Raw genomic sequence first — 72,089 nt, 5'->3', positions numbered from 1 at the left:
GAATATTCAGCCCCATCTGTTTTCTAAATGTATTTTAATGGGAATCTTATTGGATCTCATTGGGAATAATTCATGCATGAATTGTTCAACAACAATTTTAACTCAGAATGTTTTAAAACTACAAATAAATGGCAAGTAACACATTGTTTTAAATGTGACCACATTCTTTGTGTAGAACTGATACACAATGTACACATTCTAGGTCTCAATGTGCACAATTAATCAATGCACATTATTCCAAAGAAAAATGAAGAATTTTTAATATTTCATCAAAATATAATAGCTTGGCCTTCTAAAATGACTTTCCTTTTCACTTGACATCATCAAGGTTTCTTAAAGGGATAGTTCACCCAAAAATGAAAATTTGATGTTTATCTGCTTACCTCCAGGGCGTCCAAGATATAGGTAACTTTGTTTCTTCAGTAGAACACAAACGGCACACATTCGATCACACTCCTAACTGAGATTGTAGATAGAGTGTCAATGGTCCACTTGAGAAATACAGTAGGTGACATTACTGCACTTATTAATCTGCGATCTGATGCAAAGCAAGAAGAAGAAGAAGATACATCATGCACCAGCGGTTGAGAACATGTTCAGGACAGTTTGGACATTGTGGTGAATCAGAGGTAAAAAAAAAAACGATATAAATACTGTTCAGTTTCTTGCACAGACCGATCATTTAATGTCTTTACACATCAGTGTATCGTCATAAGCTGTGGGGTTAGGTTTTGCGTATGTTTTTTGGACTCTCAAATCTGTGATTTCCATTCACTTCCATTATATGACTGAGAGACTGCAACAGTTTGAGTTAAAAATCTTGGTTTCTGTTCTACTGAAGAAACAGTCACCTACATCTTCGATGCCCTGGGGCTAAGCAGATAAACATCACATTCTCCTTTTTGGGTGAACTATGCCTGTAAGTTTCCATTAATGTGTGACGACACTATTTCAAGTAGTTTGATGGTCTATAGATATTTTATATGTATTTTTTTTTTTTTCACTAGACTCCTCCAATCTTCACCAAGTTTTGCACACAGTTGCTCTAGATCAGGGATAGGCAACATCGGTCCTGGAGTGCCGCTGTCCTGCAGAGTTTAGCTGTAACCCTAATCAAACACACCTGAACAAGCTAATCATGGTCTTCAGGATTACTAAGGCTACAGACATGTGAGGTTTTTTTCCAGCGTTGGAGCTAAACTCTGCAGGACATTGGCACTCCAGGACTGGCGTTGTGTATCCCTGCTCTTGATCATACTGGCAAAAAAAAAAAAAAGAGATTGCACATTGATGTAAGTAAATCATGCTATTGTGCATTTGAACAAACTGATCTATATCCTCCAAATGCAAATTACAAAGTAAGAAACTTGGCATACATGCACAACCAGACATTTTCACCAAGTTGCATCAAATCCTGGCCATAGGTGTTCCTACAAATGAAAAACGCAATCATAATTCTGCAGCACTATGATCAATCAAGTAAAAAAAAACAATGTTTATTTTTTGCATGTCCTTAAAGAATATATATATATATATATACGCTTATTGTGAATTCAGACATAACAAATGTAGACAGAAATGTGAAAAATGCACAATTAACTGTTCCCCGAATGACAACAATGAGATGTATGTATCTATGTATTTGGAGCAATATTGAATATTTCTGTATTCTTTTCATATTTACTTATTAGAGCTATTTTATGTATTTAAAATATTATACAAAGCTCAGAATCCTTGCTTACTAAATTGCATTTACTGTTTAAAAAACAGATAATATGTACGTTTTTGGTAGTTCTCCAGAATTATCTACCAACTGTAGAATTACTGTTCACCTTTCAATGAATTTCTAATGGACAAAATGAAGTCCTGTTTTTCTCTGTTTCATATAGAAATACAACATATGAAAGAAATGAAATGGGTTGCAGATGTTGCTCCACGCTGACTTCAGCTGAATTTAGTTTCAGCTCAGATTCTGTTTATCTCACTCACTCATTGACTTTTTGGATGCAGTTTTAAAAACACACACAACATTAAGCATCTGCTCTTATAAGAAGAGTTCTGAATGACCACAGCGTTCTTAGTAAACAGCATCCATCCCGTCCTCTTCCGCCGGATTCCCTGCCAAGGAGGTGTCAGGAACGACCAGCAACACACACACACACACACACACAGACACGTGAGACCCGTGCGCCTTTGAATGGGCGGGCAGAGGACGACTGGGTCGTTACAATTATCACCAGCTATTTTCAGCTGCACGCAGACCAGGAGAAGGATGCCAACTAGCATTTTCTCAGCATTGTTGTTTAATTCAATGAAAGCTCATTTAAAAGGCAATAAATCTTACAGGCTTTGGGGAGTGAGGACACACACTGTGGGCGAGAATGTATTGTGAAGCATCTATATGTGGGTGTGTTTGTTCATTTATCTATGTGAAGGCCTGTATGTGTTTGTCTGACAGTGTGAGTGTAGAAAGCTAAGGTCAGCGACGTGAGGTTCGTTGAGGTCAGCAAGGTTAAGTGGTCGAGGTGTGAGGTTACTGGCCTGTGTTAAGTAACTGGTCAATCAATGTTAAGTCAAGAGGCACACACTGATGGATCTGGGATTTACAGCCAAAGAGACTTTTACCACTATAGCAAAGGTGTGTGACTTTGAGTCCAAAATGGCTATTATTTGATACACACATTTGTAAAGAGAAAGTGTTTCTGTTTGGTTTGTTTTTTTAATGATTATGTTCCAGTTTAATGAGTTTAGACTAAAATCAATTGTTTATCAAATTGTGATCTTGCACAAATAAATAACATCTGAACAGTGACATACAGAGTTCCCATTGAAAACGGATGGAGGGACGTTTATTCCTGCTGTGGATCTGAAATGCCAGCTCTGTTTGACAGACAACTAGAGAGCCTTTGTGAGGATTGGAGTGTGGATCCCTGTTTATTTGTGCTGAGAAGCGATCTGTCGGATGTCTCCTGGCTTACACGTACATGTTTGTGAAAAAGACTCAGTCGAGTCCTGTTGTCAAACATTCTCCCTTCAGCGTGACTGTGGTCAGATGACAGACGAAAAAGCTCTCAATATTTCTCCCTGTCATGTGGAACAGCTTTTATTTATTTATTTATTTTATCTGTTTAACTGTACTAAAATATGTTTCTTTGAAACAGTCCAAAAAATTGCATTACAGTTTTGACAAAAATTAGCATGTTATAGAATGCAAAGTGCATTTACTGTCATAAATACTAAAAGGACATTAATTTAGTACTATAGAATTACATTCTGTTTGTACACAAACTATCTGCTATTTTGCATTTTAATATTTTTTAAATGTCCTTGAAACACATACTCATATTAATTTTACTTTCAAACATTATTTTATATGAAGGTCTATAAGAGGAATTGCATATAATTTTAAAAACTAAATAACTGACCATTTATATGGTTTATTAAATATATATATTATTTTTATTTGAAAATGTTATTAAAGAATTATTACATTTTGAGGTGAATTTTTATTTTTTATTTTTTATTTTTTTAAATAATGGTGCTTGGAAAAAAAATTAAGAAGCAAATGTGTTTTCACCATTGATAATCAGAAATATTTGTTACAAATTAAATCAGCATATTCAAATTATTATTATTTAAAAAAAAAAGCTTTGCGTCACAGGAATAAATCACATTTTTAAATATAATGCAAAAGAGAATAGTTATAATAAATTGTATAATATTTAACAATATTACTGCACTTAGTATATTTTGATCAAATAAATGCAGTATTATAAGAATTTTAAACTGTAGTGTATATATTTTTACAAAACAGTCTTAGTTATTGTTTATCTTACAAACGTATCAAAATTTGCATAGCGCTGCAAAATATTAATGTTGCCATGACCTGCACAAGTCCATCAATTTGCAAGATTATTTACACAACATAAACTGAACGCAAAAACAGTCCATTTTAAGTTCATTCTGTTGACAAAAACCTTATTTACCCTCACTGCAAGGAAACTGGCATTTAATTTCACATTTAAATTACATTTGACTGTATTTTGCATACCTTAGATGCCAATTTTATGTGGGCATATGATGCAACCTGTCCATATACGTTGCACTGCTCTCCGGCGATTCATTTCTGGGTCGCGATCAGAAACGATCAGACTACAAGCTGACTGCATCATCCACAGGTTTCACTTTGTAGTCTGTTTGATTTCATTCTGTTTGCTGCTGGCTGAGGAAAGAGCCAAAGATGAGGGGTTTTTCTGAAGTGTCTGTATTTTTCAGGAAACCTATTATATCTCATTAGGTAAAAAAAAACAATAACTGATTGCATAAGCTAGAAAGAACAATGCAATGACACAAAACTGATTTCAAATATTGGTAAATACTTTTATAAAGGCTGGCAATTATGAAAAAAATTTGACTATGAAAAGTCCTCCTTTTTGTCAAGCCCATAATCTCCGGGGTGTATAGGATTTATCACTGTTATATTTAGCATTTTTGGTGATTTGATGACTTTGTAACAGGAGACGCTGAAGTGATGTAGCCATGTACATGTATTTGAGTTGGCCGTTTGCATCCTTAAATATATTTCAGCGAGAACACAAGCCGTCTTTGAGCCTCTCAAAGACACAGTCCTCCTCTTCACTCAACTTTTAAGAGGCTTGACAAATGTAGCTTTGGCCTGAATCGGGGGATTAGGTGGACCGCTGCATGATCCTCGTTTCTGAGAAGGGTTTATGTTGTGGCGTTAAGTGTCCTTTATGATATAGCAGTATATTTTCCAAAGTCTTGTCAGAAATGTAATTAACAGTTTATATTTAGGCTGGGACTTGAGTTTGTGTGGTCAAAATCTTTTCAATGGTACATTTACAAGACAGCGATGTACTAAAAACAGAAAAGTTTTCCTATGTGTTTTTCAACACTGTCAAAACGATCCCGCTTCACGTGAATCCACAAAAACAACTTTAAAAAGCTGTATGATGCATGCTTGGCCAGTAGTTGGCACTGTCACTTTGTAAAGAAACTACTGTAAGCACCTAATATGCATGTGCGTCACAAATTTGTCGATGGCAGTATCATTTTCAAAAATTGAAACCCATTTTCAAAAGAGTTTGCATTTTTATTTTCAGCCCCCCAAAATCCACAATGCAAAAAAAATGTACTACATCTTTTGTTAAAAACTGTATTGTGTAAACGCCCAATATTTTTCTTATTTTTGTCTTATTTTCCAGTAAAAAATATCTAATCATTTTTAAATCAAGATACATTTACTTGAGAAGCTAAATTACGTAAGATATAAGCCTTGAGTGAAAAAAAAAGGGAGTATATGCTAAAAACATGAAACACTATCTGGCAATGGACTTAACTTTTTCTTGCCTCATTGGCAGAAACAGTAAACTTATTTGTTTAAAGCAAAAACTATTTTGATGCATTTTTTAGAAACCAAGACAGCTTGCACCAGCGCACTGCAAAATATGTTTTTGTCTTATTTTCTAGTATAAGTATCAAAATATTTTTGAATCAAGATGCATTTACTTGAGAAGCAAAATGTTTTAAGATATTAAGTCTTTATATATATATATATATATATATATATATATATATATATATATATATATATATATATATATATATATATATATATATATATTATAATAATAATAAATAAGAGAGAAAAAAACAGCCAATGGATTAAGAAAAAATCTAAATGCAAAGGTGAGGCAAGACTTTCTCTTTTCTTCTTTTTTATATATATTTTTATTTTGTAATCTCTTGCTAAATTGCCCTGTTGAGTTTATATCCAGCCCTTAATATCTTGTCATTTTGCTTCTTAAAGCTGCAGTAGGTAACTTTTGTAAAAATATATATTTTTTACATATTTATTAAACCTGTCATTATGTCCTGACAGTAGAATATGAAACAGATAATCTGTGAAAAAAATCAAGCTCTTCTGGCTCCTCCCAGTGTCCTATTGCCATTTGCAGAAACTCCATCGCTTCTGGTAAAAAATAACCAATCAGAGCTGCGGTCCGTAACTATGTTTGTGTTCAAAATGTAGAAAAATGTATATAAAAAGCGAGTACACCATGAATCCATTTTCCAAACCGTGTTTTTGGCTTGTCCTGAATCAGTAGGGTGCACCTATAATAAGTGTTTATATTCGGACTATTTTAGATTGCTTCGGTGGTACCACGGCGGAGTAACCCAGTACCTTTGTGATTCTTCATAGACATAAACAGAGAGAAGTAGATCCGGCTACGATGTTCTTCCGCAAGACACAAGCAGTTCTGTTTATTAACCGCTAGAGCGTCAAAAGATACCGACTTAAGTGAATTTATCTTGATTTAAGAATGTTTAAATATTTGTACTGGAAAACGACAAAACTTAATAAAAATCACTTTCTGTAGTTGTATGGCTGGAAAGTTGCCACTGGCTGTAGTTCACTAAGCAGGTAAAGGAGACATGAGTTTTCTACTTCTGACTCACTGTGGTTTACATTTATCTAGTTTTCAGTAAATGTTTCATGAGTTTTTGTGCCACCAGTTCACTGACTCCAAAACTGTTCATTTTCTGTCCGCTGTCTGAGTCAGCCCTTCATGTACTTGCCTAGGTAAGCTTCTTTGAAAAGAAGTGGGAACACTTTGTTAAAAATATACATCCCATCTTATTAGAGACGCTCTTTGGTGAATCATAAGTGTCAAGGGCCCAAACAATCTCAGGAGCTTTACTTTCTAATTATAATAGAAATGAACAGCTGAAAAAAAAAAAAAAAAACTCAAAATGACTCACAAGTCCTGTCCTGACCTTTATAAACTCGATCCCTCTGTGAGAATCGTGTGCATTAGAAACCGTTTTCTTCAGCTGTTTGCGGCTCTGAGGTCTGGGGATAGATTTAACCTCTTAACAAGTGTTCTGTGTTCAACCCAATATAATATAATATTATAAAAAATAATATAAATATAATAAAATAATAAAATAGCCTCTCAGCAGGAAAAGAGAGAGAGCGAGCGAGCGAGATTGTGAAGATATTGTCCTCAAAGGCGAGCTTTAGCTTTGAGTGAGATGGAGGGAGAGAGGTGCTGTCTTTGGTAAAATATGAAAGGCCTGTACACGCTGACAGCCCATGGCTTTTCTCCATAGCGCTAACACCAAGTGACTGGAATGATCCATGGCTGCTTTGTGGAGACTTGTGATATAAATGCTGAGGGCGAGATGTTCAAGATCCAAGTCCCCCACGTTCCCCCATCTCTCTTCTTTTGCCAGGCGGAGTTTGTTATGTGCTCTCTCACGTCTCGCTATTTCCGGGCGGGCGGCAACTCGGCCTCCTGTTCGTCCTTGTGCCTTTTTCAGTTTGACAAGTGGGTGGCCTTGGGGACTTCAGACACCATTTTCAAATTGACCATTTGTAATCAGTTTTCTAAGGAGGGAAGGGGTCGAGGGACGAGGTGAAAAACATGAGGCAGAAAAATGGAAATGAAGCCCTGCTTGATTTGGCAAAGAAGACCTATATGAGAGTCAAGCAGAGCTGACCACTTAAAGGGACAGTTCGCCCATAAAAAGTCTTCATTAAAAAATGATGGTAAGTAGATATTTTACCAGTACTGGGTAAAATATTGACAAACCCAGCGATCGGGTTGTTTTCAACCAACAGTTGGATGTTTAACCCAACCTCCTGGGCATTAACCAAACTGCTGGGTCAAAACAGCCCAGTTGCTGGGTTTGTCCATATTGTTGTATTTAACCCAGCATTTTTTAAAGTGTAAAATCTTTTATATTCTGTGGAATTCAAAATAACTCATTTTAGGAAACATCTCAGTGTGTGCGTTTGTGTGTTTGTTTCCAATACAGTGGAAGTCAGTTGTTACCAACAGTGAACGTTCTTTGATAATAGTATTTATTATAAGAAAAAAAAAGAGGCATAAAGGTTTGGAATGACATGAGGGTGACATATAAAATAATAGTCAGGAAAAAAGTTTTAGTCAGAAAATAAAATTAACAGTATATTGAAAAATAATAATACATTTAAAAAATACCTAAATAAAAACTTTTCATTTGTCTTCTGTTGATTAAGTGATATGTCAGGCATTTATGGCTTATATAGCGTGATATGAAAATAGGGAGCTCATATCGAGGAGGAAAAAACAAATATTCAATTCGGTGCAGTTTCTGATATATATATATAATCAAAGAGAAGGAATTCTGGCAGCTTGTAAATCAATGAGATCTTAACAGTATAGCAGACTACTTGAATAAAATGTATATAAATCTCAGTTTATCACTCTGTATGTCCCAATAATGTCTTAGTAAGATTATATTAAAATGCTTTTAAGATCAATTCTCTTTAGTTTCAAAACATAATGCAATGCAATACAATGATGATTAAGCGATGAACAAATAAACCTTCCTCTAAAGCTTGGATCATATTTGATACATTGCATTTTAAGAACTTTTTTATACAGTCCAGTAAGTGTTCATATTACTAACAATATAAATGTTATACTTATTTTCACTTTATTAAAATAAGTAAAGATTTCACAGCAAAAAGACGCATTAGCCACGAGCTAAAGAGTGATTTTTACGATGATATTAAAAAGGCCTTTTACTTGCTAAAAAAAGTATGAACTGTCATTCGGACGACAGAAGGCATTTTTATTAACATGAGGAGTCCTTAGAGACCTTATTAATCAAATATTCTTATTGGGTTAATTTTAACAATAGTTTGAATTTTAGGATGAACTGTCCCTTTAAGAATTGGAGGTGTGTGTGTGTGTGTGTGGTGCATATATACATGAAGTAAAAGGCTCAGTAGAGTGAGTTCATGCCCACATCTATCCATCAATGCAAACAACACATTTTGCAACACATGAAATATCTTTCCATTTCTGAAACATTTCTTGCAGAATGGTCCGGAACATTCATTGTTCTTTGACACAAATGTTAGCGAGTACATCTGTGGACACAAGGTCATCCGGTCGAGAGCGTTCGGTCACGCCGGCTGCTCCTGTTTCTTGATATGGTTGACATTTTGGTTAGATAGCTGCCTTTATGTGCGGTGAGAAAGAGAGAGAGGGGCTAACTCATTTTCTGGATGTCTGCTTCACACCTGAAGCCACACTTGTTTCCATCAGCACATTGTGCTGCTTATGTAAAATGGCACGGTGGTAATAAGGAGACAATCAATGCTGTCCGCTGCTTACTTTTCGACAGGCCGTGTCTGCGGGGCGGAACGACCCTGTCTACCCTCCAAGCTGTGTCCTTTTTTCTAAATTACCGCCAATTTAACACAGGTGGGATGTGATAACTGATATTCATGAAGTCTAAACCAGGTGCTGGACTAGTTCCCTTGCCAACACAATTTGATAATGCAAAAGAAAAAAAATCATGCTGTTCATATAAGTCATTTTTTAGAAAACAGTGCTATTTACAGTGGTATTTTTATTGTTAGACAATAAAGGCATTTATATCACAGTTCCCTCAAAAATATGGTTTCAAACATTGATCATATGAAATAGAGCTGCAAATCAGCATATAAGAATGATTTCTGAAGGATCGTGTGATACTGAAGACTGGAGTAATGATGCTGAAAATACAGCTTTGCATCACAGGAATAAAGTACATTTTAAATATATATTGCAATAGAAAATGGTTGTTTTTAAATTGCAATAATATTTCAAATTATTACTGTTTTTTACTGTATTTTAATCAAATAAATGCAGCTTTCGTGAGCATACATTAAACAGTTCACATATGAAAATCTGTATAAGACTTTATCCGCTCAGTGAGTGGGACGTGAAGATACGGGTTGGCTGGCAGGTAAGCAATCCCGGATTATAAAGCAGTAGCCGGAAGCTATAGGCAAAAGAGGATGTGAAGGACGAGGACAGAATGTTGATTGCACATTGTCTCTGGAGGATTTTCTCTGCTCCCCTACAGAGGTGACTCATCTCTCTACAGTATCCTATGCATTACACTCATTTAGCATATATTAGCATGCTTCACTCTATAAAATCTGCATCAGCCTATCCAAAACTTTGCCATGCTAAAATATATATTAGTTTCCCATTCATGCTAGATCTTTACCCTTCATACCAGTTATTGATTTATTATTCCATTCTCAACAGATGTTTGTTTGCATGCTCTTATTCTCATCGAACAATTAAAGCGATTTCAAATTCTTAAAAAAAAACATCAGATTGAATCCGAAATATGCATTTATATGCTTACTATTATCCTCTTGATCAGGTTATTTCCAGTCTACAATACTCCATTTAATCTGTTTGAAATTTCATTCTTATTGATTGAGGTGCTTACATAAAGGCTTTTCAGTCTGAAAGCCATCAGTCCAATTATAAACAAATGATTCGGGTGCATCTATAATAACTGAAAACCTGATGTTCACCCCAAAATAAAAATCTGCTGAAAATATAGTCACCCTCGGGCAATCCAAGATGTAGTTTGTTTCTTCGTCTGAACAGATTTGGGGAAATGTAGCAATACTTGTTTGCCAATGGATCCTCTGCAGTGAATGGGTGCCAACAGAACGAGAGTTCACTTCACATGATTAATCCATGTGGATTGTTTGTGGATTGCTGTGATCTTGGCATCAGCTGTTTAGACTCTCATTCTGACGGCACCCATTCACTGCAGAGAATCCATTAGCAAACAAGTATTGCTGCATTTCTCCAAATCTTATTACAAAACTAGTGCTGTCAAATGATTAATTGCGATTAATGGCATCCAAAATAAACATTTTTGTTTCCATAGTATATGTTTGTGTACTGTGTATATTTATTATGTGTATACACACACACACACACACACATGCATGTATATATTTAAGAAAAAGATAGTTATATTTATATATTAAATATATTAAATATATTTATATATGATAGGAATTATATGAATATCATATAAATACATGTTAAAAAAATTATACTATATGTGTGTGTTTTTATATATAATTAATAAATATGCACAGTACACAGACATATATTATGTAAACAAAAACATTTATTTTGAATGCGATTAATCGTTTGACAGCACTAGACTAAACAAACCAGAGGGTGAGGACATTTTTAGACCATTTTTATTTTGGGGTGGACTGTTCCTTTAAGGGGTAAAGAGACACAGTGAGTCACTTGGAAGGTATGAGATATAACCAATGTTTTAGAAAAGCTCGCTGATCAGATAGTCCATCACATGTCAGACGCCACGCGCTGTCCTTGCCAAAGTACCAAACAGCAGCAGCTGGCACTCACTCCGCCGGGCATTTTCCACAGCCCCGTCCATCACATCTGAAGATGAGAGGCTGTAATTCACCAGCTATCTATTCTCAAGGTTTAGCCACACAGACTTACCCCTCCTCCCGTCCATCCACCATCTAGGGTGGTATCCATCTCTTATCTGCCATGGGGGGGCCGCAGGACAAGCTCTTCCGGCATGGCATCACTCCCCGTGCCCCACTTACGGCCATCAGTCACTGTCTCGGCTGATAGCTCCATGTGTCAGCCGTATGGATGACTGTCGCTTACCTGTACGCACCTGCATGCCAATGGACTCAGAGTTACAGGGAACAGAGCAGTCGGTCTGGTCAAGCATCTGAAGTCGTCCGTGATGGGATGGAAAAGCATCTTATATTCATTAAGGCTGTGAAGTGTGAGCATACTGTAAAAGTGCATTTCTTACTCAGTACTTTTTCTTCCCTGAAAATCTAAACATTCTTAACTCAAGATGCATTTACTTGAGAAGCAAAATGAAAATGAATACACATTTACTTCAGAAGCAAGATGATGTACGATGAATAATCAATCATTCAATCAATCAAAAATAAGTTAGTTTAGGGTTAAGCCAGAAAATAAATAAATAAATAAATCTTGGGGTAAGAAAAATAAACTTAATTCAGTAGACAAACTTTTTTTGTTTGTTTGTTTGTTTCTTACCTCTCTGGCAGATTTTTTTGTTGTTGTTGTTTTCCTGTTTTGAGCATAAACGTATTTAATTTAGATAAATTTCTATGCCATTTTTTGCTTTTCAAGTACCCCACTCCAAATGTATCTTGATTTAAGAACAGACGGGGTGGCCAAGGCTAATTCAGGAGGTCCATGAAAGAAAATCAGTACATAACTCCAACCTGGTATAAAAAAAAATAAAAAAAATAAAAAAAATTGAATTATATAAAAAAATTATACTTTTATTTAACAAAAATGTCTTAAATTTACCAAAAGTGATGATAAAGACATGTATAAAATATTTATATTTCAGATAAATGCTGCTCTTCTGGACTTTCTATTCATCAAAGAAACCTGAAACAATTCTAATAATAATTAGAAATTAAGAAAAATTCAATAAAATAAGAAATTCACTTTGTCCAGTAATGAAGCAGCCCACTAAAAGTAAAGATGCTATCTATTTTTCAGTAGCCTTAAAGAACAGCGTCACACATAGTTCAGCTTCTTTAGTAACTAGCTACTTGATCAAAGGAGTTGCTGTGTAGCGATCAAATGCTGTATTTTAACTCCTCAGCTGAGAGAATCCAATGCACTCACTTATTCTCATAGTGTCGAAACCTCTGATTCATCCAAGTGAATCGGTTCATCCTCTGTTCAAACGTAGCGCAGTCTGATTCTTTTAGTGAATCGATTTGTCCCAAAGTAATATCGGAAAGTTCGATTCACTCTAATGAATCGGTTCATCCTAAACAGTCCTGTCTCTGAACTGAAGCAATCGAAAGTCTGATTCATTCAAGTGAATCGGTTTGTTCAGACGGATCTAAATTATGTTTAAAGGCTTTAAAATTACGTTTGAAACTGTGAACCAAAAAAATAATTAAAAACTTTTTTTTGCATACATTTTATATTAAAATTAATTTAATAATAATATAATAAACAACACATTTATAATTATAAGTGCTGTCAAACGATTTATAGCGATTAATCGCATTCAAAATAAAAGTTTTTGTATATAAAATATTATGTATGTGTAACTGTGTATATTTATTATGTATATATAAATACACACAAATACGGTATATATTTTGAAAATATTGACATGCATATACATTTATATTATCATATTTTATATTATATATAAATGTTTAATATATAAACAACATATTTTCTTAAATCTATACATGCATGTGTTTGTATTTATAGAAACATAGTAAATATGCACAGCACACACACGTAAACGTAATTTAATCTTGAAAGGACTAATAATTATATAATTGCCTATTTTATGCCTAGCTTAAAGCTGTGTTTTGCTTATGGTTTCTCCGCATGCTACACTGTTATACTGTTAGTCTAAAGCTAGTCTCCTAGTCTAAAGCTTACGAGTTTTATTTTTTTTATTTTTTTACCGATCCTATACAAACAAAGCGTCTGCAGTATCAATTGAGAATATAATCCTGTCATTATTGGGGCCCCAGGGAGGCCTTTTTCAGCCACTCGGATGATGACCGTTCACAGCGAGTGCCTATTATTCAGGACTAAATGGAACTGAAAATGTACATGCCACGCTGAACTGGCTGCTGAAAGTACGGTCCTCATGCCAGCAGAAACGGCGAATCGCTTGTAATTGTGCCATTAGAGTTCCCATTCACTTCAGTCCAAACAGGCTGTAGTCACTCAATTGAATGTCACGACAGTATGGGAGAGTTTACTTGTATTGCTGTCTCCCATACAGCTCTATCTTTTATGTTTCCCTGAAAATATATTTCATCTTTGTGAATGCCTACTGACCGAAGATTGCACATATTAATTCCAATTTCAAGTATGATCTAATTTTGATTACAAATTGAAAGCTAGAAAATACAAACATGGTGGCAGAAATAAATGTGACATATGGGTCTTTATGTATTATGTGTAGACTATACACAGCGTAGACATTGGCAAATTCATAGTGGAAGCCATCAGTCATATTCATTTAAATATAATGTTGAATAGTTCACATCAAAATTTAAAATTTGACAAAAAAAATTACCCAACGACAACTGTTTTTGCCTGTAAATTCAGCTTAATCTGTGCATATTTCTCTCCAGATTCAGAAAAGATTATTATTATTGATTTTTTTTTTCCACTGGAGAAAGCAATATTATGCAAAGAAGATCTGTATTTTAACAGTAGCAACAATTTGAAGAATTCAATTCTTCATGAATATATATATATATATGTGTGTGTGTGTGTATATATATATATATATATATGTGTGTGTGTGTGTGTGTGTATATATATATATATATATATATATATATATGTGTGTATATATGTGTGTGTATATATATATATATATATATATATATATATATATATATATATATATATATATATATATATATATATATATATATAAATATGTCATTTCAAACAAGCAGCTTTTCACTTCACAATACGTGAATTGCATGTGACTTTATTAGGCAAAGCACTTTGAAATGGATTCTCTCTCATGCATGCTTTGTCTTTCTTCTTCCTCTGTGGTTTATTCATTGACACTGTCTATATCTCACAGGATATCTCTGTTTCCACCTCTTTATTCCCCCGGACCGTCTTTCACTCCCTGCTGACTTCTCCCCCAACACTGGAGCCAAATCAATCAGCACTTACTGACACAGATGCTGAAAACGATAGGATTCTCAGCCAGCAGGGTTCAAGCAAGTAAATATAGATAGAAAGATAAGATATTTCCATGTTTTAACAAACCTGTTCTGGGACTGAGACACAGGACCCAGGTTTTGAATATAGAGCCCTTCGTATTAGAAATAGTTCAGCTAAATTAATCAGTTAATTTATATTAATCTAACGAGTTACCTTGTTACTGAATATTTCATAAGGCCTGTCAAAATATAACAGTCGAATAAAACTGTGCCTCGATCTGTACAAATGTCTATCAGGGAAAAATGATTGAATGTTAGTCGAGAAACATTCTGTTTATAATCATATATTTGCCACTCGGACTGGAACACGTGGATTAAAAATCCCTACACAATGTTGTGTTCTGATTCAAAAACAGTTTTCACTCTACAAGATTACAATATTCATTCTCCCCCACAAAGAATAGTCTCTAAATTCTCGTTTTAAAGATTTGGGATCTCATATTATGCATTTAGATGATGCAGTGACGTCTGTTCCAGGGTCAGTCATTAGAGCAGAAGCATAATTTCACGCCATTGACAACCTCATTCCCAATAGTAATTACAAGTGCAGTCCAGTCAACACAACTTCAGTTTGCATGCATATTACATGGCCTCATGTAAATTACTACAAATTGTTACATTCATATCTCATACATATCTTACACCATGTGTTTGTTAAATGCACATAAAGGATGCATGCCCAAAATGCTGAGCCAAGTGTAATACCACTTTGGACCACACAGAGGCAGTGTATATCAACAAAACACTGGAAATGAAACCTTATCGTCTTTGAATGTAATACTCATCTATCATGACTTGTCTACAGGGAATTCTTTGTCAACCAAGCTTTTTCAATTCACCATATTTATTTATTTTTCCTGATTATGCTTTTTTTGTTTGTTTTTCAATTCCATAGAATAGATTTCTTGCTTCATGCCTCATACTAAATGACCATCAAACTTCAATTTAACAACATTGGTTATAGTACTGTGTGCCTCACAGCAATTATTATTATAATATTATAATTTTTGGTGTAGAGTGACCACTTTTGATACTGTTAGGCTCATCATTATCCCATTAACTATGGGATTTACTGTACATTAGACGTCACTTCTTCAAGATTTAATGTGTTAGGAATGAAGTGCTCTTGGGTTAGGTCTGGGAGCGATGCTTGGATATCACAGCAGCATACTCTCTGCCCGAGCGGTAACTGGTGCGCTTCAGCTCAGGTGTAGAGAAATCCACATGAAACAGGCCGAAGCGCACACTGTAGCCGTGACTCCACTCAAAGTTATCCAGCAGAGACCAGGCAAAATATCCCTTCACATTCACTCCATCTTGACTGACAGCTGGAAGACAAACACATCACTCGGATCATCCTCAGAACAGAGCTCGTGTCAGAGTATAGTTTCTATTATTTGAAATACTTCCATTAGTTTGGGTCTCAAAGCTACAATAGCTGAATTTGACAAATGTAGGACTACAGAAGTGATAAAGTGCACTTATAAAGTTACATTTATTACTGCAATAATATACTTTAAAAGCATAGAATTACTGCCTGTAAGGTTTTCAGACACCTATGTTAATTAATTAAATGAAAGTGTATTTTAGTTTGACTGTATATAATGACTCGAACTTAAAAGTAGACTTTATTTGTAATTTCATAATTATTCTATTGCCTTTGAAATATAGTTTTTATTTTCAACTTTAACCATAAGTCATTTCTACTCAAACTTGTATATCATGTATTTAAATATAATTATAATATTGCAATGATAACGTTGCAGTTGCAAAAGTTGTAATAGATTTGCAACATGTCAAAATAAGTGTACTGCTTTAAAACACAACAAAAGATTATCAAAAGGTTTAAATGCTCTTTAAAATAAATCTTTTAACTTGAGATTACAAAGTGCTTTTTAAAAAAAGTGTTAAGAAAGTTATGAATGTCTATTCTACATGAGTTTAATCTGATGTTTAGTGTTCGATTTTATTATGTGTACTCTGTCTTATTTTATGAATATTATATTATCTGCTAATATATATTTAAATACTTTCAAGATATTAAGTACACTACAAGTACACAGTTAAAAAGCACACTTTTTCACAATGGTATTATAGTCCAACTGTATAAAATGACCTCTGCTCTCTTTGTTTTATTAGACACTGAGCAGTGATTATATGACAGTACCTTTGCCAACTTCCTGCAGAGTGTCCTGATAGAACCGACAACGGTCGGCATCTTCAATCTGAACCGGCCCCATCTGGGAAAAGCCGTTTTCTGTGATATAAATGGGCAGACTGGTGTACGTGTCCTAAAGAAACATGCACATTTATATGATTTCGTTAATATGCCACTATACTGTACACCTCTATATAATGAATATAAACCCAATTAAATAAAAAGTTCACACACTCGTTCAAATAAATGCAAACACCTTTATATATTTGAGCAATTTCCGCAATCCGTCAGGAACAATGGCCAACCAGTGCACCCCACAAATGGGCCACGATGGGTCAACGACACCCTCTGCCCCCTGATCGCCCACAAAACTGAGCTCGCTCTTCTTACTACCACCATTTAAATCTATTACTTTCCTAGACGTGTAATAGTTCAGTGCAAAGAAATCCGCCGTGCCCAGAGGAGAGGGCTCATCTTTGGAGAAACGTGGTAGCCTTGAGCCCTGCTTGTATCCCAGATCCAAGCTCCTGGACTCAATCCTGGCCCTCATGGACGCTGGGTAATCTCCTGTGCAAAACACAGGACAGGCGAACCAGCCCAGAGTGAAGTCCTTGTAGCGCTCAGTGGCTGCAGCATCTTTGGGACAGCCCGGGTCTGACGGCTCTGCCCAGTCACTGTTCAGGGCAAGAGATACTTGCCCTGCTTGTAAAGGCCTGAAATGAGTATTATAAGTATGCCAGGCTTTGGTGTGGGCACGCAGCATGTTATGACCCGCCAAGTAGACTGATATCCCTGGATCTTTGATCCCAGGGGCGAAGGTCCCGTCCTCATGGCCCAGCTTGGCACAGACATAGGGCTCGTTCAGTGTGATCCACAGCTTCACTCGGTCCCCAAAGGTCTTAAAGCAAAACCTGGCATAACTTTCAAAGATGTCTGCAATCTCTGTCGAGCTCCATCCGCCAAGATCCTGTAAGGCCTGTGGTAAGTCCATGTGGTACAACGTGATCATGGGCTTCACGTTACAAGCAATCAAGTCGTCTATCACTTTGTTATAATACGCCACTCCTGAGGGTCACAAAAAAAAGCATCAAATACACAGTTAAGAAACTTCATGGAAATTGAAAACTTTTTTTTTTTAATTTTCTTCCATAAAAAATTCCAGAACGTAAAAAGTCAGTATGAAATTAAAATTGTTATATTTTTTTCTCCTTATTGCAGTGTTCGGTATCATTGATATACTATTATAGCTATTGTTCATATTTTGAATTAATTACATTTTTCTATTTTGTTTTGATTTATACTTTCAAGTTTAAGTAATTTTTTGTGTAATTTTTTACGTTTTTTGTGTGTCTGTATTTTTTTTATTTACTAATTCTTATTTATTAGTTTAGTTTAATTTTATTTTAGTACATCACATTAAACTAAATGAAAATTTCACCCTGGCAAATAACTGAAATCAGAACAGTTTACCTTTTCTAATGATTATTAATGAATTAATTTAATTGTATTTATTTTATGTAACGGTTAATTGGTTTTAAGTAATGCAAATTACTAAATGGTTTAGTTTTAGTAAATAATAATTAGTTGATGATAATAACACTATTGTAAGTTCAGTAGCTTCATAAATGAGGGAAACTGTACAGCAGAACTTGATTTTGTCTATTGGAAATTGATTGGACTGCTGTATTTTGCTAATTACTGCAATTTCATTTTATTCAATGAATAAATAAGAATCATCAATTTCAATTTCATATTAACTTTAACCATTATAAAATGTGTAAAACAATTATTCCCAGTTGATTTTGTTTTGATTGCCCAGCAAAACAAACACACAAGGGTTGATTCTTTATTTACTCAAACGTCTTTGTGAAATCAGAACCTCTGACCGTCAGTGAAAGCTCTGAACCTCACACGGCGAGCCTAATTTTCCCCGGATCACCTTTTGGATTGACGTGATTTGTGGTTCCGTCGGGAAGGAGCCGTGACCAGGATATGGACAGACGGTAATGGGTGAGTCCCAGCTGCTGGATACATTTCAGGTCCTCTTCCCAGAGCTGATAGCTGTTACAGGCCACATCTCCAGTATGGTCTTCAAACACCCCTCCTTTGGCATGACAGAATGTGTCCCACACGCTGGGGCCTCGGCCATCCACATCCCAGCCACCTGCAAGACATTCAGCTGAAAGTTTAGACCTACATTATACATAATCACATTTCATTATGTACTTCTGCCAAATAACAAAGTTGAAGATTTGACTGCTACAGAATAACAGTTACATTAAATTACATTAAAAAACTGAAGTGCTGTGACACACAGTGATATTATCTAGCATGGTGTTTGCAGGCTATTGCAAGGTACATTTAAGAGTCAGATGAAATCATAAAGTCGATAAGCATTTGGTGGTTTCAGTGCGCTGTGTGGAATACTACAGTAAACATGAACACCAGAGTAAACTTTACCTTCTATTTGATACGCAGCAGTCGCAGCTCCCCACGCGAAGTCATGTGGAAACACGGTGACATCTAGTCCAGACATTTTAAAGGACGATGATGAAGTGGAACTACAAAATGTTATCGCACTGTTAAAAGGACTAAATAAAATGCTCGCTTCCTACTAAAGCCTGCACGTATCTTCTGATTCATAGCGCCCATTTGAAATCAGCGCTGAACGTCAGCACGCCTAGCGCCTGACGTCATCACGCACATCCAGCGCGACACCCAACAAATCTTTTAAAAGTTCCATTTTGATTTTTGTAAAGATTTTTTTTTATTATTATTTAATAAAAAATAAATGTCTCACAGTTCATACGGTCTTGCCTGGAATTAACAAATCTGCTTCATATCGCCCCTTTGAAATCAGCGCTGAACGTCAGCACGCCTAGTATGGAAGCATATGGGTAGCAATATTCAATTTGGAATGTAATATGCAAAATGACAATGCAATATGTAAAATAGCAATGCATTTCTGTATTTATATTTACATTTTCCAATACATTTGTGCAACGTTTGGTGCAAAATGAAAATGAAAATTAAATTACATAATTGTAATTTGCCATTTCATACACAAGTTTTAATATGTAAAATGAATACTAATTTTAACGCTTTATAAGTTGCAAATTTAAAATGAAAAAGTATTACAGAAATGATTAGATATGTATAACATGTTCAAGCAAAAACTGTGGCAAAATTATAATTTAAATGCTATTTTTCTTAAATGCATTAACACTCACAGTCAAGACACTTACGATTGCATTCAATGTCCCAAAATGAATGTAGCAAAATTCAATGTGCACATCACGAGCTGAGCCGATCACGTGTCCACCCCCTCGCACCATGTCAATCACTGCGTGAACAAGACGGGGCTTGCAGAAGGTCAGAGACTCAAATCACAAGAAGAGGATTCAAGTGAGAGAACATGGACAAGACAGTTGGTCTGTGTACGTTTTGATAATTTCGGTTTATGGCTTCAATATTTCATTTGTACTTATGGGCGGCGCTGAAGCGCTGCTTTCATCTGATTGGTCGAATCGCTCCACCTTCATCTCGGTCTTTTCATTCTTTCAGGCAGAATAAGAGTCAGTGCGAGTGAAGCACTGTAATGTCTGAAACCACTGCTCACTGTTCATTAGCATAATATTTTAATCAGATGTAGCTGGGCACATAATTCGTGCATAATTCTTGTCGGCTCGTAATGCATTTTCAATGTGCACATTGATTTTTGCTACATTCATTGTGGGACATTGAATGAAAATGCAATCGTAAGTGTCTTGACTGAGAGTGTTAATGCATTTAAGAAAAATAGCATTTAAATCATAATTTTGCCACAGTTTTTTTCTTGAACATGTTAGACATATCTAATCATTTCTGTAATACATTTTCATTTTAATTTTGCAACTTATAAAGCGTTAAAATTAGTTTTCATTTTACATATTAAAACTGGTGTATGAAATGGCAAATGAAAATTATGTAATTTAATTTTCATTTTCATTTTGCACCAAACGTTGCACAAATGTATTGGAAAATGTAAATGTAAATACAGAAATGCATTGCCATTTTACATATTACATCCCAAATTGAATGTTGCTACCCATACGCTTCCATAGCCTAGCGCCTGACATCATCACGCACATCCAGCGCAACACCCAACAAATCTTTTAAAAGTTCTATTTTGATTTTTTTAAAGATTTTTTATTTTTATTTAATAAAAAATAAATTTCTCACAGTTCATACGGTCTTGCCTGGAATTAACAAATGTACACCGTTTTAATATTTCCACTAGTGGTTAAATATCCGTATCTTAGTAATACAAATGTTTAACGCATCTCAAGTTTCAGACTAAAAAGCAAATATTACTAATGGAAATGAAAACAGAATAGCCCAAGGACAAAGACATTTGACCTGCATGCGGCACAGTCCTCTCTACACATGACTTCTAAACTGTCCTGATCAAAATGACAATATGTGAGAAAGATTGATGCTCCCTGCAGAGGAAACGGAGAGATCTTCACTGGATTCAGTGTCACAAACACTGCACACAAGGCATTGTTCTCATCAGGTTGATCTGCTATGAGAGCCCTTATGGACTACCTTGTTTTCTACCAACCGGTCTGAACTTGTTTTTAGCACAGCAGTGTAAAGAGAGCCTTTTGTGAGGGCCACAAAAACAAATGAGAACCTGCACGATGAACCAACATCCTTTAGTATTGAGTTGCATTTTGTTTTCCTTTATAAAGGAAAGCTATGATCTTAAAGGAGACGTTCCCTATGTCCCTTTTCCTACAGTAGGCCAACCACAGAAGTGGGTCAGTTATATATATATATATATTTTTGTCATTTTAAACAGTTTTATTTTATTTTATTTACTTAATTTAATTTACTATATAGGCCTCGTTATAGTTACTATACTTTATATATATATATATATATATATATATATATATATATATATATATATATATGTATATATTAGGGGTGTAACGGTTCACAAAATTCACGGTTCGGTTCGATACGATACACTGATGTCACGGTTCGGTTCGGTTCGGTTCGATACGTTTTAGATACAGCAAAATGTAAAAACATCTCAACTTTTCAGAATGCCGCAAGCGCACCGCGGGTCATGTGACAAGAACCAACCAATCAGCTTCATCCTTTCCCGTAACAACGTTGAGAGCTCAGCCAAGATGAAGGAACAGCTGATCATAGTTGTATATGGATTGCAATTTTGAAATAAATTCAGTAGCTGAGCTACTGCAAGCGATTTTTAGAGCTGCAAATCCATTTATCCTTCGCTGAAATTTCCGCGTCTCATGGAGAGAGCACGTCATTGTTGCTTAGCAAAGACAGACGCCTCATGAGCGCTTCTGCCCGAGCGCTTTGGAAAGGAGGAGAAAGACGCGCTTAGCGTTTTCCATGCGTTTTTAGGAGCGATATGTGAACGGCCCCTAAGGCGCTCGCTCACTCAGCACGCGCTGAAGGCTCGTTGCAAAATGTCTAATGCATTTAACAGACCAGAAATATAAGATCCTAAAATAACCAACAGGTCTGGTGTTTGGGTTGGATTCCCTGTAAGCTATAGTGTCTAAATGCTGCAGGGATAGTTTGCTGCGTGCATGTTTCTCCTTTTTTTCGTCTTTTCCCAGATAGTACTGACGCATATATCCCAGATATTCCCGCTGTTTTTTTTTTGTTTTTTTTTTTTTTTATTCCCGCTGGTGTACCCTGTCATGTTGCAGATGCGACATACCGTTGTTTTTTTATCCACCACTCTCTTGCCATCACCATTATAGCTTAAAGGGAATCCAAAGTGCACCCAAACACCAGACCTGTTGGTTATTGGGGGATCTTCTCATTTCTAGTCTGTTAAACGCATTGGCTATTTTGCAACGAGCCTTCAGCGCGTACTGAGTGAGCGAGCGCCTGCTGAGTAGCCTAACATAAACATATAAGATGGTGTTTTTTTCTTCTTCGGGAGTGTCAGGGGCGTTGCCTGTTACGTTGTTTGGGTTATTGGGCTACCTTGTTGAACGCATATCATTATATTTCTTTCTCTCTCTTTTTTTTTTTTTTTTCAAATATAATTAATTACTCCAACGAACCGTTCGGTATACATAATGCGTACCGCGTACCGAACCGAAAGCGTCGTACCGAACGGTTCAATACGAATACGCGTATCGTTACACCCCTAATATATATATATATATATATAGATAGATAGATAGATAGATAGACAGACAGACAGACAGACAGACACACACACACACACACACACACACACACACACACACAATTTTCTTAAATAGGCTATATGCTTGTGTGTGTATTTATATATACATTATAAATACAAGCACATATATTTCGTAAACAAAAATTTATTTTGGATGCTATTATTCGTTTGACAGCACTAGCTAAATAATTACATAAATTATAAATAAAATGGACAACAATGGCAAGAAAGCAGACTAAAACCTTATCAATAGCATTTCCAGAAATAATAATAAATAAATAAATATTTGTACCTTTTTTTATTTTTTTTTTATTAATAGTTAAACAAACAAGTGAGTCTATTTCATAAAAAAATGTGACAGAGTAAGAGATCCCAAAAACCTTGAATGGAAGATATGGATACAAAATATATTAATAATAATAATAATGATTAATTACAATAATTATTAATAATAATAAATACAGAAATCAAGGGCATATTCCATTGACTTGTTGAGTATCTGTTAAATGTGAGGATCGGGCAGCAGCAGTGGTTTGACTGAACTCACGGGATCGGTGTTGACTGGAGTTCAGACCCAGCCTGTGATGACGTCACGGGAGGAAGTGGAACATGGATCCTGCAGCCCAAGGCTCAGAGAACAGCCCATAGAGTCTGTGCACTCCGGAGCTGGACACCGTCACGCGTTTCTCCACGGGTCGAGCTTTGGGGCTCTGGGTTACACTCTCCGCCTGGGTCTTTGGAAAAGCGTCCGGAGCAGTAACAAAGTGAAAAGCAACTTCACGCATTCAGTTTCTCAAGAATGGTTTTATTGTTGGGCACGCGGATATATATCGTGTTTAATTAGCTCTTGCATGGAATCGTAGAAGAACTACAATCTCGAAACTCTTTTGGAACCCACATGTGCAATGATAAGAGTGCAGGAGAAAAGTTCTGCGATCAGATTTCAGTGAGTCTGTTATCTCGGGATGGTTGCAGCTGTCGCTCGGCGGAGGAGCGAGGTCTCCACTTCGACTGGAAACAAAGAAAATGTAACGATTTAAAGTAGCGCTCCTTCGCGTAAAACAGAGGGAACTTGCGGAAAATCAACCGGAAAGGGCTCGTGGAGGTGTAAAAACGAATACTATGGGAAACAAAAGCGGATATTCAACCGCTTCTTTGAGGATTGCTTAATGTGCAGAGCACAAACCATGATACATTGATTTATCGAAGTGTTGCGTCGAGTCAGTATTATGACCATGACTTAAAAACAGCGCTGACCCGCGTCTCTGCTTGATGGCTTTTGACGAATATTCGTCGTGTTTAGATATAAACCACAAAAGGCTTTCCGGGCTATTTATATGCTAATATAACCCCCTCTTCCTGTGTGAATCTCAGCGGAGGCAGGAGTCATGTCGCTGGGCGCTGCTTGCGTCCTTTTCCTGGCTTTCGTGCCGCTCAGGAGCGCGAGCTCTGCGGGATCCACTGAATGTAAATCATATGATGAACGCTCCAGAAGTTTGGGGAAAAGCTCTCCGTCTGGGGCCACGCTGGACAGAAAAGTGGTCTGCAGTAACATGGAGCTCCATCAGGTGCCTTCACCCGAATCATTCCCCAACAGAACAGTCTCACTGTAAGTCAACACTACTTTAGAGTGCATTAACCCTTTTAACATGGTCATGTATCTCAGAAATGCCCTTTACCAGTCATCACAGGGGTCACTCCTGCGATGTGTTGCCTTCTGGTCCTTCTGAAAAAACGTCTGAAACACAAGCAGTAGTTTGTAAGTCTTTTGTCTGAGTTTTTAAGTCAAACAGATCAAACTAAGTGCCTTAAGTTGCGTTTTTTGCACACACAACCAGTTATATGGGCCAATCTCTCGAAATTGAGATTTAAGAAATCATCTGAAAGCTAGAAAAGAGGCTTTGCATTGATGTATGGTCTGTTAGGACAGGACAAGATATAAATATAAAAAAATCGAGAATCTGAGGGTGCAAAAAAATAATAATCAAAAATCAAAATATTGAGAAATAAAAATCACCTTTTAAAGTTTTCCAAATGAAATTCTTAGCAGTGCATTTTAATATTGAAAAATTGAAGTTTAAGTATATTTACAGTAGAAAATTTACTGTATTTCATGGAACTTAATCATTACTTATTCATCTTGATCTTGTCAGATAACTTTGATAGAAAGGTATGTAACAGAACATGGTCAGGTCAAAGTGTCAGATCAAATGGTTTGTATCAGTTTTACTGGTAGTCCACTGTATGAAGTGTTTCTGGGTGTAATATGTCACAGTTTACTTTAATGTGCCATCTTCACTTACATAGTAAATACAAATCAATGATATCTGTTGTCTGAATAATTTTTTTGTTTGACTACACGTTATAAACCTAAATGTAAAAGCAATTATAACTTTTTATGAAGGACATATGCTATTTATATTTTTTTGTAAATTGAAACTTTGATTTTTATTAATGAACTGTGATTAAAACATTACAGAGTGGATACAGTCAGGCTGGTTTTAATAACAGAGCATGGCTAATTAGCGATGAACACTTATAGCATTTTAATTGGTCATTTTGACTTAATTTTGGGTCACTTATTTGTCATTTTAACAGGCCAGACTAGCAACAATCTGAAGTTTATCAAATCAAGGCTTAAAAACTGTTCAAAGATGCTTGTGTATATGGTTGAGCGTCTTCGCTGTACACTAGTTTCTTTACACATCAGTCGTGAGTTATCTTTTATCTGCCTTTTGAAAATAAAATGTGCAATTCGGTCGTGTTTGTGGTCGCCCCCCCCCCCCCCTCTCCCTCCCAAAAAAAAGTTGTGGTTTCCTGTATCCCATTAATCAATTCATACACATTATCCTATCTACATTGTGAAATCAAATTTTTGTTTGCTCAAAATACAGCCTGTTAAGGCCAATGTGTGTCTTGTTTGGAAGCCATAATGTCTACAAATCTTTTGCAATTGTTGTTTTGCATGGCTATACTTTAGATATAAGCAAACTAGTATGATCTTTTCCTGTTATTGGGCTACTCAAAAATATTTGGTAACGTTACACACTGAAGTTTAAACTGTATTGACGTTTTCCACTGGTTTAGCGTTCCCCTGTGCTCTGTCAGTGGCTGGTGGTGCAGCCTTGTGGGTTTAAATGAAAAGCAGCCCACACATGACGGTGTCTTTCAGAGATGGATATCAAGCATGTCTGAAAGCCTGAATGGTGCTTTCGTCTGTCTTCATATGGCTGAGTTTGCAGAGGGACGAAGAACACATGTTAAAGCTAAGACTTTGACCGGGGGGAAGTACGCTGATAGCACGCCTCGATTTAGGAGTGTGTGAATTCATTTCTGATTTAACAAGGCAAAACTGAAATTTTCATTTAAGCAAAAAAAGTAAATTTAGGTAATTGGGTGATTTAGCTGTTCTCTTCACTGTTAGTTGATGAACCAGTCCTAACAAAGTTCCTCAGGAGTAATCCAACTCTTAGCCAAAAAATGTTGCTTTTCTAGCATAATTTTTGGTCACAGTGTAGAGCGTCCACACTGCTAACATGTTTTTTTCCTGTTGAAATGGATGCTGAAACGCGCCATTGAAGAATCCCAAATTAAACATCAGTGTTTTAGCCCTCCAAAACAATTCCTGCTCCAACTGATATTTGTTTTAGGAGCCCTAGATTGATGCTCTGTTTCTCAGCGTTACACTATGGTGAAGCTTTGTGAGCTGGTCCCATTCAATGAGAATGCTAATTAAAATTCAGCAGAGTCGAGTTCTCGGTTCTCAGGCCCTGTACAGGAAGTCTCCGCATTACAACAGCCAAACTTAAACATCTCTCATGGTGTCTCAGTTGCTTGGTTTGGCACATGAATGAATGCCACATTTGAGCTATTTACAGACAGGATGAGGGTGTTTATGTCTTGCAAACTAAGCAGGTTATGACCGAATGTGGTGTTTCCAGGCAATAGTTATCCATGAGATACTTCTTTTGACCTTCTTTGACCCAGACAATCAATTACTTTTCTAAACCTGGTGTGCGAAATCCTTTCCTTCTCATGCGTATGTGGGGTTAGCAGTTTTGTTGTGCCACTCTTTTAATGGCTTCAAAAAGTCCTCCTCCTACATTTTTACTTGTTCAGTAATCTTTAATACTAAGATGGACTTCACAATATGGAAGAACAGCTCTGTTGCTTCTTCAGTGCAGCGTTTATGCTTGGATATGGAGTTTGAGAGTTTATGCTGTGCTCCTTCTTAAATAGATCTTGTAAATGGCTTTAGGAAAGTTACTAAATCTCCACCCGGCGGTGACATTGTTTCTTAGCGCTTGGGATCAGTTTATAGCAGTTTCTGTTGTAAACGGATCGTGTGTGTAATGTGTGTGCAGCTGTCTTTTATGTGAGTCAGTCGGAGAGCGAGTGTTGAAAGCTACACCTGGAGAGATCTTTCCTCCCCAAAGCACACCTGGTGACTGCAGCGTGAGATTTCAGAAAAGCGTTGAAATGTTCCTTAATAGTTTTTTGATTGCCTTGGACTTTCATGGTTGCAAGTCGGCTTAAAATGCTATTTGGCAGCAATAGTGAACACAACGTCCATGGGTCAAGTAACAAAGAATGAAATACTTTCTTCCATTGCTTAATCTGCTGAGAGAACAATAAGCCATTAAGCCAACCTTTAAATGTAATTATTTGCGTTTTATGAGACTGAGAAATAATCTGTCTGCAGTTTGTTTTGGCCGGCTGCAGAGCATGTTTCCAAATATTATATCGGCTGTTTCAATGTAGTCCAAGTTTTTGGTTTGTTTAGGAAGATCTGGACTTGGTCCAATTTAGAATTTATGTAACCGTTTTGTGCTCTTTGCTTTCCATAAGCATTATTTGTTTGGTCGCTACATATTTGCAGAAAATCAAGATAAGGCTGTATCTACACCATCTGTCTCCAGTTTAGGAGACCTGTTGGTGCCTAGCCAGATGCTCATTTGAATGCTAATTGATTGAATGTCCTGTCCCAGACAAGTGGTCATCAGGTCTATTCCTCATTCTTGCCCACCAGACACATAAACATATGTCTTATTGGTAGATTATGTACATTTATGATGTATTCAAAATAATTCTGTTGGCTGCATAAAGTATAGCAGCATTCTGGATTGTGTACTCATTTTAATTTGATTCAAATAAGTAAAGTTTCTTTCTGAAACTATGATCAAATTTTGTAGGTTTCTTTGAATAGATTCTGCATTGTTCTTGCTTTTATTAAATGAATCCTGTGATTTATTAAATGTCACATTTGATTCAGAAAGCCACTCGTTCAGTGTGTTGGTTCGGGTACTCAGTCAAATCTTGTAGAAGCTGTTAAACTTGTCCTGGGGAGCTTGTGTCAGTAATTCTCCAGGGCTCGTACTGTAATCATGAGGGAGAGGGGAATGGCTCCTTAATATCAGTATCACGCTCACAGATCAGAGTCACAAGGCATGTTTATCCATACAAACCTCAGAATCTTCTCAGGCTTTTTTCTTTCTCCTTTTGACAAGGAATAGGCTTGGGAAGCTGCAATTTAAGTCACCCAGAGTGAAACACAAATAAAAAACAAAAATGCAATTGTAATTGCAGACAGGTAAGAACCATTAAATATGTATGTAATCTGGCTTCAGTTTAAATGAACATGAATGATAATCTCTTTCTATAGTGTGCTCTACATGTTATTCTGTTGCATAAAGGTCAAGCTTTAAATTTGTTAGTTTTGGCTCTGTATCTATTTTATTTTGGCCTATTGCAGAGCATATCTCCAAATATTAGACTGGCTATGTTTTAATGTGAACCAAGATTTTGATTTGGTTAGGATGCATAAAGCCTCGTCCCTGTTTATTAAAACCTAAAACATAATAAGTGAATCGAGACTAAATACATATATTTAATTAATACAAATAAAGTTTGTGACTTGATTGCATTCATTAAGAGCTTATTAGATTGTGAAAAGTGAATGATCAATACTGGAAACTGTAGTGGAGGATACATCTGGCTCCTATTGGTTGAAACCTAACCGGCCTCGATGACATCAGCCAAAAAGGAAAGATGTTTTGGAGGTGGAGCAAGTGATTTGAATTTGATTTTTTATTAATTCTTGAATGACACACTGAATCTTGCACAATAAGTCCAGGAATGTGTATTAAGAGAGTAAACGGTGTCAGTTTTGATTTCTTGTTGACTTTTACATTGAGTGAATGCGTCCTTTCAGTCCTGCTGGGACACACTCTTTCTTAATGCGCTGCACATCTGGAGCTTGGAAATCAGTTCAAGTGAGGAGAGGATAGGAACTGTTTGTGTTCTTAAAGCCAGAAAAATATGTAGGCTGTCTCAGTAGACCAAGCTTGTAATAAAGTCATCCTTCGGCACCCCGTAATAATAACAGCCTGGCCGGGACCTGTGGATAAGAGTTTGTGAGCGTGAGAGACCGCATCCGGTACGACTGTCCCTAAAGCAGCCAGCCACAAACAGTTGTGGTGTTTCCTCTGGAATGAACATCACTGTTTACTGCTGAATTACACAAAATGGAGGAGACATGCGGAAAAATGTTTCCCCCATGTTTTGGCTTCGGAAAGCAGAAACAAACATGATTCAGCGATGTACTGGATGTATGATGTTAGCTGGTTTTCTTTTGACTGTCTCAGACAAACTAACTTCTAAAATCGGTAACAATTTACAATAAGTTCTCATTTGTTAACATTGGTTATTGCCTTTACTAACAATGAGCAATGTATTGTAACCAGGGTTATTATAAAAAGAAAGTTACTTAAAATAATACACACACAAACAGAAGAGGATTGGGGCCAAGCAAAAAACAAAAACAAAACAAAAAAAACATCCAAAGATAAAATGTTAAATTTAAAAAAAAAAAAAAAAAGTCAAAATAAAATTGAGAATAAACTCATTTAATTAAGAGAAAAAGTGAAAAAAAAAAAAAACTTGACATTTTGAGGAAAAAAGTTAAATTCCAAGAAACGGAAATTTTAAATTGAGCAAAAGTCAAAATACAATGTTAAGAATAAACTCATTAAATTATGAGTAAAAAGTAATTAAATTGCATAATCTAATTAAAATGCGGAGAATAAATGGGTTGATTTAATCTGGTTGGAGAGTGTCAAACAGCGTCTATATTAGTTTATATTAGTTTATAATTACTCATATTTATAAAAAACTATAATAGTATCTGAATGATACTAGAATAACACTGATTGTTCATGTTGGCTCATGCTGCATAAACTAATGATCCAATTTTTGATCTGAAAAAAAAAAAAAATTAAATAAATGCTGAGATAAACAGTAGCTAAGATTAATGAATGCTGTAGAAGTTTTGTTCATTATAAGTTAACATTATTGAATGTAGTTAACTAGTGTTAACAAATGACAGCTTAATTGGTAACCTCTTGCTACAAAAGTTGCTAAAATTAGCTAATATTAGTTTAGGGACCAATATTAACTAGTTGCTTTTTAGCATACATATTACTATAATATTGGCTTTTTATTAGTACATATATAAAGCACATATAAATGCCTTATTCTGCATGCACATATTTTAGATCCCCCTAAACTTAACAATTGCCTTACTAAATATTAATAAACAGTAAATTAGGAGTTTATTGAGACAAAATTCATACTTTGGTTAGTTAATAATAGTAACAATTGGACCTGAAATTAGAAACTTTTGTTTCATTTTTTTCAAGTTAAATGCAGAGCATTATGTATCTATCGCACGTGTTTTTTTTCTTTTATGTGATTTGTAAGGCTGTGTTAGCATTGTAACGGTTTATAGCAAAATTTTCTGCTGTTTCCTTGAGCAGCCACTAAAGCACCAATTAGCCGTCATCTGTGTGCAAAATTGAAGCAAGGCAACATCCGATTTGTTCCAGGCCTTTACTGTTGGACTGAATCAGACATGCTCAAATAGGATACATGAGTTTAATCAATCCATGTTTTACAGTTGAAGTTCAGTATTTTTGTTTGTCTGGGATCACATGATTTTTCATATCAATCTGTTTTGTTTTCTCCACAGGATTTTGAGTAACAATAAAATCCAGGAACTTCTGAATGGCTCTTTCATTGGTTTGTCTTCACTGGAACGACTGTAAGTTTAATTTGTGCTACTTTTCTCTTAGTTTATTTATTAAATTCTCTATTTTAGAACATTTAATCTTATACACTGTTAATAGATTGTGATTAAGAACATTTCTGAGTGGTTACATCAACTTTATCTAAAGACTACTTCCAGACCTATTTTTCCCTTATAAAAAAAAAAAGTACACTTTATCATACTTTTAAAAAGAGGACTTGTGATGGACATAATATACTTTTATGCCAGCCTTTTATGCCTTTTTTATATTATTCTTTTTTCAACTTTTGCTATTGTATAATGTCACAGTTTGATCATAAAAAGGTCTGCAAGATAAAAAAGCTCAATGTCCACTCTACACGGAAATATTACTTGTATTATTATTCAAAGAATATGCTTAAATCTGAAATGAATGTAATGATTTCAAATGTTCACGTTAATTGCGGTTTAAATGAAAATGTTTTTTTTTTTTTTTATATTAAATGCAATTAGTGTTTTTGACACTCGAGTACATCTTAATATCTGATTTTATAATGAAGCAGAGTGCATAATTACATTTGTTAAATTAAAATACACTTGAATGTCATTTATATTAACATATATTTGTAGTTACACATTTGTGATTAGGTTGCAATTTACTGCATTTAAAATGTATTAACCTTTTTGAAAATTATAATCAAGTCCTTTACATGTGCTTTAGGATGTTCAATCATCACATCAAAATAAGTGTACCACTTTAAATCACGATAATAGATTTATTAAATTTGTACTTTAAAGTAACAAAAAATTCTTAAAGTGCACCTCTTTCCCACAAGGGTTTGAGAATCAAATGCTGATGTGAAAAAGTAACGCCTTTGATTATTTGTCTTGGTGTTGTGGTGGATTATTTAAATATATTATGATTGCAACTCAAAGCAATTAATTAATAATAATTATATAGTTTCGTTTAGTCACTTTTGGCATTCTGAGTTGTTTAGAAATGTTTATTGGTGTGGACATTCGGTCTTCCTGCTCTTAGACCAACTGTTTTTTGGGGACGGTTCAAAGCCGACTGTTCCTCCATCTGAAGTGGACAAGGTGCTAATGTTGTCCAGCAGAAAGTGAGGTCCCGGGGAAGGCTGTTGGTGACCTCGAGGAGGTGATGCTGAGGGGGCTGGTCAAGTGAAAGTTGATTATAGCTGTTGGGTTCAGGGAGCACAATTGTCTGATCTTGGCATTGGTTTGCCTCTCTGCTCTGTAAGAGATTCAGAGTCACTCACTGTAGCAGCGCTGGTCAAATGCTGGAGCTAAATTTAGAGGCTGTGCATTGAAATGCTGTATGTAGTGTTGCTGTTTAGGTGCACTTCCCCTTATACTGTTTGCTTGACTATACATGACCCAGATTTACAATGAACAGCAGCCGCTGACCAATAGATGTGTTCACAGAACCGGTTTCTTTCAAAGAAGAGCAGAATAAAGGCAATGACACAAAAGGCTCATTCTAGAAGTTTCTTTATTTAAAGAAAGCATTGATTTATTTGTGCTTGCTCCATTTGAGACTTATTTATGGATCGGGAAACATGGAAATGCTTTACTTAAGTGATCTGTGAGGAATTATTTTATTAAGGATGTATTTTCCATGTGCTTACTCCAGGTCTGGTTAAGGTATTTCAGGGCAGTTTGTAAACTTATACATTTCATCATTTGGGTTCCTGGTATTTCTAGAGGGAAAGTGGCTTATTGGAGTCTGTTATAATAAGTTTTTCAAATGTTTTTGAAAACCAAGGCTACATCTGCTTCAATATTATCAGTTTAAAATACATGTTTTCTGTCGGAATATATTTTAATGTAAATTATTCCTTTGATGTGTAATATGCTCAAGTGCATACTGAATGGGCAACTAACCCTAACCAGTTTGTATGTAGTTAACTAATATTACTCAATACTTCAATGTATATCTACACTGTAACAAGGACACCTTCAAATAAAGTGTACCAAATCTAAAATCTTTTCTAACATTATAAGTGTTTTTTTTTTTCTTTCAATCAATTTAATGCATCCTTGCTGAAAAATAAAACAACAACTGCTATTTATTAAAGGTATACTCCACCCCAAAATTAAAATTTGTTGTTATTCACTTACCCCCATGTCGTTTCAAACCCGTAAAAGCTTTGTTCGTCTTCAGACACAATTTAAGATATTTTGGATGAAAACCGGGAGGCTTATGACTGTCCCATTGACTGCCAAGTAAGTTACACTGTCAAGGTTCAGAAAAGTATGAAAAGCATCGTCAGAATAGTCCATCTGCCATCAGTGGTTCCACCGTAATGTTATGAAGCGATGTGATGGCTCGTTATGTATCCTGAAACGTGTTTTTAATTTGGCCTTTGCATTATCTTGCATTGCTAACACGTCTTCACTAGTGATCGACCGATGTATCTGTTTACCGATATTTTTCCCGATATTTAAGCATTTTTCCATAATCGGGTATCGGTTTTGTAATATCGGATTCGCCGATTTACGGCGCCATCTTGTGGCCGTTTTGAGATTTCCGCCATTGCACCCCGGGCGTCTGAGGGGATCAGTCAACAACAACTCAGTGCACAGGTAAAGTATATGTTCTACTTGGTTTGCTTTAATTAATCAACTTTATTTAACATAACAGACATGCACAAATGAGATCTGAGACATAAATTCCTGATATAGTTAATTTATGCAGCTTGTTTCTAAACAATTGAGACGAACTCATTGAGTCACGTAGTGTTCGTCATGTCCTGCCCCAATAAAGACGTATCTTTACATGAATTAAATAAAACAGACATGAATGAGTGCATGTTGAAAATAAAAGCGTTGAATTTAATTCTCTATCTGTTGTATTTGCTCTCCATTAGTCTAGAAGAGAAAGTTCGTTCATATTAGCAACTGACGGATGATCTGGAGGCTTAAGCACGGCCACTGAATTAAACTTTTGACAAGATTATCTTGTTTAAACACCCTAGATTATATTTTCATTTACTACATAACAATTATTTATCTAATACACATATAAATATAGCCTACCGCTTTGTGGAAATTAATTATTTATTATCTCCATGCGCGATCGCGGTTGATTAAGTTATAGTCAAACAGCACTTTGTCAGTTGGCATTTCATGATTAAACATTAGATTAAATTTAGATCATAAAATGCCAACTGACAAGTGCTGTTTAACTTTATATAGTCTCGGGAAAAAAAGTTCGTTCATATTGCTCAGCACCTGACTGGGTTGATGATCAGGAAGCCTCAAGCAATGCCACTGAATGAAACTTTTGACAAGATTATCTTGTTTAAACACACTAGATTTTATTATCATTTACTACATAACAATTATTTCGCTAATACACATATACATATACCGCTTTGTGGAAATTAATTATTTATTATCTCCATGTGCGATCGCGGTTGATTAAATTATAGTCAAACAGCACTTTGTCAGTTGGCATTTCATGATCTAACGTTAGATTGAATCTAGATCATAAAATGCCAACTGACAAGTGCTGTTTAATTTTATATAGTCTCGGGATAAAAGTTTGTTCATATTTCTCAGCACCTGACTGGGTTGATGATCAGGAAGCCTCATGCACGGCCACTGCATGAAATTTTTGAAGGAAGCAGGCTTACAGGGCAGAATGCTGAAAGACTCTGTTTTCTACACTAAAACCTAGTTCTGCTTAACTGGGAGTATTAAGTTACACTACTAAATAGCTATGCACTCCTAAATAGCCCTCCCGCCCCCACCAATATGTTAGAATCATTTTTGTGCTTTATTTTTTTACCCGTTTTTATTTTTTTACCTCATCAAAGCTTTTATTTTAAAACAAAGACACTTAGTAACAGTGCACTTAAATTTTTTGGACTCAGACCCCTCTATTTATTTGTGTATAAATATAAAGTTTTTTGTATGCAAGGAGGGAGTGATTGTTATAAATAAAATGTTTTTTTTTTTTTCAGCTCATTTGTGTTGTAATAATTGTCAGAAACAGAAGTATAACAGTAAATAAATATCGGTTCTGCATATCGGTTATCGGGTACATAAACATGCAAATAATCGGTATCGGTATCGGTTATAAAAAATCAATATCGGTCGATCACTAGTCTTCACTACAGTCATGCTTATGGTTGCCAGATGTGAAGAGCTTTAAGCCTCAAAACTGAGTTATTCTCCTTTAAGGATACACTTTCTGCCCAAAAGTTTTATTTAATTTGTGCAATCTGGCAACCCTGTGCATGCTCACTGATGGCGGCACAAGCGCTGATGATGTTGAGTGATCTCTCCACAGCAATATTCTGCTTACATGAAAGTCTCATATAGATGAGACAATGTGTGTTCTTTTCACAAGCCATTTGTACTGTTTGTATTACCAAATGTGCCGTGATCAAACTCTCACTGAGTTTCAATAATGGATTTATTGTGTTTGAAGAATAAATGTGCTTTTCCTACCTGTGACAATACGATGGAGAAAAATGTACATAAATTGGTATTGTTTTCACCAATTTTCATGTTGAAAATGGCATGGCAATGTTAGTTTTCAGTATTTATTAATGATCTTTGAGCAAATTTACTGTGCAATCTGATTGGCTTTTTCCAATTTGCGAACAAATTGTCACAGAAAATGTAATGTGAATACAGATGACAAAAACACTAACCAAAACAAAACAAAAGTTTTGTATTATCATAGTTGGTTAAATGAAGTCAGTGTATAGTCAGTGGGGGTTGTTTAAAGGACACATGAAATATTATCAGTGCATTTCCCTGCTGGAAAAAAAAAAATCTAAATAAATAAAAAAAACCCCGCTAAAACTGATATTAGTTGGTCATCCAGCCTGGTCTTGCTGGTCAAAGCTGGTCAGAAGGCTGGTTTAAGAGGGGTTTTGACCAATTCCTTAACTGGACAGGCTGGGAGACCAGCTGGAACAACCAGCTAAGTTTAGGCTGGTTTTAGCAGGGTTTTTTTTTTTCAGCAGGATAGAATAATCATTTATAATAACTGTGATTTTATAATTGTAATTAGGGCTGGGATAAACGATTGTTTTTTAAACGATTAATCTAGCGATTATTTTTTTCGATGCATCGATTAATCTAACGATTAATTTTTTCAGACAGATTCGATTTCGATCATCTCCCCATTAATTGACTACTAACAATTTATACATGTTGATTTACATATCTGAATGAAAAAAACATGAATTCCTTAACATTGCAATATATGTTTATTGCTCTTAAAATTACAAAATAAAAGACTGACTAAGAATGCATTACTTTGCACTTGTATAGAGATAGCATTCAATAAAACCTTGAAGCCTTGAAAACACATAGCTTACTGAAACAAGCTTACTGAACACATAGGGCCTAGCTTACTGAAAAAAAGTTCTTCTTTCAGATGAAAATAACAACAACTTGATGTCTAGCATTCAATAAAAAAGGTCACCCAAAATACTTGTTTAGAGCAATTGAAAGAATACAGTAACCAATGTAAACTTGAGGGCTTTAAGCTAATACAGAGAGTGCTTTTCCAAAAAAAAAAAAAAAAATGTGAAGACTGTTAGTGCGCGAACGCGCGTGAAACTTTGGTGTTTCGCCCTTTTTCTATCGTGTTTAATGATTTTGATTAATATGCGCGAAGGAGAGAGAGAGAGCAAGAAGCGCTCGTGTTGTTTGAAGACTGTGAGTGCGCGCAGCCGGGGCTCTCTCTCGTACACGCCCTGTCAGGCCCAGCAGTCATTCTATTCTACATCACTCACCGATCAAAGCTTTTACAGGTTTGGAACAACATGGGGGTAAGTGAATAACGACAACATTTTCATTTTGGGGTGGAGTAACCCTTTAATACATTCATATTTCTATACTTTTAAAATAGATTTAAAATTTAATTTTCCAAAATGGAAGTTTGAGCAATTTTACACAATTTTATTATAGATTAATTCATAAATTTGTCTTTTCCTTTATCATTAACTCCTCATGTCCCCCTGGACAATTTCACAAGCATCACAGGCATCTAAGCACTTCACTTTCCACCTTGTGAAACCAGATTTGTACACATGTCATGGCTCCACCAAATGAAGAGGTCTTACAGCTTGGCCCTCATCTCAGTTTCCTGGGCTGAGTGAGATCTGGGAATCATCTCCGGCAACAAAGAAACAGATGGACTGTCGACTTGTGTTCTGCTTGAATGCAAAAGTAATTGATGTCGGTTACGGTTGTGATTGTTCAGGAACCCTGCGTTCCAGCAGCCTGTAGACCTTGTCGTCTTGAGAGATGCGTGAGGAACTGAGAGCTTCCAACTGGAGCGTTTCATCCAGTTGCAAAGCGTCATGTTGATTCAAGACTCAATCTGTGCATCATTCTGTTTATAATGTAAGGGGGATTCTTCCCTCTTCTTATGTTTGGAGAATGATACAGTTCAGTGGAAAAAGAGCTGAAGCCTTTTCTTTAGAACACGTTGGAAGTGTAAACATCTTTGATCTTCACACGCTTTGAAAGCCTGAGGAATTCATCTTCCGCTCTCTTGACAGCTCGGCGGGTTTCTGCGTCTGGGCTTTCACGGCACAGTTACCTTCCAGTGCTTTTCCCTCTGTGTCCTCTCTGGCTTTCTGTTTTAACACTTCTCTCTCGCTCCGATCCTTTCTGCCCAGAGCACAGCGCTGCTTTTGTCATTCTAATGAATGACGCTGAAGCCAGAGATGTCAGCGGTCTGATTCACACATTATTCTCTGGTTCTTTGTCTCTGTGACAGTGTGTTGGAGTGTGTGTGTATGTGTGTGTGTGTGTGCGCACTCTTAGAGACTGAAAAATTGGTGAAAGCCTTTATTTTTCACCTAACACCTAACACCCTATGAAAGGCCTGCCTTATTAAAGGTATAAGCAGTTAAAGGTAAAGTCCATCTAAAAATGAAACATTTTAAATGTTGCTTTAAACCTGAATGACTGACTTCTGTGGAAGTTGTTTATGTACTGAAACTGTATGGGGCTTTCAAGATCCAAAATAACCAAAAAGCATCATGAAAATGTTGTTCATACAACTTGTGCCCTTTATTTTAAGTCGTTTGAAGTCCTGTAAGAACAGACTTCTTATTGTGGCTCTGAATAGTTAGTTTTCAGTAAGAACCTTTCAGTGAATCAGTTAATTCAGTTTTTCTTTTAAGAAAAGTAATGCAACCAAAACGTTGAAGATCCAAAAATATCATGAAGGCATCATAAAACGAATCTATGTGACATGAAGAGACATGATCACGCTTTATGATGTAAAAATTTTATGTAGGTTTTATTTGGTGATATATCTTGACTTTTCAGAGCTTGTACATAGATCACATCAAATATGGTTAACGCAGAAACTCAAAACTCTTGTGCATCAGAATAAATCTCAGAATCGTACACATCGCGCATATTTGAGCTTCCATGTTTACCATATTTGATGTGACATTTATGTTTCAGTCATTATTGATACGTGAATAAAAGCCTAAATAATGGCTGTTCATCGTAAGCAATTACATCTCTTCCAAAAAAAATAAATTATTTGTATTGATTTTACGATTACCGTTTTGGATGCATTAACTTTAAATGGAGGGAACGAAACCTCTCAGATTTCACTAAATATATCTCAGTTAATATCTTAAAAATAAATGATGACAGAATTATAAATATGGGGTTGAACTATCCTTTTAACAGCTCACTGGAGATTGGTGGTGAATATCTAAAATGTTGGTCCATTCGTCACACAGAGCCATCATGTGATTTTTCGAAGACTCGTGTGAACTGCTTTTATGGCGAATGATTTATTAGGATGACTTATTTCTTTTATGCTTCAATATTGTTTCAGGTAATGGCGAGGAGCCAGCATATTAGTGTTGAAATTTGACTACACATAAATTTTGAAAATGTCATCTTTTTTTCAAAGCCTGTTTTAATGTATTGTGGGAAGCTGCTGAGGAGTGTTTAGACTGAGTGTACTGTTTCCCCCTTCTCTCCCCTCGCTCCTTGACCCTTGTGCAAAGTTTATGAGCAGTGCTACTGGGAAGTGTGTTTGCCTTTCCACTCCAGAGAACTGCCCACTGTGGCCTACATCTCCAGCAGATCTTCTCTGTGTAAATGTCTTTTCCCACAGAAAGAAACGGCTTTTCCATATCCCTGTTTGCTTGACGTGAAAACTTTGAGTATCAGTTTCAGAAAATATTTCTTAATGAAGAGTGTCGTGTCATACCTGACTTAAGGATTCTGTTGTCATTTACTCACTATGTGCTTCCAAACCTGTTTGACTTTCTTTCTTTTTTTGTAACCACATATGGGTTTAGAATGATATCAGAATGAGTAAATAATGACATTTATAAATTAATTAGAACTATTACTTTAACGCAATGACTATTAAACAAAAAATGTAAAATAGTAAGCAGGAATGTTTCTCTAAATGGAAAATGTAAATGCATTCTTAATATTGTGTTAATGGTAATAGTGTTAATTGGTGATACCAAGCTACCATGAAAGAATACCATGGTATTACTCTGGTACATGTAAAAAAAAAAAAAAAAAAAGACCATTCTAGTTCTATTTTTTTTTTTTTTTATTAAAAGCACTTTGTGATTAAACCCGTTTTTAAAGACAGTGAACCTTGTTGTTGATGTACTTTTTGCTGTCAATGGGAAAAATTAAATAGATGCATATGCTTAGATTCATCACATTTTTTATATGATATTACCATTACCACTTTGTGGTCAGGAAAAAAGTCTATGCTCACCATGGCTGCATCTATTTTGCTCAAAAATAATGTAATATTTTTACAATAGTTTTCTATTGGAATATATTGTAAAATGTAATTTATTCCTGTGATCAAATCAGAGTTTTCAACATCATTTCTCCAGTCTTTAGTGTCACATGATCTTCAGAAATCAATCTAATGTGCTGATTTGCTGCTAAAGAGACATTTCTGATTATTACCAATATTGAAAACCATTGTGGTGCTTCACATTTTTATAAAACCCTGGCATGTTTTTAAATGTTACTGTTCTTAGAGAACTCCTAATTTCACCTTAAGTCTCTCTTCTCTCTCGTCGTATTGTGTGCTCCTCCATTCCACCCTTAAACCACAAATGGTGCGACTTCAAAGAGTCTTGCATGTTTAGTCCGCCTTTGACGCAGAAACTCTGTGATGATGTTTTGAACTAGCGCAGGTGTGGGCTTTGGGTATCAGTGACCGGAGCCTTTGAACTTATCTGCCTTTCCTCTTATATCGGATTCTGGGATTGTTGAAAGCTCATTTGTTTTACGCTCAGTCAGTGTTGGTCAGTCAGTTTCTGCTGTATAACAGTGTCCCATTATATCTCAGTGCCATATTACAGTAGTCATAGGTAGATTACAGTATGCCATTTCCTATCATTGGTGTATAATAATGTGCAGTGCATCAGGATGTTATTGAATCACCTAAATTGATTCATTTTGCTGATTGAGTTACTGCGATAGAAGAGCTTCCAGTCCACATGTTACGTTACACTGCTAAACGAGAGTGATTTATTAAGGGCTGTGCATTTGCTTATGGCTGTTAGCTACAGCACGTCACCGCATCAAAAGGTTTGAGTGTTATACCCACTGGCATGTTTTCTGAGTTTTGAATAACCTGATATTATAGGGCTGGGTTGGCTCAGTTTGGCTCATGTTTAAAATAAACCAAAGGCCATTTTTATAAGTGTTTGATAACGTTAAGTCTAAAACTTCTTTTTTTTCTTCACAGGGACATAAAGAACAACATAATCACAAATATTGAACCAGGAGCTTTTTATGGACTTTTTGCCCTCAAAAGACTGTAAGTATTATTCTGTCTCGCTTCTGTGTTAAAGGTGCTGTAGGGAACTTTTGTAAATATATATTTTTTACATATTTGTTAAACCTGTCATTATGTCCTGACCGTAGAATATGAGACAGATAATCTGAGAAAAAAATCAAGCTCCTCTGGCTCCTCCCAGTGTCCTATTGCCATTTGCAGAAACTCCATCGCTCCTGGTAAAAAACAACCAATCAGAGCTGCGGTCCGTAACTTTGTTTGTGTTCAAAATGCAGAAAAATGTATATAATAAGCGAGTACACCATGAATCAATTTTCCAAACCGTGTTTTTAGCTTGTCCTGAATCACTAGGGTGCACCTATAATAAGTGTTTATATTCAGACTATTTTAGATTGCTTCGGGGATACCGCGGCGGAGTAACCCAGTACCTTTGTGATTCTTCATAGACATAAACAGAGAGAAGTAGATCCGGCTACGATGTTCTTCCGCAAGACGCAAGCAGTTCTGTTTATTAACCGCTAGAGCGTCAAAAGTTCCCTACCGCAGCTTTAAATGTGTCGTTGACACCAGAGTTACTATAGTAGACTAAAGGTATGTTTACATGACAGTGATTGTACATAAACAGAAAATATTATTATCTTTTGTGTTTTTGAAATCTTGAAAACTTTTTCAGAGTCCAGATGATAGGTTTTTTTTTTTTTTTTTTTTTTTTTTTTTACTTGCACTTTGAAGTAGTGGTCGACCGATATATCGCCAAGGCCAATATATCACCCGATATTTGGCTTTTATTTAAAATCGGCCAATATATTTTTCTGCTTGGCTGATGTGTTTCGAGGCAGGACTTTTATTTTGACGGTGCTGAGAGCAGCAGTGCCTGAGTGCACACAGTGCTCTCACTCTCTCTCTTGTTCGTCGTTGTCGTTAACAGTTCTGTCTAAAACGAATAGAAGTCTAATAATCAGAAAGAATGGTTAAATAAGGAATAAATGTATACAGAAAGTATTATAATGATTGCTTTTATATTATTATATTACTATTAGTAATAGAAAGGCAAACATTATAGTACTTTCTCGTATTTATATAATTTAAACATATCTTTGAAGGACTAATGAACATTTAATTTCACAAACCTTGCAAACTTAGTCGAATCCAGCTGTGAGATCTTGTGAAGTTTGTATCCAGAATGAGCATGTGTTCTCTGCGTCACGGTCGGTCCATGTGAATTGAACGCTCTAAACAGAGTATGTGAGGTACAGATGAAGTAGCACTGTAAGATTACATTTGTTTGAATGCATTATTGCGAAAACGATTGCGTGTGAATGTTGTATTAAATATTTATTTATTTATGAAAAATACTGTCATCTAAATGTTTTTATTCATTGTCAAATGATTAAACATTTCTTAAAATATGAATAATAATAATAATAAAAACAAATCTGCTTTATATCGGTTATCAGCCCCCTGCTTTCCAAGATATCGGCATCGGCTGTCAAAAAACACTTTACCGGTTATTCAGAAGTTTGCTTTTTTTAAGCCCCCCAAAACAGTGTTGTGGAAACAGCCCCTAAAACTAAAACCATAAAAAAAAAATTATTACTTTCAATTTAAAAACTTTAACTGAGATGAAATCTTAAACTTATTTTATTTCAGCTCATTGCCAAGGCAACATTTATTTTTGTTTAAATTCATGCACTAAAATAACTCTGAAATACTGAAATACTGCATACAAGTAATAAAATGCTGTAACAATTAAAAAAAAGTTTATAGACAAATAAAAAATAATAATAAAATGATCTAATAAAAATTCATTTAGTCATAAGGAATATATTCATCTATCTAATAATATAACTATATAAATAAATTATAAAAATGTGTGTGTGTGTGTGTATGTGTGTATATATATATATATATATATATATATATATATATATATATATATATATATATATATATATATATATATAAAGATCTCTGTAGTACTGAAATAGCACTGGTTGACACCTCTGTTGCGGAATGCTCTGATTCGAGTAAAAACAGCTTCACGGTTGGGTGTGTGCAGCCACAGAAATAAGACTTCATCTTTCTGCAGTTCTTCACTCCAGATGGACGATGTCCAGACAGCACTGTGCACAGCTTGACTGATGCTATCGACTTTAACATGCCAGTGCTTCTCTCTCTCTCTGTGTGTGTGTGTGTGAGAGAGAGAGAGAACTATTGAGAGTTGGAGAAAGAAAGGAGAGTTTGTTCGGTGTTTTGAGCATATGTGCCGAGCGGTCGGTTATATACGTTCTCCTGCGAGAGTTGGCGTGTAATATGACTCACTCCTTGCCAATATAAACTGCTCTTTGGCTGACTAAATGGAGAAGTATGCAGCTCCGCTCTCAAAGAATTGCTGTCATCCAAGACTTTTGAGAGAGTCCATAAGATGAAGTTTCACAGTTTCATAGTCCACGTTACTTTGTTAAACTGTCCAGAACTTTAAAAGAATTGCTGATGCTAATTACCAAATGCATTAGCTTAAGATAATTGTGTGAGAGATGATAATATCTTAATGTGTTATCTAAAATAAAATAAAAAACGGATTTTATTTTAATATATTAAAAAAAAAGAAATATTCATGTGATGAAAAGCTGAATTTTCACCATCATTGCTCCAGTCTTCAGTGTCACATAAACCTTTAGAACTCATCAATACTACTAGTAATGATGCAGAAAATTCAGCTTTGCATCAATGGGATTACATTTTCAAATGTTACAATAGAAAATATATTTTTAATAATAATAATAATTATAAATATTTTTTATAGTTTTACTGTATTTTTGTTGAAATAAATGGAGCCTTGGTGAGCAGAAGGGACTTAATAATGAAAAAAATAATGTTTCGTATGGCGTTTATAAACAGTATGCAAGGATACCAGGAAGTAACGTCAAATTTCAGATTAATGTGGTACCAAGTTTTGTGTGCATCACCCACAGGAATTGCATTAGTACAATTACACAACAAATAATATTTTAGACAATGAAGAATAACTATTCATCCAAGGGCTTCATCCACACTGCGAGCTTTGCATTCCTGCTGCTGTTAAGCCCTCTGGTATGATAGTCACTTCCATTTCCATTGTGAGTCACATGAGTCAAATACAGGAGCGTACAAAGACTGTGTATTACGCTAAAACCACAATATGGGGCTTGCCATTAAATTCAAATTTTAGACCGTTCATGCTGTTTGTCTCGTACGGATTGGACTGATTAATTCATGCTAAGATGTATCCTAGTTTTTCTTCTTTTGTTGTCATTCTTTAATCATTTCTATGCACTTCACTATGCTTTTGAATGTTAGTGAAGCTTGTTATAAATCAAAGTGCTGTATTTCGTCTCATGTCTCATGCTTGTATGTCTGAAACATGTGGCTTGACATGAAAGCGAGCGATTAAATGGGGTTTAGAGACCTTTGCCAAAAACATGCTGTGTCCTGTATGAAGACTGGAACGACTGCAGGATTGACAGGAATAATTATGTTTTGTCTGGGATGCAATGGTTGCTTGGCTGTCAGTTTAGAAAAAATATAGGCAGGATGAGATCATTTCCTATTGGCTGTTTGGTGAAGTGTCTCATGATATTTTATAAGGGATGTTTTGCTTAATAAAGGCAGTTATACATGGATGTATGGATGCTGTTGCACTCCATCAAGACCGATTTAAATGTATAGTTTATTGTCATAATGGATTTAAATAAGTCTGAAATAAAATCTAACTAATCGATGAAATAGTTTTACTTTAACCCTCAATCAGAATTTCAAATGTTGCCTTAAAATAAATCTGAAGTACTAAAATTACTGAAAGTAAAGCTGAAATAAATATAAATTAAACCTAGAAATAAAAAATTGCTAATGAAAATTGCAAAAGCATGTAAAAAAAAAAAAAAAAGAACAAAAAAAAAATGCTGAAAATATACAAATAAAAGCTAATTAAAATATTTTTAAATACTGAATATAAATAACACTAAAGTAATGCTGTTCAAGACCAGAATGTTATTAGTTTTGGTGCTCAGCGGTTAAAATAATTATTGTTATAATAATGTTGGATTATAATAATCGATTTGATAAATCTGTCATTTAATTTCTTCCTGAGGCGATAAAGCTTTATTTGTATTTTATTAACGCAATTCGGACTTTTTTCTCGCAATTGCGAATTTTACAGTCAAATTACATGAAAATATCTGAATTGTACATATTTGTCACACAATTCTGAAAAAATAATAATTGTGAGTGAAAAAGTCGCAAGTACCTTTTTAAATTTTTTATTCAGTTGCAGAAATAGACTTCCTTGGTATTTCGATAGGAAGAGTATTAAAATATTTCATCATGTTGCAAATTGCATGTGTTTAGCTTTTTCCGTTCACAGTTTTCTGAAATGCTTTATATTTGGACAAATCCAGGTAAGAAATGTTGGATAATAGTTCATGCCTGTATGAGTTTACACAACGCTTTCTCTTATCTCTTGTACCTTGCAGAGACTTGTCCAAAAACCAGATCGGTTGCCTCCATGTGGACGTCTTTAAAGGCCTGACCAACCTGGTTAAACTGTAAGTTGTGTTTTTGTCTCTACATGAACTTGAAATGGAAAATTTGTCGAAATACCACTTTTTCATCATAGAGAAATAAATGCATGCATAATAAGCCACATTCATAACAACTAAGTCACATGCTTTTAGTGTAAAATTAATCTGACTATGCACATTTCACCCATTTTAAAGTAAAACACCATGCATCTTATAATGCGTTGCAAATTATACTCATCAGTCCGTCCGTCCGTCTGTTTATCTGCAGATATTCAAATTAGATTGTGATGATGAGAACACAAGTCATTGGTGTTTGGCTGAGATTCATTAGCCTGATTACCCTTCACAGAAAGCTAAAGCTGGTAACAGGTGTTGTTAGATGAGCGTGTGAACGCAGCCGTCCCGTGAGCGTCGTCTTCACCTGCTGAAGGTGAAGAGTACAGCCGATCCAGTCATTTCAATTAAGACAGCAGCTGAAACTCAACAGATTGCGCCCCAAACAGATGTGATGTCAAGGGTATACAGGACAAATTGAAAACATAAACCGTTTGTAATGAGGCTTTTTAGTTTAATATGTTAATGGATCCCACTTGAATAAATGGGACCAGAATTACAGGCCTAAGTTTTTTTTTTTTTTTTTTCAGCAAATATGAGAGTGGTTATGAAAGTTGTCCACAAAACATTAAAATAATTTTGCGCAGTTTTCACAGATGTCCAGAGCAGTGTGTAATATTTCATAATAATAGTAGTAGTAGTAATCCATTTAATTTATCAGCACTAACTCAAAGACACATTAAACAATATAAAAACTAGACTTTGTAAATGAAGTTGTAAATGAAACAAAGCAGGTTTAATTTAGTACCACAAAGATACATAGAGATTATAGTTTTATTAATTTATTTTTATATATATTCTGTTTTTAAGTTAACTTTTTAGTACATTTGTTTGTATTTTTTAAGTGCATTGTTTTATAGTTTTTGATTACATTTTTAATTCAGCGCAAGTTTTTTTAAAATGTTTTTAGTATTTTTTGTATTTTATTGTAGTGCATCAAAAAAGACTAAATCAAGTTGAGAAATGTTGCAACTAACAGAACTAAAATATATGAAAATAAAAATTTAAACTTTCATGTTTTCATGTTTCATCTTTCCATGTTGCTTGTAATTTCTTTTCTAACTGTTGATGTTTACAGTTTTCTCAGTGCAAAAAATTACTCATGATACATCAGTTTTAATTAAGCACGGTACATTTTACTCATTAATTCTCCCTTTTTTACTGCAGTAACCTTTCGGAGAACAAGTTTTCTTCACTGTCTCAAGGGATTTTCGACAGCCTCGGCTCTCTGAAAATACTGTAAGTGTTTGGTTTCATTTTGCATCATTTGTACACAAAATGGCAATGGAAGCACAAATGGCCACCTAAAATAAAATGCAGATTGCTGTTTATTAAAGTTTATTAATGTCTATGTTTACACGCTTTGTATTCATTAACTTAAACGCTTGAGATAAGCTTTTGTAACACTTGGCATGTCTTCAAACATGTTGAAAGTTTACCCTCAGACTGTTGACACACACTCTGTCGAAGGGAATGTTCTTGTGATCTTATCAATGGCGCTGATGTAGTTGTTATGATTTTGGAACATGCATTTTTAGGGAGTTTGATAGCCCTTATCTTCTGTGCGACTGTAACCTGCGATGGCTGGTGGTCTGGATCAAAGAGAAGGCGATCGGGGTGAAGGAGACTCGCTGCTCGTTCCCTCGCTCCCTGCAGGGTCAGCTGATAACCTCGCTCAGACCCCAAACACTCACCTGTGGTAAGAATACACACTCACCATTAGGGCTGCACGATGTGTCGTTTAAGCATCGATATCACGATGTACGAATCCACAATAGTCACATCGCATGATGTGCGATGTAGGCTGTCGTAGTTGATCTGTTATTCATTAACTGTACGGGCCAGCTGCTCCCCGGCCCTTGACGAATGTGATTCGCGGATTAATTGCACAGTTTAACCATCATAGAGTGAAAGTTTTGACAGGGCAGAGAGAGAGAGAGAGAGAGAGAGAGAGAGAGAGAGAGAGAGAGAGAGAGAGAGAGAGAGAGAAAGAGAGAGAGTCAATTGAATCAATTGACACGATGGTGTCAATGTTTAAATAATTAAAAATGAGAATGTAAGTGTGCTCACCCCATTTTTGTTTGTCAGAATTTTTTTTTTATTAGATTTCATATCGCAATATATATCGCAGAAAAATAAAATATGGCAATGTAATTTTTTTCCAATATCGTGCAGCACTACTCACCATCACAGTCCACTTCTGCTGTTTTATACTGAAACTAAAATCTATTGACGCCTGTAAACGTGTAGTATTCAAAACAAGCAACAGATAAAGATGAAGAGTTCAATCAATCATAGCGTTTTTTTTTTTGGAATGATTTCTGCATTTTATTTCTCTCCTAGTAGCCTATAGTTTCTATATTCAGTTCAAACCGTTAGAAGCTCTGACAGAAAGGCTGCGTGTGAGGCTAACAGAGACGTGCTGTTTATTGTGTTTGAGATGTGCTGTTTTCCTTAATGCATTACTTACATTGCACAGGTATGTTCTCCAGCTGTAAATGTTAAAAATCCCATGGAAATATTTCCATTTTGCTGTCAGAAGTGCATGAGTTTCTGCTTTAGCGATTCCCTGTTAATCTCCACAGACTTCATTTAGAATGAGTGCTTTGTGCCAAACAGACAGAGCTCAAAGAAATAGGAGCGCAATAACTCTGACTAAAGTATACATTTTGCTGAAATATTTGTAGTTGGACAATAAATGTGAAGAATTTGTGTATGTAGAATGTGTCGAAATTTAAATCTACAAGTAAGTGTATTTGTATGGCAGCACTAACTGTAAAGTGTAAAGGGTTAATCAAAATATTCTTAATATATGCCTACATGCTTACATTCACTGTTTAATCCAAATGCAAAATACCAGTTTTTTTATTGTATTGTAATTTTTTAATGAGCTTTTTGTTTCTTTCTTTTTTTTTTTTTTTTTTTACTGTATCGAATTTAGCTGCTAAGGTAACATTTTAATTTTGTTCAGGTTTTTCATTTAACTTTTAATTTAGCTTGATCTCAAATCATAAAAACAGTTTTAATAGTTTAAGTTTGGTTTAACAATAACAACACTGCACACATGAACAAATAGGTCAGGTTTTGCCTAAATTGTTGTTAAACTGGATGAAATGAGACGAGTGCCTTATTTTGTTATATTTTAATGACATTGTGCAACATGTAGTCTGATACGAGTAACCAGACCTTGGCTTTCCATGACCTGTCACACATTAAATCTCTAATCTTTTAAAGTAAAATGACACTTTTTCTAATAGTCTAAAATCTAAATGAGTGGAAGAGAATACATGATTGGTTTCTGAAATCATCAATCTCCTGTTCTTTTACTAGTACAGACACGCTCTCCTCGGCCAAAAGCAAAGTAATCCTGTGATTAAAAGACCTTCAGTCTTGGTCTGGGCCTCCCTTTATGTTGATTTTGTACTTTTGTAACCATAGCTTGTGCAAGAACTACAATAAAACTGCTCTCGGATCATTCGTTAATGTCAGCTTTTGCACATAGCAGTCATCTGTGGCTCACCACAGGGTTTCTTCTCCATTTTAGACGCTCCTCTAGAGCTTCCCTCGTTCCAGATGACTCCGTCCCAGCATCAGATCGTCTTCCAGGGAGACAGCCTGCCGTTTCAGTGCATGGCCTCGTTCGTGGATGAGGACATGCAGGTCCTGTGGTATCAGGACGGGAAGATGGTGCAGCCTGATGCCACTCAGGGCATCTACATCGAGAAAAGCATGGTGCAGAACTGCTCTTTAATAGCCAGGTAACAGAAGCCAGTCGTGAAGGAGATACCAAACCCAATACTGACTGCAGAATGACGTTTCTGCACACTAGATATATGTGAATCACACTGTGAGCTGTGTTTGCCTTGGAGCATGACGATATATATATATATATATATATATATATATATATATATATATATATATATATATATATATATATATATATATATATATATATATATATATATATATATATATATACCTGAAACACAAATTCACACTTGATCTACCAATATTGTGCTTGAAAACACCAGAACTCAGAAAAGAAAAGTAACATTTTTAAGAAAAGGAAGAAAAATGTAGGTTGTATATCCTGCCAAAGCATCCGTGTGAATACTGGTGCTATTTTAGTAGTATTTGTACTATTGTAGTATTTATACAAATATAAACTAATTCAAAATATTCATATTTTTAGTTTTCTTGTTTATTTTAGCTTCAATTGTAGTAATTATATTTGTGTGTGTGTGTGTGTGTGTGTGTGTGTGTGTACAGTATTCAACATTTGAAGTAGATCAAAAAAGTTAATCGAAGTTGTCCTAAAACCTAAAACAATACCCGTGCTTGTCATAGGATAACTTAGAACTTTTTGATCCACTTTAAATGTTGACTACTATATATATGCGTGTTCGTGTGTGTTTGTGTTTGTGTGTGTGTGTGTGTATTACTGAGTGATAAACGCGTAATCTTGATTTTTCTTTGAGATCAATCGACATGTTATCTAGCAAAAACTGTAGTTAAATTATTACAGCTCATGTATTTATAAAACTTGTTTCAATTCATTTTCAAAACACATTTCTTATTTTTTAGGTTTTCATATTATTATATATAATATTTTTCTATATATAGTTTATTCTTTCAGCTTCATTTCAGAAGTTTTTTCAATTGACAATGACACTGAAATACTAAAATGGGTATGCTGAATTCATAATGTTGACATGTCCTCACACAGCGCCTTGACTATCTCCAACATCCAGCCGGGGTTCACTGGGGACTGGGAGTGTCGCGTGCGCACCAGTCGAGGAAACAACACCAGGACGGTCCACATCGTGGTCCTGGAGAGCTCTGCCAAATACTGCCTGCCAGATCGGGTCGCAAACAACAAAGGGGACTACAGGTGAGTCAGGGGAACATCTGATCACATGATGCTTTGCACAGTTCAGAGCTGCTAAAACTTCAGTGCTTTTGAACGTCTCTACTGATCACCAAGGCTGTGTTTGATAGATATATATATATATATATATATATATATATATATATATATATATATATATATATATATATATATATATATATATATATATATATATATATATATATATCAAATAGTAATATGCACTGCTAAGAATTTATTTGGACAACTTTAAAGGTGGGGTGAAATGCTCGTTTTCACTCAATAACCTGTTAATCTTGAGTACCTATAGAGTAGTACTGCATCCTTCATAAATCCAAAAAGTCTTTAGTTTTATTATATTCATAAGAGAAAGATAGTCTGTACCTATTTTTCCCGGAAAAACACGACCGGCTGGAGGCGTGACGTGTGGGCGGAGCTAAAGAATCACGAGCGCCAGTAGGCTTTTGCATTGAGAGCGTTTGGAAGCTGTGACATTACCGTGAGGAAAAAACCATCATCCAAAACAAACCATGGCTTACAGTCAGATTCAGCCGTTTATTTATGATCCAGAATCAGATCCAGAGGCTGAAACTGAACGAGAGCAGCAGCAGCAACGACTTGCTCCGGGCGGGGCTCGAACCCGGGTCTCTGGCATGGGAGGGGACGCACTAACAAGGAGGCAGAGATATTTTAAGCAGTTTAACTCACCGCCTGCGGTTCCTTAAGAAATAAACGATACGCAAATCCCTCGTCAAACTGGGCCTTGTGAACAAGCATCTTCGAAATGCAGGGAACAAACAAAAACACTTGCACAACTCCGTTGATGCTCTGTAAAAATAAACTCCATCCACTGGTCCCTTAATGCTGTTTTTTTTTTTTTGTGGTAATCTGTGCAGGGTTGTCTTGCCCTGGCAACCAAAAACACACTCCTTTTGTGACATTTCGCGACGCTCTCGCTCTGATCAGTGAAGTCTGTTGTGCTCTCAGTGCTCTGCTATACGGGAGTGCGCGCTCTTCCGGCAGAAGTGCCTCAGGACCCATATAAGGAAATTCCACTCCATCTAACGTCACACAGAGCCATACTCGAAAAAAACTTTCCGAAACTTGTGACAAACCGGAAGGAGTATTTTGGGAACAAAAATACTCCTTCAAACGTACAACTTAATTTTTTAACCTTTGTCCATGTTTAGCATGGGAATCCAACTCTTTAACAGTGTAAAAAACTCAGTATGCATGAAATAGCATTTCACCCCCCCTTTAAAGGAGATTTTCTCAATATTTAGATTTTTTTGCACCCTCAGATTCCAGATTTCCATATATTGTCCGATCTTAACAAACCGTGCATCAATGGAAAGATTATTTATTCAGATTTCAGATGAAGTATAAATCGTATTACTTGTTAATGTATTCACTGTCACTTTTGGTCAATTTAATACATGCTTACTGAATAAAAGTTGTAATTTCTTTCAGACAAATCTTCCAGATTCTAAACTTTGCTTTAGTAAAGGTGTTGAAAGAGCTAAAAACAGTATAAATATGATTATGATAGATTTGGATCAGTGAATCAGTTGTGTATACATTGCTGAAGATATCAAACCAGTATATTTGTTTAGCTCGTCGCTGCACTCTAGTGGTAACAGATCTAAGCGATACATATTACAGTGCAAATTGGTGCTTTTGTTGTTGTGCATGAGCATGCATTGAACGAGTCTGTGTGCAGATGGCCTCGGACACTGGCTGGCATCACAGCGTACTTGCCCTGTAAACGGCAGGTGAGCGGAGCTGGCATTTACTCGGGCAGCTCGGCAGAAGACCGGCGCGCGTGGAGGCGATGTGGCCGCAGTGGACAGTGGGAAGAGGACGACTACTCACGCTGTGAATATATGAAAGACGTCACACGTGTGCTTTTTATCATCAATCAGGTAGACAAGTGTAACTGTGCCGTGCAGTATTCTGTGTTTAATCCTCATCATGCACCTTTTTTTTGTGGTTTATGTCAGACATGATATTTCATTCTTCTGTGTCTGTCTCATTTTCTTGATCTTTATTTATTTTATTTTTTTTCTCGTACGTCAGATGCCTCTGAATCTGACCAATGCGGTCCAGACGGCGCAGCAGCTGTTGGCTTACACCGCAGAGGCGCCCAACTTCTCTGACAAGGTGGATGTGATCTTTGTAGCCGAGATGATCGAGAAGATCGGCAAGTTTGCCGAGAAGTATAAAGAGGCGAGTTAAATCAAATCAAGTCATATAGGGCCTGTACAGGGTCTGAATAATCTTTTTTTTATTCCCTCACTGCAATGCAAAAGTCTAACACTTTTCTCACATAAACACTTCTTGTGGACCGTGGACCACAAAACTTGTCTTAAGTGTCAATTTTTCGAAAGCTAATTTATTCAGCTTTCCATTGTTGGATGGTTTATTAGAATCGGACGAATGAATTCTTATCAATGCAGATTACTAATCAACAATTTGGTTTTATATATTTACGGTAGTAAATTAACAAAATATCTTCATGGAACATGATCTTTACTTAATACCCTAATGATTTTTGACATAAAAGAAAAATCTATAGTTTTGACCCATACAAGTTTTTTTTTACATTTATTTTATTTTTACTGGTTTTTATTTGACTGGTTTTGTGCTCCAGGGTCACAAATCACATAAGGCCTCAGATCCAGGGAATTTAGAGATGACAAAAAAACAATTACAATTAGCCAAAATCAAGACATTTGTTATTTTATTGACATCCTCATCTGTTCAGTGTAAGACCAGGATTCCCACAGTCTTCCAAAACTTGGGTATTTAGGAGAATTGTAAATGTTTGAGAATTTAAAAGTGTGATCGATCTTTACATTTTACATTTTGAAAAATAACTCCAATCCAAATGTGCTCTCACAGTATGTATGTAATCTTTATATAATGATAGTTTTTATTTCTGATTTTGTTTAATTTAAGCTTAAACTTATTTCAGTTATTTACCAATGCAGCCCTTGACATTTGTAATTTCAAATGGTTTCATTTAAGTTTTTCATCAGATATTTTTATTTGTATTTTTAATTCTGCATTATTTTTAGTCAGAATTCACAATGTATTTTTTTTTTCAGATTTGAAAATGAATATATAAAATTAATAAAAGCTTAATTCATTCATTCATTCAGGTTTGGTTTTATTTTTAGTACTTCAGTTAAAACTAACAAACTAGAAATGCTGTCTTGGCAACTGATTTAATTAAATAATTTTTTAGTTTTAATTGTTTTATTTCAGCTCTATTTCAATTACTGAAAAACTTCTACATTATTTTAACTAAATTTGTATTAGTGTTAGCTACACTATCACACTGGTGAAAACTAAATCCGTTATGCTAAAATTTACCTAAAGTGCCTAATATTTATTTTAACTGGAAGAGCTTGAGTGAATGAAAGTCCTTCCTGAGTGCTGTTGTGTATAAAGGGTGTCTCAGAGTCAGAACGACCCGTTCAAAGCCACGTTACTGCTGGCCACCTGGGTCCTGGGACAGTTATGTGAATTTGTTTAGGACAAAGAACAGGCCTTTATCAATCCAGCATTTGCAGCATTGTTTTTTGATAACATTCGCAATGTGCGGACGCGTCCCACTAAACACGTTTCAGTTCTTCCGGGAAACATGAACTCATTAGCATTTTTCTGAATGTGATTGTGTTGTTCAGTTGATGAGATGATGTGATGTTCAGTTGATTTCAGGAGTGTGTTTGTGGGCCTGAAGGGATGGTCAGTGCTGTCTCTAACTGTGTTTCCTCTCTCAGCTGGGAGATGTGATGGTGGATATCTCCAGTAATCTGATGCTGGCTGATGAGCGAGTGTTATGGATGGCTCAGAGGGAGGCGCGAGCTTGCTCTCGAATCGTTGAGTCCCTGCAGAGAATCGCCCTTCTCCGAATCAGTAACGGGGCTCTGGCCTATTCTACCGTGAGTACTGTGAGAAAACCACTTATATATATATACACACACACAGTATAGTGTTAGTATGTTTAGATGAGATGTGTGCAGATTATACAAATAATAAATTCAGTAGTTGCTGTTTTTTTCAGCAGTTGGACAGTTTATATAACATTTAATCTGAAAAAAGTGTATATACTATTGAACCCTTTACATTTTAAACCATTTTAAAACACAAAATATAGGTAACACTACTTCCGCTTCCAAAGGATGCAATTATGTGATCAAAAATACAAGATAAACAGTAATATTGTGAAAGGTTTTTAAAAGCTAATTCATATATGAATATATTTTTAAATGTAATGTATTGCTGTGATCAAAGCTGTATTTTCTTCATCATTACTCCTCTTCAGTGTCACATGATCCTTCAGAAATCATACATGGATTTACTGCTCAAGAAACATTTCTGGCTATTATGAATGCTTCATATTTATGTGTTATCTGTAATTCATTTTTAATTGATTTTAAACAGAAATCTTAGACCCACTTTATATCGAGTGTCTTTAGCCACTATGTACTGACATTGAAATCTATATAATCCTATAATTAATTTCTGTATTTACATCTTTCAAATCAGCTTCTAGCCCTTAAACCTAACCAAATCAACCAGATCGCACCCTTAATAACCAAAATAAGTACATTCTACACAGTACATAGTTAAAACACCTAATATAAATGTTTGTTACATTATAAATGCTGTCCCTTTTCACCAGTTGAATGCATCCTCGCTGAATAAAAGCAAGAAGAAAGTGTAGATTGTTGGAGAGTAGTTTAAGGGGAGCCGGTGTTCACAGTAACATGTGGATGATATTGTAACCCTCTGTTTTAGCAGAACTCTCCCAACATTGCTCTGGAGGCTCATGCCATCAAGGCCAGCAGCTTCAATGGAATGACCTGCACTCTGTTCCAGAAGCTTTCGGCGGAGCGCACACCCAGAGACCCCGACATCAACCCAGAGCGCCAACTCAGCTTCAAATGCAACGTGACCAGCACCCTGTCTGCACTGGCTCTCAAAGTAAGCATTTCGTCTCGGGTCCTTCCTGTTAGGGTAGTGACGGTGAGGACATTTTCCCACCAGTTAATCAGCGTGTTACAGCACCGATAATACAGGTATCACTGTGACTTTGCTTTCCTTCGCTTATAAATAGCTTGTAAAGCAGGAATCACTGAAAAGAAGCACTCAAGCTGAATATTTAAGAATATCAGATTCCTTTTTGTGATGTCAAACCTGTGATAAACTCTTACGTTAATGAATCTGGCTGATGGGATAAATGTCCCGAAAACAAGCTATAGGAAACAATCCTAGAGTACATTTTTTTTTTCATACTAATTTTAAATGTAGGTGTGACTAATATGTTTTTACAAGGTGTCTTTTAGGTCATACAAGACTCACACATGGATATTAGTTAAAGGTTTAAGAACCACCATCATGCCTCACTCACCAAACTAGCATGATCACAAAGCATATTTTATTGGATTGTACTGTTTTTAATGTAAATAGACAGTGGTTTTATTCAGAGGTGCGTTTAACTTATTTACAATTTTTTTTTAAATGGATCACCTTATAATTTTTGTCTAGTGTAGATTTGAAATGTATTTTTGTTAATTGTACACCTTGTGCAATTTATTCAGAAATCACTGTGAAAATATCCTTGATGCTGGCACGGCGTTAAAAATTAATAAATTAATTAAAATAGCTTGTAAATGTGGCGAGAATATATATTACTTTCAAATTAGCTGCAATTTGGGTTTAATTGTGATCATAGTACTACCGTATTTTCCAGACTAATAAGTCACACTTTTTTTCATAGTTTGGCTGGACCTGCGACTTATAGTCAGGTGCAACTTATTTATCAAAATTCATTTGACAAGAACCAAGAGAAAACATTACCTTAACATTACGAGAGGGCGCTATATGCTACTCAGTGCTCCTGTAGTCTACCCCTGAGCAGCATAGAGCGCCCTCTTGTGGCTGGAGAAGGTAATGTTTTCTCTCGGTTCTTGGTTCTAAATAAATGCGACTTATTTTTTTTCCTCATCATGACTTATTTTTGGACTGATGCGACTTATACTCAGGTGCGACTTATAGTCCGAAAAATATGGTATTCTTAACAAGACGAATAAAAATACACCATACTATAGGCTTGGACTAACAAAAAGTTTAAACAAATAAGTAACAAGTAAACACTGTGGAACCAAATAAATAATAAACGTAGAATGAATATTAGCAAAATGAATAAGAAATCTTTGAGGCACGGCATAAACCTTGAAGTCAAATTTAAATAAATAGATAAATTACACAAAGTTTAAATAGAGTAAAAATAAACAAACACTGTGGAACCAATAAAAAAAGAAACAAATGTTCAGAAGTCACCTTAGATAAACGGCAAAAGTCAACAGACTTTTCAAAACCCAAAATATTTCCAAACAGGCATTTTTATCTTTAGTTTCTCCCGGAAGAGCGCGCGCTCCCGTATAGCAGAGCAGAGAGAGCACAACAGACTTCACTGATCAGAGCGAGAGCGTCGCCAAATGTCACAAAAGAAGTGTGTTTTTGGTTGCCAGGGCAAGACAACCCTGCACAGATTACCAAAGAAAAACAGCATTAAGGGACCAGTGGATGGAGTTTATTTTTACAGAGCATCAACGGAGTTGTGCAAGTGTTTGTGTTTGTTCCCTGCATTTCGAAAATGCTTGTTTTACAAACAAGGCCCAGTTTGACGACGGATTTGCGTATCGTTTATTTCTTAAGGATGATGCAGTCCCAACGAAAAAGGGTCACGATCGTGTATTGGAACCGCAGGCGGTGAGTAAAACTGCTTCAAATATCTCTGCCTCCTTGTTAGTGCGTCCCCTCCCATGCCGGAGACCCGGGTTCGAGCCCCGCTCGGAGCGAGTCGTTGCTGCTGCTGCTCTCGTTCAGTTTCAGCCTCGGGATCTGATTCTGGATCATAAATAAACGACTGAATCTGACTGTAAGCCATGGTTTGTTTTGGATGATGGTTTTTCCCTCACGGTAATGTCAGCTTCTAAACGCTCTCAACGCAAAAGCCTACTTGCGCTCGTGATTCTTTAGCTCCGCCCACACGTCACGCCTCCAGTCGGTCGTGTTTTTCTGGGAAAAATCGGTACAGACTATCTTTCTCTTATGAATATAATAAAACTAAAGACTTTTTGGAGTTATGAAGGATGCAGTACTACTCTATAGGTACTCAAGATTAACAGGATATTGAGTGAAAACGAGCATTTCACCCCCCCTTTAATTGCAGTGACTGTTCTCTAATTGAATTATTTTTATTACTATAAAAAATTTAAACAATGCCGCGTTGAGCAAGTGGCATAACCGGTGTTGCAGCTTAACACTGTCTATCGCTGTCTACTTCCTGTACCTATAGTGGATTTGTCATAACCCATAAAGCGAGCGCTTCTTCAAAGCGAGAACTCCAATAAAGCTGAGGAAGCAGGAATATATCCATCATGTTCTGACATTAATGTTATTGCATCTCCACGTCTGCAGAACACTATCGTGGAGGCGTCTCTGCAGCTTCCCCCGTCTCTCTTCTCGTCTCTGGGAAGCTCGGGTCAGGCCGATGAAGCCGTCTATAAGCTACACCTGCTGGCTTTCCGCAACGGCAAACTGTTTCCTCCGACGGGCAACTCCACCCTCCTGAGCGACGGCAGTAAGAGGAGGAGTGTGGTCACACCTGTGATCCTCACAAAGATCGGTAAGAACACACTCAGCGCCTCGGGACAGAGCAGACAGATCCTCATTGTTGATGTTATACAATATTTCTACCTGGCTAGAAAGCAAAATAAAATACAATAGTCAAAGATACAGACAAATTACCACACATGAAGTTCACAAATCACACAAACTTCTTTCTTTCGTCTTTCATAATTAACATATTAAACTGAAACGAAGCACAAACAAATAATATTCAAACATAAGTATAAAACTAAAAAATTTATTTTCTTAAATGGCTACAACAGTTAATGCAAATTAGTGCATTAATTAACAAATCAGTTGACAAATTAAAAACCAATATGGATTTAGAACTAGACTAGAGGTTAAAACAGAGCATTTAGAAATAAAATCTAATTCAAAACATTAACAAAAACTATATTAGTGTATCAGTGATTCTAAAAAAAAACACTTGTACAGAAGTATAACTAAGGGTAATAAAGTTTTAATTATATATTCAAGTTTTTAAATAAAACACAAAAGTGCTACTGCAAAAATTTTGCACTTTTTTTTTTCTAGAAAATGTCGAATTAGATTTTGCGTCTTGCATTTAACACACTGAATTAAACATGACACTTTTAAATGGAAAGAGTTAAAATTATATTTTCTGGTAAAACATTCTCTAGTATTCTTTGTTTTATTTACAACATTGAAAATATATATTTTTTTTATTTTCTTCTTTTGTGATTTGATCTTTACTGTACAGCAGCACTATTATAATACATCCCACCCACATTGTGGCTTCAAGCAGGTAAAGAGGCATGGTGTCATGAACAGAGCAATAATGCTGCCGGAGAGCGGCTGAAGTGTGAGGGGGCGGCAAACTACAGCACAGGGAGCTGCTAGGGAAAACTGATTGATTTCAACGAGAGGCCTAAGTGGAGCAGAAACAGATCGCAATCCCTTGTAAAGCTGTAGAGTTTAGAAGAAGCTGATATGGACCGAATGTCTAAGATCTGCCTCTGGAGTACTGGCACTCTTTATAGTGTCTTTCAGTACAAGCGATGCACGTGGATTCATTGTGTGTACTTCCTAACTAAACATTAACTTGGCTCTATTGTTTAACTCTATTTTTATCATAAACCTTTAAGAACAATGGTTTGAAAAGGCCATAGAAGAACCATTATTGTTCCCCAAAGAACCTTTCAATTAACATTTGTGAAAAGAAACATTAGTTTGAAGAACATTTAAAGAACCTTTTCCACCAGAGAACCTCCTGTGGAATGGAAAGGTTCTACAGATTCCTCTTGGAACCATAAATGTTAATAATAACCTTGATTTCTAAGAGTACTATCAAAGATGGTCCACAACCAGAACTCGTGTGTGTTGTTACACGAACTGATTAAAGGGTTAGTTCACCCAAAAATAACTCACCCTCATGTCGTTCCAAACCCGTAAGACCTCCGTTCATCTTGAGAGCTCTCGGACTTAATCTAAAATATCTTAAACTGTGTTCTGAAGATGAACGGAGGTCTCACGGGTTTGGAACGACCTGAGGGTGAGTTATTTTTGGGTGAGCTAACCCTTTAAGCATCCATCCTGCTGTTGTTTAGAGGGCTTCCCGCTGAAGAACCTGCAGAGTCCAGTGAACGTGAGCCTGCGGCGCTTCCTGCACGGCTCGGACGCAGTTCCCTCCTTCTGGAACTTCAGTCTGCTGGGAGGACAGGGCGGCTGGCAGAGCGACGGCTGCCGCATCCTCCATCAGGACGACAACTTCACCACCATGTCCTGCCATTCACTTAATAACTACGCTTTACTGATGGTGAGAGAGACAAACCAGGCACGCATTTCAGTCTCTTCTTCATAACAAACTGTTGTAGGGCTTTCGAAGACTTGGCACACATGTTGTACATTTTGCTGGACAATTTATTTTGTGGTCCATGGTGCCAGAAACATCATAGTGGTCATTATTGATTTTAAGAGTGGAAATTTAAATAAAAGTGTGTGTGTGTGTGTGTGTGTGTGTGTGTGTATATATATATATATATATATATATATATATATATATATATATATATATATATATATATATATATATATATATATATATATATATATATATATATATATTGTTTAATTGAAATAAAGCACAAACAAGTAAAATATTAAAAAGTAATATAAATGACAAATTTATATATATGTATATGTGTGTAAATATATATTATGTAAAGAAAATGACAATTTCTTAAATTATTCAAAAATAAATTGTTAATTTAAAATAATGTATAAAATTAGAAATGTTGCATTGACAATTTGGAAATAAAAGTAAAGTTTTTTTAATTTCTAAAACTGAAATAAAATACATTTAGGCTAAATAGGAAAAAAAAATAAAGGGTGGTAAAATATTTTAATATTAGAAGTGCTGCCTTGAAGTATCACTAAAATCATTAAAACTGAAATAAAAACGAGACTAAATGGAAATAGTAAGTACAAAACAAAAAAATGACAAGCTCATAGCAAATGGATGAAACTTAGACCACATTTAACTTGTAAACTGAAAACATAAAAATAAAAGCTAATTTAAAAAAAAATTATAATTTGATAGTATATAAACAATATGAAAATAACACGGCTAAGCAGTATTTACTGTACATATAAATGCACTACATGATAGTCCGTGTGTGAAATACTGTTGATGTTGCTGTGTGACCAGAAGTAGTAATAAGGATCTGCAGGATGGTAATGGAGGATTTTTACTGCTGGATTGATCTGCTGTGCAATTTTCTTCTGATTTTCCTTCATGGTTGACGTGTACCGTGAGCTCTCGGTTTGTGATTAGATCTTTTTTCACACATCTTCCAGAACAAGAAAAAAACAAATCTAAATTATTGGATGTTGAAATGCATTCGCAGATATAATTCACTGAAATCCTCTTGTCTAACAGGATCTGAACAGAACCGGGAATGACGCATACTGCTTCGAACCTCTTCACCCTGTTATCTACGCCACAGCCATCATCCTGGTGCTCTGCCTGCTGTCAGTCATAGTCAGTTATATCTACCACCACAAGTAAGTGCTGGGGTCAAGTTTCTTTTTAAAGGGACAGGTCACCCAAAAATGAAAATTTGTTTTTTAATTTACTCACCCTCAGGCCATCTGAGATGTACATTATGTGTCTTGTTTTTCTAAAGTAAAACAGTAAAGAGGCTTTTTTACTGAAATTGTGGTCCTTAGTGATTCAAAACCAATGCAAGTCAATGGCTACCGGCACTTTTGTAGTCAAAGAGCAGGCAACACAAAATTAATACACCTAGCTCTCAGTCCATCCAGGATGAAAGATTAATGAAAAGTTGAAGAAGATTTCTAGCTGAAACCATGATCCTTGGTGATTCATGAATGCAATCAATGGCTGCCGTCATTTTGAGAACCAAAAAAACACACAGCTGCTGAAACAAAATGAATACCAGTGGCTCCTGATGATACATTGGGTTATTACGAAGCAAAACAATTGGTTTTGCAAGAAATTGAATAGTATTTACATCATCATCACCAGTAATCCAGTAGCAGGTTTTTATTGGTGTTAAGTAAAATATTCACGTTATAGGTCATTATTGGGTGCTTTATTAATATAACTGCCTATAGGTGACATCTAATGTAAATGAACAGGTGGATTGGTAATTTGAACCCGTTTCATTGTTACGAACTGTCCGAAAGATTAATTTTGCGGAAAAACCTACCCCATTTGTCTGAAGCCATGGATTACATCTGATAATGTTGTAAGTAATATGAAGTTTTTTGCACAGACCGATCATTTTGATTTGTGATAATTAATTTGAAGTGGATCAAAAAGTTGCCCTAAGACAAAAACACATTTAGGTTTTCATTTTTAAGACAACTTTGATTAACCTTGAGACCCTGTGGCCTCATATGAGGACATTATATTTTTGTGAATTTCTCTGAGTGTTCATGCCACAGTTTTAGATCTGGATGTCCTGTACAGAGCACATTCAGGGCTTTTCAGAGATACCAAATGATTGGATGTTTCACATGACCACTCCCTCTCCTTGGTCATCAAAATGTCTGAAATTAATTTAGTGACACTCTTATAGAAATATGATAATATTTCTATAATATATTGTAGTTATCATTTAAATCTGTCTAATTTTTAAATTATGTGTCATAAATCAACATCTCAGAAATATGTTATGGGGTTTCAAATCAAAATATGACTTTCTGTTACTAAACAGGACATTGATTTCATACATGTCCTCAGATGAGGACACCGGGACTAAACGCATGCTTATGACGCATTTTTGGAGACATAACAAATGAATAGAGAAAGAAATTATATTTCAATATTCTATGAAATATTATATATTATTATGAAAATCTTGTCAATTATTACTCCCATTATTACACTTCTTTTTTCATTACATGTTGCCCCAAAAACACATTAATATGCAAATTAGATTTAGTTTATAGATACATTGTATATAATGAGAAAACCCATTAATTGTAATTTAACACACATTTTGCAGAAAGAAAAATAGTATATTGAATCATTATGTTATACCATAGTTGAGAATGATCTTTATACAAAGTTTGGTTAAAAAAAATAAAATAAAAAATCTTGAACATTAAAAATGTATTCGTGATTTAAAAAAATTGTTTTTGCCTATGCATTTCCATTCATGTCTTTTCCTTTTTTTTTAAAGACATTAAGTCCCGATGTCCTATACGGAGGACATAACATAACTTATGAATGAAATGCATGAATGCAGAGCACAAGGCTGCACTGGAAAATCCCGTGTGCGATGCATGACATGCAATTTGCATCTGTGCTTGCAAAGTGAACGAAACTGCTTTGCATCATTTCACATTATGATAGACCCACTGTCCTCAAATGAGGACATATTTTTCTGCGAAAACTACTTTCTGTACAAAAACAAATTTTAGGTATTATACTTATTAGGTCCTACATATCCCAAATAGCAAGAACAATTCTAAAATGCACAACAGGCAATCTATAGGGTCTCAGGATTAAAGGTTTTGATCCGCTTCAAATGTTGACTAGTGTATATTGTCAGGAGCCGCGTGAATTACTTTTGTGTTTCCTGCTCTTTCACTACCAAAGTGACGGTAGCCATTGACTTGCATTCAGTGAATCACTAAGGACCACGATTTCAGTCCAAAAAAAATATTTTACAGAAGACGAACGACTCACCTAATGCACATCCTGGAGAGTAAATTAACAGCAAATGTTCATTTTTGGGTGACCTATCCCTTTAAGTTGTTAATATGCTGATTTTAATGCGATATTTCATGTGTTGGCAGGTCGGTGCGTGTGAGTAAGAAGTGCTGGCACATGCTGGTTAACCTGTGCTCACATATGCTCCTCACCTGTGCTGTGTTTGTGGGCGGCATCAACCAAACGTACAATGCAAGCGTTTGTCAAGCGGTATGTGCCTGCTCTTCTGTGCATATACAGAGTTTAGGTGACAATATTTACACAATCTTCATAAATGTTTCTCAGTTGACAGGCAGACCTGCAGTACTGCTATCAACTTTACATTACTATTTTGAGAATATTATCATTTTTGTTGTTCTTGTGGAGAGCTCTTATGTTTTTGAATGTCGTGTGCTAAAGGTGGGGATCGTGCTGCATTACTCCACGCTGGCTACAGCACTGTGGTCCGGCGTAACGGCACGCAACATCTACAAACAGGTGACGCGGAAGGCCAAGCGCTACGAGGAGCTGGACGAGCCTCCGCCTCCACCCAGACCTATGCTGAGGTAATGAAGGAGGAGGAGAGGAACATATGTACAAATAAGTAAAACAGATCATATAATAGCTATAAGTGATTAATCATTTATATGAATAATATGTGAGCCGGTATATATCTGTATTTATATGATCGATATGTGAGCAAACACACAACATGCTGTGATCTATTTTAGGGAACTTTACTCTGACACTTAAATTGCTCAAAAGGCAAGACTGTGTTGGTTTAAAATGAGTTATTCCTGCTGACCACTTGGTGTCAGTAAAAATGCAACAGAAACAGGGCTGTTTTATGAAAATTGTACATTAATTTTAGAATGATGTGCCTTTATAGGGATAGTTCACTTAAAAACATTGTCATTTACTCATCCTCATGTATGTATGTGTATATATATATATATATATATATATATATATATATATATATATATATATATATATATATATATATATATATATAATATATATTAGTGTTTTAGCCATTGTATATATTGTATGGACGATGAGTGAATTATGACTAGTGTTGTTTTAAAATATTATTTGTGTAGCATTATAGTATCCAGCCTCAAGACTATCTTATGACACACAAACATAAGCATTTAATTGATAGTCAAATGACCTCATTTATACAGTATTTATTAATATTTTCTATTTTTATATTTTCAGTTTTTAATTAGATTTTAGTTGAAATGTTTGTACATCTGTCATTGTATGCTATAAAATAATATTAATATATAGTATTTTTGGTTATCTTTTATTTTGTAATTTTGAATAATTTTTGTGCTTAAAATTATTTTGAGTTAGTTGCCAATGCAACATTTCAAATTTTCTGTTTTCTTAAGTTTTTCATCTAATATTTATATTTTATTTTAGCTTTGTCAGTCATTTCAATTTATTTTTAATAGATATAAGTCCCAGTAACAAACACTGGTTATGACAGTATTTGATTTATGTATTTTTTTGAAATATACCTGTAAGTCTGGAATACGCAACATAACTTTTGCCCAATTTTAGCTGTGATTTGCAGTCTGGAAAGTGGCTATACATCGACACTAGTTGCCAAAGTCAGAGCCGGTGTATAAAACCTAGTGTATTTAAAATATGTTCAGCTCTTATAAGTCATCTAGTGTATTCCAGCATTAATGCTCTAACATGAGGATATATAATACCTTACCAATTACGTTTAGTAACTGTCATTGTTTTTTACTTCTACAGATTCTACTTAATAGGTGGAGGCATACCCATCATTGTGTGTGGAATAACAGCTGCAGCTAACATCAAGAACTACGGCAGTCAAGTCAATGCACCTTAGTAAGTATTAGAGTTTAAGGTGTTTTTAACTATCCCTTTCAATAAAATTCTAGCTAGAGCTTTAATTTATATATATATATATATATATATATATATATATATATATATATATATATATATATATATATATATATATATATATATATATATATATATATATATATATATCATATCAAATTATTCACTTTTGTTCAACGTGAATCCCGTATTCTGGAATATGAGCACTCATTTATTCTGTCATCACATTGGGTGCTGATATCGCGCGCTCATAGATGAGATCTGAACAGCATGTGTTAATATGTGTTTAAACTAAACTCATTTAAGCTTTGCCAGTTTAAACATCTAAGAGCCAGAGGACGTGAGCACGCGTGTGAAGTGAGAAGATTTGTGCGTGTACTCATCCGAAGTGCGCAAACCCGCGCCTCAGAATGCGCACAAATATTAATCTCTCTCTGAAGTATTGTGTTTAAATGGACAAATTCAGACAAAAATTATGTCAAAATGCTCATCTCGGTAAGTATCCTACAGCAGACATAACCGGCTGAACTTATGCCCGCTGTATCACTGCATTCTCTTAAAGTGATTTTTAAAGTGTCTTAATCGAACAGCAACAACAAAGAAATCACTCACTGCTCTTGATTAAAAAGCTTTTGTAACTTTAATAAAGAATAAACTTTAGTTTATACAGTCCCACATGTAATGCTGTTTTACATTTGATTACTTTATTCAATTTCTGTACCTAAAAACTTATGCTAGACCTACCTAAAAATAAAATGAAAATCACTGTTTATTGTTTGTATATTTACTCTATTGTATTTATTTGTGCTGTTGCTTGTAGTTGGATAGCATATTCTTCTTCTTTTTTTTATTAGTAAGTACAATTTTCCCATAAACACATACCAAACTGTACTGAAACCGTGACTCTAAAACCGTGAAACAAACCGAACCGTGAAAAAGTTGATCCGTGCCACCCCTAATATATATATATATATATACAAGAAGTCTAACTGATGACACAAAATCTGTGTGTGTGTGTGTGTGTATATATATATAACACACATTGTAATGTACAGATTTTGTGTCATCAGTTAGACTTCTTGTGTTTGGATTCATGCAAACTATTTGAAACAAAATGCAATGGTGTAATATGTTTCCTTAACTTCGTTGCTATTAACGACAGACTGTACAGATCCAGCCTGTATCTGCCTCAAGGCACATTTCAAATCCCCCCGTGGACACTTCCTGTCAATTCACAGTCTTTATCTGTCACGAGGAATTGCTTCTGCTGTCACTGGAGCCTAATGCCCGTGCTCTGTAACGTGCAGAATAATACTTTATAAAGCAGAGAGCAGTTTAGACCTTCTGAAGCTGTGTGAACCTAATTATGGTGCTCTACTTTGGGCTCCCCACCTTGTGTGTGTGTGTGTGTGTGTGTTGGCTTCCCACTTCCCTTCTTTCACTTGTGACAGCTGTTTGGATTGTGTAACAGCATGGTTTAATTTAAAAATCCAGACCATCTGAGATCTTTGGGGTTTAATTAATCTCACGCTACCGTGACAAAAGAAAAAACGGTCTGCCGAGCGTCACAGAACTCAGAAGTGCCTCACAAGTGTTTTACTTTTCTGATAAGATGAAGCCCTTGATACCACTAGTGTAAACTTTAGAGCTTATGTATACTTAATGTAAAAACTAGTTTTTGGAGAGCAGACCTGCGGTGAGTGACGGCTGCGGTGATTTATAACGGGATGGGAGTGTTCTCGCGCTCTTCTGTGTATATTTTATGCACAATTACATTTTCTTTTTGATTTTTTTAATGCTGCCAGGTAGGAAAAAGTGACATTGATTTACTGAAGTTTAAAACCGCAATAAAGTAGTTCTCAGCTAGCTTTAGATGTGTAGACTTAAAGTCTTAAAGAATATAACAGACTATACCAGCACTACATCAGTATTATATTGTCAATTCTATTGATTAACATTAAAAACATTCAAATCTTATGTAGTTCTTCTAATTTTGTAAGTAGTTTAATTGTTGTTGTTTCTTCTTCTTCTTATTATTATTATTGCAATAGATAAAAATTTTGAGGCTGATATGGCATAAAATAAATATTAATGTAATTATTGTAATTGGCCTCAATATAATCTTTGATGCTGATTGGATAAAAAAATAATAATAATTACATAAATAATTCACTATTATAATATAATTGGAAATAATAAACTATTTATTTATTTTTTTGTTATAATTGAACAGTCCTAGATAAATGTTTGTTAATGTTTAATGTGAACACTTAGAATAGTATATTATGATTATTATTATTGCCATTGATAAAGTATTTGCTGATATTGCAATAAAAATAAAATGAATGTACATTAATAATAATTGTGATGCTTTATTTTAAAAGGACTTTTTTTAATACATATTTTATAGGTATTTGAAAGAGTTATAACAGTAAATATTTAATTACAAGCAACTAATACTTAAAATAACCCTAAACTTATAGTAAGCACATGTTGCTCATTAATTTGACGTATTGTTATAGTGTAATTAACCTAAGTATTGGCAGATTAAAATAAAGGGTGACCATAATCATCGTTATATTATGGAAAATAATCAACCATTACAATTTTTCTTTTTGTGGATGTATTTGTGAAGGTGTTTTAGTTTATTGGAGTTTTGAACTTCAATACATTCAGAATGAGCTTGCAGTTGTTGTGAGAAAGGGGCGGGTTAAAATGGACTCAATTTTGGGAGAAGTCCAGCATACATCAGAGAGAAGTCTGTATTTTCACTGGACTATCCAACAACTATGTCAGCAAAATTGTTGTATCACAAACACAGTTTAATTGCTCACTTACGAACAACAATATGCATTTAGAAAATAAATAGGGTGATGTTTAATTTCTATAGACTTTAAAAAACACCTGTTGTCTTTCCGCAGCTGCTGGATGGCATGGGAACCCAGTCTTGGTGCATTTTATGGCCCGGCAGCCTTCATCGTTTTTGTGGACTGCATGTACTTCCTGAGCATCCTCGTTCAGCTCCGCCGGCATCCCGAGCGCCGCTTCGAGCTCAAGGAACAGTCCGAGGAGCAGCAGCACCTTTCTGTGGCCGAAGCGACCGAAATCCCACCGGCCCACCTGGAGTCCTCGTCCGCAGATGCCGCGCAAATGGTCCCGATGTCGGCTCTGGAGAACGAACACACTTTTGTGGCCCAGCTCATCGGCGTGGCAGGGTCTCTTGCGCTTTATGTCGCTCTGTGGGTGTTTGGAGCTCTTGCGGTGTCCCAGGAGCATCCGGCAGATTTGGTGTTCGCCTGCCTCTTTGGCGCCACTGCTTTGGCTCTCGGGGCGTTTCTTGTGGCGCACCACTGCGTGAACCGTCAGGACATGCGGCGTCATTGGTCACGAGCTTGTTGCCTGGTTCGCCGCAACTACGCTGTTCAGATCGATTCCCTGCTTTTACCAGTCGCGGGAGCCGGAGGCTCTGTCTTGACCGCAAGAGGAAACAGTGAAACTGCAAAGTGTCCAGCCAGCAGCGCCGAATCTTCGTGCACCAATAAGAGTGCACCAAGCATCCGCAACTCCACCCAAGGCTGTAAACTGACCAATCTGCAAGTGGAAGCAGCTCAATGCAAACCGGCCCCTTCAACGGCCAATGGGACGGCGTTATTAGACAACAGCTTGACTGAACATTCAGTCGACATTGAGATCAAGATGCACATCGCACCTGTTGAGGTCCAATATCGGCCCAATTCAGTCAACAACAACAATCTGTCAGGAACGGGCAGCGCAAACATCAACGGGCATTCAGGGCGACACCACAAGAACCGTGCGAGAGCTCATCGGGCCAGTAGGCTCACGGTTTTGCGCGAGTATTCATACGACGTTCCCACCAGTGTGGAGGGGAGCGTGCAAAGTGCCTCGCACAAGCGCCACCATCATCACGAGAGCCTGCAGGCCCGTAACAGCCGACGGGCAGCGTATTTGGCTTACCGGGAGCGCCAGCAGAGCCAACTTCAGCAGGACAGCAGCGACGCCAGCACCAGTGTGCCCCGCCGCTCACGCCACCTCGCCAAAGGTGGAGGCGTCCGCCCGAATAACAGTTTTGGGCACGGGATCAGCAACAACATGGGGAACGGCATCAGTAATGGAGGCTTAGTCGGAAGAGGGGACGGATCGGGGACCGAAGACACCAGCCAAACTAAAGACTGTCCAAAACAGCCCCTCGCTGTTGAACTGGAGGTGCAGCCCAAGTCCTACGGGTTGAACCTAGCGTGCCAAAACGGTCCTGCCAAAGACTCTGAGAGGCTACAGAATCTGTCGCCCCTGAACGTGGAGAGTTCTGGGAACATTAAGACTGGCTTGTGGAACCATGAAACTACTGTGTAGCGAGATTCCCTTCTCAGAGACCACAAATCTGACTTTTACCTGTAACTGTGAATCTCTAACTTTATGATTTTGATCTGAAAGGTACGGTTTGTAAAAATAGTTCCTGAAAGAGTTTGTGTTTTAAAGTTTATGAAAATGCCTACAAATGCATATGGTTTACCACTTGGCTGCATTATAGTCGGTCTACAAATGGTCTATTTTTATATCCTTTCAGCCCATTTTGTATTTTATTCTGACATTTTGTATGTGAAGATGCATGATGCGCTGCCCTTTGAGAATATCTTGGCTGACTCTTTTATATTCGAATGTGTTTTCACACAGTAAAGAAGATTGTGTTCTATTGCGGGCATCAAATAATAAAAAATCTCTTTACGCTGCCCATTTCATCTCATTTCTGAGTTCAAAGGTGAGTACATCTGAGAGTTGCCTTGCGGTTTCAAGTAACTGGGAGCTTATTTTATGATTTTGATCTGGTACAGTTTGTGAAAATAGTTCCTGAAAGAATTGTACATTAAGATGCATGAGGTGCTGCCCTTGGAGAATATTTTGGCTTGACTCTCTTATATTCAGATGTGTTTTCACATGCTGTATTAAACAAGATTTTAATTCAGCTGCAGCCATTAAATAATAAAACATCTCTTTTTGCAACCTAACTCATCTCAACTCTTGAGTTCAAAGGGGAGTTCAGAACCCCACATTTGAGAGCTTCCTTTAGCAATGGTGGTTTTAAGTAATTGGAAGCCTATTTGATGATTTTGATTAGTTTTCAACAAAAGGCCCTAAAAGTGTTTGTTTTGTTCATATATATATATATATATATATATATATATATATATATATATATATATATATATATATATATATATATATATATATATATGCAGCTCACTTAATCTCATCTCCGAGTTCAAAGGTGAGTACATATGAGAGCTTCCTCTTATTTTATTATTTCTGTCCGAATGGTTTTAAAAAATAGTTCCAGAAAGAATAATGTTCAAAATGGTCTATATTTGCATCCTTTACACCAATTTTGTATGTCATTCTGACATTGTGTGTGAAGATGCATGACATGCTGCCCTTTGAGTATATGTTGGCTGAATCTCGTATCTTCTGTGTTTTCACATAATTGTGGCCATCATTAAAAAAAATCTTTAGGCAGTCCACTTCATCTCGACTCTAAGTTCAGAGGTGTGTTCATCTGAGAGTTTCCTCCAGGTCTTGCGGGTTTGGAGTAATTGGGATCACATTGTGCCATTATGTCTGTTTCATAGAGGCTATAATTGAGGTGCATATCTGGCATATCTTTTTTTTTTTTTTTTTTCTCCACTTTGCTGGAACCAGTTCGATGGGCAAGAAATTGTAGGGCACTGCCTCCAGAGCTGGATGCCCACGCAGTGATTGATGGCTGACTCTCAGGTCGGGCTGCCTGTCATCATTAGTGGTGATGGGAATATAATTGCTGTAGTGCAGCCTCACCTTTTCTACCCCCTTCTTGTCTAACTTGCCACAAGACTCTCGAGCCCTTCCCAGCAGAGTAAAACAGGATTGAGTTATAGAAAATAGAATAATGCCTTACTTGCACACACTTGTAGCTAAAAATAGTGTATCAGAATGCAACTTTTAGCATTGTCTTTTAACAGCCAATACTTTGTGAGTTGAGGGGTACTAATGAAGTCCACAGGGGGTTCTCTTTGTTCAATTAGGCAGTGTATCAATAGTGCTCCAGACATTGAAGAAAATTGAGATTATTGCTTTCACAATACGCAGATTTCTTCTTGTCATGAGAAAGTACCTGCCTAGGATGTAAATATGAATGTTAAGATTGATGAATAATGATTCAATGACATTTTAATAATATTATTCAATAAAGCATAACATTTTCTATATATAGGCATAATTTTTCTAAGGAATCAGAATTGAATTATATATATATATATATATATATATATATATATATATATATATATATATATATATATATATAAAAATAAATCAACATATTAGAATTATTTTATATCGTGTGTATATATATATATGTATGTTTGCAACAAGTGTGATATTTTTTTTCAGAATTCTGATGAGTTGAAAGCAATTATAAAAAAAACAACCATAAATTAAACTTTTGTAACAATATACACTACTGTACCAATTTTCTAAAAAAAAAAAAAAAAAACTATATTTTTATTTAGTTAAGATAAGTTACTTAGATTTTTATAACTCATGTTGTTGCAAAATATTTTTATTTTAAATAAATTCTGTTCATTTTTACTTTATATTTATCAAAGATTCCTGAAAAAAAGGTACATATAGCTCACCAGATCTGCATATATCAGAATATGTCAGCATTGAATTATTTGCATATTTTGACTTTTGGCAAATGTGCTTTAGAAGCATCTGGTAGTGTGTTTAAGGCTTGTCTCAGAGATGACGATTGATATCTTCTATGCTTTCCCATCTGTGCCTGATAGTATTAGCTTGACTTAAGTGTA

General features: G+C 35.7%; 2 protein-coding genes across 2 annotated transcripts; one reads left to right on the top strand and one right to left on the bottom strand.

Annotated features, from left to right (window-relative positions):
• Positions 1-15,466: 15,466 nt before the first annotated feature.
• On the bottom strand, positions 15,467-19,481 carry LOC127962179 (cytosolic beta-glucosidase). The gene is made up of 5 exons (XM_052561679.1): positions 19,263-19,481; positions 18,742-18,966; positions 17,059-17,867; positions 16,812-16,935; positions 15,467-15,972 (listed from the first exon to the last, which is right to left on the bottom strand). Exons 1-5 carry the CDS (start codon positions 19,336-19,338, stop codon positions 15,776-15,778), a joined length of 1,431 nt encoding a protein of 476 aa, XP_052417639.1. The 5' UTR covers positions 19,339-19,481; the 3' UTR covers positions 15,467-15,775.
• A 4,074-nt stretch (positions 19,482-23,555) lies between these two features.
• On the top strand, positions 23,556-69,977 carry adgra3 (adhesion G protein-coupled receptor A3). The gene is made up of 19 exons (XM_052561674.1): positions 23,556-24,634; positions 31,052-31,123; positions 40,845-40,916; positions 45,407-45,478; positions 46,736-46,807; positions 47,107-47,267; positions 49,113-49,326; positions 50,298-50,462; positions 52,180-52,381; positions 52,536-52,685; positions 54,245-54,406; positions 55,269-55,451; positions 57,954-58,161; positions 59,732-59,940; positions 61,063-61,187; positions 63,453-63,576; positions 63,766-63,911; positions 65,116-65,211; positions 68,151-69,977. Exons 1-19 carry the CDS (start codon positions 24,414-24,416, stop codon positions 69,598-69,600), a joined length of 4,104 nt encoding a protein of 1,367 aa, XP_052417634.1. The 5' UTR covers positions 23,556-24,413; the 3' UTR covers positions 69,601-69,977.
• The last annotated feature ends 2,112 nt before the right edge of the window (positions 69,978-72,089 follow it).

This window comes from Carassius gibelio, chromosome B7, assembly GCF_023724105.1.
Source record: "Carassius gibelio isolate Cgi1373 ecotype wild population from Czech Republic chromosome B7, carGib1.2-hapl.c, whole genome shotgun sequence".
Classification (NCBI taxonomy): domain Eukaryota; kingdom Metazoa; phylum Chordata; class Actinopteri; order Cypriniformes; family Cyprinidae; genus Carassius; species Carassius gibelio.
Note: the sequence above shows the minus strand (reverse complement) of the source record. Positions and strands in the feature narration are given on the sequence as shown.

Excerpts from the sequence above, each read along its gene's own strand:
- adgra3 (XM_052561674.1), top strand. The coding sequence starts at position 24,414 with ATGTCGCTGGGCGCTGCTTGCGTCCTTTTCCTGGCTTTCGTGCCGCTC. Across the intron at positions 50,463-52,179 it reads AACAACAAAGGGGACTACAG|ATGGCCTCGGACACTGGCTG; the intron begins GTGAGTCAGGGG and ends GTCTGTGTGCAG. Across the intron at positions 61,188-63,452 it reads AGTTATATCTACCACCACAA|GTCGGTGCGTGTGAGTAAGA; the intron begins GTAAGTGCTGGG and ends ATGTGTTGGCAG.
- LOC127962179 (XM_052561679.1), bottom strand. The coding sequence starts at position 19,338 with ATGTCTGGACTAGATGTCACCGTGTTTCCACATGACTTCGCGTGGGGA. Across the intron at positions 17,868-18,741 it reads AAATCACGTCAATCCAAAAG|GAGTGGCGTATTATAACAAA; the intron begins GTGATCCGGGGA and ends TGTGACCCTCAG. Across the intron at positions 16,936-17,058 it reads AATTGCTCAAATATATAAAG|GACACGTACACCAGTCTGCC; the intron begins GTGTTTGCATTT and ends ATGTTTCTTTAG.